A 68,925-nucleotide genomic window follows, 5' to 3' on the forward strand; every position below is an offset into this window, starting at 1 on the left:
GGCTGTTATGCATAAACAGTGTTCACTGCTTATTATCTCTCTGTGGGCAAAAAATATTTCAGGTACTGTTAGATCTCTACCTAAGAGGATTACTCCATCCTGTTTAACCCAGTGGGCCTCATCTGCGGTGATTTTGGTCTTCTCCCCAGGGAGGACATTAGCAATGTCAGGAGATATGAGAGATTTGGGGTTGTAAACACTGGAGGTGGAGGGATTGCTACGCATCTACTGGTCATGACCAGGAATACTGCCGAACACCCTACAATGGGACCCCCCTCCACCACCCCCAACCACCACAAATGACCTGGCCCACATAGCAGGAGTGCTGAGGTTGAGAAATCTGGTCAACTTTCCTATAAACTGCCAATCGTTTCCAGAGTGACTTTTTAAAAAATATATATATTTTATTGATTTTTTATAGAGGGAAATAGATAGTTAGAAACATCGATGAGAGAGAAACATCAACCAGCTGCCTCCTGCACGCCCCCCACCGGGGATGTGCCCACAACCAAGGTACATGCTCTTGACAGGAATCGAACCTGAGACCTTTCAGTCTGCAGGTCGATGCTCTATCCACTGAGCCAAATGGGTTTCAGCTCCAGAGTGACTCTTGTTTTACATGTTCACCAGAGCCTGTCCAGCCCCTGGCACTGTCAGTCCTTTTAGCCATTTGGGCGGGTGTGTTTTAAATCTTTTATATCTTAGAATAATTCTGAATTGATCAAGCCAATATGAAAAATGTTCATGTTTGTTAATCTTAGGTGGTTGGGTGGTGGGTGTACTTTAGGAGGCTCTGATCTTTTCCTTTTCTGGCTATAAAGTGTTTTGTTTTGTTTTTTTGGGGGGAGGGGACATTTGTTTGTTTTTAATAGAAGCTCCCCAGTTTGCATGGATGGGTGTGCTGGAGTGTTTTCCCAGACTTCGCAACAGGACTCAGCTGGCTTCAGCAGCCTCCATGACAACTCATCTCAGATCTAATTACTCCCAAGCTCGCCTCCCACCTGCTTTCCTGGGGCACCTCCTCTTTCCCCGGGGAATGGTTTTCTCCAGGGTTTTGGTCTCTCTCTCTCTCTCTCTATTTCTTCAGAGGATGCTGGCCAAATCTAATGGAGGGAGATGGCCTATGCTTGGATCCCTGGTCACCTTGAGACCTTGGGCCTGGGATTAACCCTCTCTGGACCTCAGGCCACCCACCTGATAATGAATATGCTGAATTGCACACCTCTTTGTGGGGTTCAGATTCAATCTGTATGTGTGTATGTATATGTGTATATATATATATATATCTCCCCAAAAATGTATACACACATTTTGAATAATTATAAAGTCAATGTTGATTAAAATACTTTTCATTTTCTTTTTAGTGCTCCAGGTTTTTGTTTGTTTTAAAAAATATATATTTTATTGATTTTGTACAGAGAGGAAAGGAGAGAGATAGTTAGAAACATCGATGAGAGAGAATCATTGGTTAGCTGCCTCTCGCACACCCCCTACTGGGGATGTGCCCGCAACCAAGGTACATGCCCTTGACTGGAATCAAACCTGGGACCCTTCAGTCCGCAAGCCGACGCTCTATCCACTGAGCCAAATTGGTTTCAGCTAAATATATTTTTATTGATTTCAGAGAGGAAGGGAGAAGGAGAGAGAAATAAAAACATCAATGATGAGAGAGAATCATCGATTGGTTGTCTCCTGTACATGCCACACTGGGGATTGTGGTGCAACCTGGGTATGGGCCCTGACTGGAAATGGACCCATGACCTCCTGGTTCATAGTCTGACGCTCAACCACTGAGCCACGCCAGGCACATCTACTTAATTTTTTTTTAAAAAAAATATGTTTTTATTGATTTTATTTCTTTATCTTAAATCCTTACCTGCGGATATTTCCCCATTGGTTTTTAGAGAAAGTGGAAGAGAGAAGAAAAGACAAAGGAATATATATATATATATATATATATATATATATATGTATGTATGTATAATATTTTATTGATTTTGTACAGAGAGGAAGGGAGAGAGATAGAGAGCCAGAAACGTCCATGAGAGAAAAACATCGACCAGCTGCCTATTGCACACCCCCTACAGGGGATGTGCCCACAACCACTGTACATGCCCCAACTGGAATCGAACCAGGAGCCCTTCAGTCTGCAGACCGATGCTCCACCACTGAGCCAAACCGGTTTCGGTGAGACAGAAATATTGATGTGAGAGAAACACATCAATTGGTTGCCTCCTACACGGCCCTTCTGTCTTCAGGCCAATGTTCTATCCATTGAGCCAAACTGGCTAGGACTGTTTTCATTTATTTTAGAGAGGAAGGGAGAGGGAGAGAGAAACATTCCCAGGGCAAAATAAAAATGGTTTCAAATCTATGATAAACAAAATATCAAAATTTTAAGCCCTGGCTGGTGTGGCTCAATTGGTTGGAAGGTTGTCCCTGCACCTAAAGGATTATCCTGCCACATATTACAACCTTAAAAATAAATTATTTATATGCAGACCGAGAGAGAGAGAGAGAGAGAGAGAGAGAGAGAGAGATTGATTCTATGCAAAGTAACCTCATAGGGTGATCTGATCATTAAATCCTAACTGGGCAGGTCATGCATGGTGTGTAGACATGCACCAGGCCCACAACTTTTTTAAAAAAAATAATATATTTTATTGATTTTTTACAGAGAGGAAGAGAGAGGAATAGAGAGTTAGAAACATTGATGAGAATCATCCATCAGCTGCCTCTTGCACACCCCCCACTGGGGATGTGCCCGCAACCAAGGTACGTGCCCTTCAGTCCGCAGGCCTATACTCTATCCACTGAGCCAAACCGGTTTTGGCCAAGGTACATGCTTTTGACTAGAATTGAACCCAGGCCCTTTCAGTCCACAGGCTTACGCTCTATCCACTGAACCAAACCGGTTTCGGCCCATAACTTCTTTAGTAAAAACTTTTTCTTTTCCTTACACAAGCCTCTCCACTGTTTCTGTGCATTTAGGTTAACAAGCCTTTAAAAATGCCCTCTTTCGGATCCCTTCTTCTAATACCTAACCACCCTTTCAGACCCTACCTTCTAAAATGGGAGAGCAGTCCTAGCTGGTTTGGCTCAGTGGACAGTGTTGGCTTTTGGACTGAGGGTCCAGTCAAGGGCACATGCCAGGTTATAGGCTTGATCCCAGTTGGGGGCGTGTAGAAGGCGGTCTATTAATGATTCTCTCTCATCATTCATGTTTTTAGCTCTCTTTCTCTTCCTTTCTGAAATCAATAAAAATATATAAAATATTAATAAAGTAAAATTGTTTTTTTTAAAAAGCATGAGTAAGTAATCTAGTTATCTAGATTAAATCCTGTTATCTAGTCCTCACATTGATTATCCGATTATCTAGTCCTTCCATCTTCACGTAATCTTCCTTAGTTCCCTACTTAATTCCAAATGCATAAAATAAGCTAAAAAACTGTTATCTCTGGAATATTTGAGATTTTTAAAAAAAATATGGAACTCTTCACGAATTTGCGTGTCATCCTTGCGCAGGGGCCATGCTAATCTTCTCTGTATCGTTCCAATTTTAGTATATGCGCTGCCGAACCGGGCACACATTTGAGACCTCGCTCTCCCGAATAGCTCATCAGTTTGACTTAGGCCCAACCCCGATCACGTGACAGGAGGTAGGCAGACACCGGCCCAACCCACTCGGGCGCCTATTTTTCGATCGACCAATGAGCGTGAGGCAAAGAGGCACGCCCTCTTTCCTCTCCACCAATCGCCTCCGAGAGCTCCCGCCTTTCTAGATTGAAAAGCCAGCGGCCCAGTGAGCAGACACTAAGTCCAACGCAGGAAGCCGGAAGCGCTGCAGCTTGAGTCGGGGCGCGGGACGGGCATCCGTGGCAAGTCGACTGTCGGAGCGCGCGGAGGCGAACGGGGAACCAGGTGAGCGGCAGGTCCGGGGCGCGGGGCGCCGGTGCGGGGACCTCGGGCGTGCGGGCGATCGGGCGCGGGGAGACGCTGGGGATTGAGGGGGGAAGGAAGAGGGGGCGCGAGACCAGGTGGGGCGGGCCGGTTGGGGCGCCCCCGCGCGCGGGGTGCGGCCGTTGGAGGCCGGGGCGCATGCGCCGGGGGCGGGGCGGCAGTTGGCGCGCGGGATGCGGGGCGCGGGAGCCGTTTCCGGGAGGTGCTGTCATGGCACCGCGCGGGACGAGCTCTATTAGGGGAGGGAGCTACCTTGTCGGAGGAGGCCTGGAGGCGTCCCGGGACTGTTTGGGGGGGAAGAGTTCGGAGGGCGACGCAGAGGTTTGGGATCGCGATGGGAGAGACCGGAGTTTGTAGATGGGATGGGGTTCTCCAAGTTGAGGATCTTCCCCCTCCCCTACTCCGCTCTGTTCTTGCTCTCCGTTTAGGCCAGGGGGGATGTCCAAGTAGGGAGAAAACCGAGGTGGATATCCTTCCTGGGGTTTGAGGGTGAAAGGGTTCTTGTGTCGACTGCGAGCACATCCGCTCCGGGCCCCAAGCCGCCCCTGTCACACCCTCTGGGCAGGACGAGTCTCCCCAGAGCCTCTCCTGATCTCCTTTATTTTGGGCTTTGTTTTGATCCTGGCTAGCCACTTTTTAGAAAAATGTGTGCCTAAAGCTCATTATGTCTCCAAATCTGTCTACCCTTCAAAAACCTCTTTATTCCTTTACTTTTTAAAAATACATTTTATGGATTTCAGAGAGGAAAGGAGAGATAGGAGCATCCGTGATGAGAGGAAATCATTGATGGGCTTCCTCCTGCACGCCCCACATTGGGGATGGAGCTTGCAACCAGGGCGTGTGTCCCGTGGGGAATTGAATGGTGGCCTCCTGATTCGATGCTCAGCCACTGAGCCACGCCCTTGGGGACACTATTTTTTTAAATCACCTCTTGGTCAGCTAAGAGCATTTGCTGCCATGATCCCTTCTATTAGAGTGAGGAGTCCACCTTTCCCCCCTACCTAACAAATCCTCTTTCCTGGCTTGGTTAATCCTCTTTCCCTCCGTGAGGATGGTCTCATCCCCAATTCCTACTCCTGGTAACTCGCTCTTGGGCAAATGAAGGGCAAAGACTGACAGGGTCACTCAAATCTAAAACTTAATCAGATTCCCCAGTACAAATGCCCTGGACCTGATGGCTCTTCCACCTTAGTCTTCTGCCTCTTTCTCAACCAGCCAGTCCTACTCCTTCCCCTAAAGGGTCCGGTCCTCTGGGGACGGAACATTTCTCCTGTTCTCCCTGCTGCCTGGGACACAACCCCTTCCTGCCTTTGCCAGTCAGTCCTCAGGGCTGGTATCAGACGACCTTTTTCAAAAGTCACAGAACAATACATGTTCATTGTAGCCTCTACACTGAGGCCTTGATTTTAGTTCCATCTACTTAGCCATTGGTGTTGAGTGCTGACTTGATGCATGCCAAGTTCTGACCGAGGCTCTTGGCTGAGGGGCTGGCCTGAGTTGAGGGGTGCTTTTTAGATGGGAGCCAGCAGGACATGTCTTTCTGGAGCAACATGCCTGAGGGAAGTGGCCGTTCCAGGCAGCAGGACCAGTGCAAAGGTGTGAGGCCCAGCAGCCAAGGCCAGTGAGGGCGGGCAGCGGGCAGGATGAGGTCTGAGCACAGGGGATATAGGGCCTGGCAGGGTTTTGAGCAGGAGTGACATTCTCTGACTTAGCTTCTGTAGGCTCCTTTTAGCTGCTGTGGGAGAGTGGATGGAGGATCATGGGGGATAGAAAACAGGGAGACCAGTGAGGGGTCTGTTGACATAATTTAGGTACCCAGGTTCCCATCAACTGATGGATAAATTGGTGCTGGGTTCCTGCACGATGGAATATTCAGACATGAAAAAGAAGGCAATACTGATTCATGCTACAACATGGACAAGTCTTGAAAACATGCTGCATGAAAGAAGCCAGATAAAAGGACCATATATTACATGGTTCTATTACATGAAATGTCCAAAATAGGCATATTCATAGAAGAGAAAGGCTAGTGGTTGCCAAAGGGGGTGTGGGCATAGGATGGCATAGCTAAAGGGTATGGGGTCTGTTCTAGGTGGTGAAATGTTCTAAAACTGATGTGATGGTTGTATGTATCTGTGATTACACTAAAAACCATTGAATTGTACACTTTAAAGGGTGTAGATGTGTATATCTCAAAGCTGTTCTAATTTTAAAAGGAAAGGTAATGGCAACTGGGGACCTGCCAGGTAGCAGGGGTGAGAACTGGCTGGCTTTTCGTGAGGGTGAATTTGTTGCTGATGGGACAAGAATGTGAGAGAGAATGGAATCGCCTATTCTGAGATGGAGACACAACCTGTGGGAGAAATGGAGGGGTTTTGCTCTGGGCGTTTTGAGTTCAACTTACAGAAGGAAGTGTGGAAGAGGTGCCTGTAACTGAGGTTGAAGTTGAGAGTCATTCCTGTTAGAGACACAAGTTTGAGAGGCCTCGGCACGGAGGTGGTGGGAACCCTGGGCCACAGAGCCATGGAGAGGATGAGTGACAGGATGGCCATAAACTGGCCCTAGGACTCTCTGCACCCAGCTAGGAGGGGGGGCTCCTTCAATACTTCCACTCCGTAGATTGGAGGCTGGTGGGGCAGGAGTGACAAGAGACAGCGTTGTCAGGCTGGGTTCCTGTAGGACATCTGGACACCCAGTGGGTGCTCTGTGTATTTTGGATTACATAAAGCCAGGATGTGAGCTGGCTTTGTATTAATTCCATTTCCCATCTCAGCTTCATTGTTATTGGCCCAGGCCCAATGGGAGGCCTTTTCATGAGAGCACTTAATTATTCCCCAGTGCTGACCACAGAGCAGGAGGCGCTGGGGCTGGGCGGATGCTGCCGCGCACACACTCAGGTCTCTGCAGGCGGGTAGATTCCCTTTGGTTGATTGCCATGATAGGGACAGAGTTCCTTTAGGCTAGGTCAGTGGTCGGCAAACTCAGTAGTCAATAGAGCCAAATATCAACAGTACAACGATTGAAATTTCTTTTGAGAAATTTTAAACTTAAACTTTGTCTAACGCCACTTCTTCAAAATAGTCTTGCCCAGGCCGTGGTATTTTGTGGAAGAGCCACACTCAAGGGGCCAAAGAGCCGCATGTGTTTACACCAACCACGGGACTAGGTAGTCTCAGGCAGTTCATTAGAACTGAGACCAGCATGCTGAGAAGGAGCATTTGTGCAAAGATCTGGGAGAAGCTCATTCTGGTGGCATCTGGGGGTTATAAGAGCTTGGGGTAGAGACTGCAGTCTGAGCAGCCAAGCAAGGCTGGGTGATTTGAAAGGGGTGGCATGGAATGAGGTTGATGGGCCAAGGAGAGGGTCATGAGGGTCATGGGGAGGAATTGGAATACCACTTTGAGGAGGTCTGGCTGACAGGGAGAGCTGAGGGTTTGGAGAGTGGTTAGAGATGTGGCCACAGCAACAGGCTGGAGCTGGGCGACGCTGCACATACGGAGCTGATGGGAGGTGCTGCTGGAGTCAATGTGGGCAATGCTGTCCTGTCTCAGCTTCGCCAGCTGGTGGCTTTCCAGGCCCCAGTGCATTGTCCTTGCTCCTGTGTGCACAGCCCGCAGCTGCTGGGTCGCCTTCTCCCTGGCTGGTGGGTTTTGCTGCATGCATCTCAGTTGCTTCCCTGGGCCCTTCCTCCCTCTTCTGTTTTCAGTATTATGGCGGAACAAGATGTGGAAAACGAGCTTCTGGATTATGAGGAAGATGAAGAGCCCCAGGCTCCTACAGAGAGCACCCCAGTGCCCCCCAAGAAAGATGTCAAGGGGTCCTACGTTTCCATCCACAGCTCTGGCTTCCGGGACTTTCTGCTGAAGCCTGAGCTCCTGAGGGCCATAGTGGACTGTGGCTTTGAGCATCCATCTGAGGGTATGCCTCCCTGCTCCTCCCCACCACACCCCTCCCTACCACACCCCTCCCTACCACACCCCTCTGCTGACAGCCCACACAGAGGGCCAACACAGTTTCCAGTCACTCATGGGCTCTTTTTCCTACAGTTCAGCACGAGTGTATTCCCCAAGCCATCCTGGGCATGGATGTCCTATGCCAGGCCAAGTCTGGAATGGGCAAGACTGCAGTCTTCGTGCTGGCCACCCTACAGCAGATCGAGCCCGTCAATGGACAGGTGGGTGGGCAACATCCATGTGCTGCTGCATGTGGGTACATGGTGAAGGAGGGAGGTTGAGTGGGGTCATGATGTGGTTGCAGAAGACCCCAGTATAGCTAGAGAGCCAGGTGGGCTCTAGCTGGGGAGCATGTAGGGTACTGTCTTGAGTGACTCACTCTTGCCTACTCAACAGGTGACTGTCCTGGTCATGTGCCACACTCGGGAGCTGGCCTTTCAGATCAGCAAGGAGTATGAGCGCTTCTCCAAGTACATGCCCAGTGTCAAGGTGAGCCCCCCTGAGCCAGGCTCGGCGCCATGTAGTCCTCTGCAGCCTGGCCGGCCCCAGCTCTGACCCAGCCAGCATTTACCAAGCTTGGCTGCAGCAGCCGCCTTTGAGGTTTGCGGTAGTTTATGCTCCTTAAAAGCCTGATGAATTATGCATGGCCCCAGAGGCTGTGCCGGTCCCAGCCCTGGGCTGCCCTCAGTGGCGCTGAGCCCGGGCTCTCGGGCCTCTCCGGGCTTGGGGAATTGAGGTCTGCTGCGCCCTGAGTTGGCAGAGCCACGGGCTGGGTGCGAGGCTTCGGCCCCTAGATGGGCAGAAGTGACTTTCTCTCCCCCTGCATAGGTGTCCGTGTTCTTCGGGGGTCTTTCCATCAAGAAGGACGAAGAGGTGCTGAAGAAGAACTGTCCCCATGTCGTGGTGGGGACTCCGGGCCGCATCTTGGCGCTCGTGCGGAACAGGAGCCTCAACCTGAGAAACGTGAAGCACTTCGTGCTGGACGAGTGCGACAAGATGCTGGAGCAGCTGGGTGAGTGTCCTTGCGGGCCCGTGGGGGCTGCCAGGGACCCAGCCAGCACACTTCCACCCTCACAGCCTCCGGAGCCAGGTGGACCTGACAGGCCAGGCCCAGGGGTTTCCCAAAGGGGTCACGTGGGCGGCCGGCTGGTCTCCTGTAAGCGATTTTAGGGCAAGTTCTTGTTTTGACCTAATGTGACCTGCTACTTCTGACCCCAAGCTGAGGGGGACCACGGGGCCTAAATGAACCGCTGTCCACACACACAAACGTTAGCCGGGTTAGCTCTAGACGCCTGCCTGCCTTCAGTGAGCCCTGGCAGGGCCAGTCAGAGATGGGGCTTGTGTCCTGGGAGGCAGCTGCAGCTCTCACCCCAGCAGCTGTCTCTGCCTCAGGCTCCCTTCCCTGAAGCATGGCTGGAGGTGCCCTGGCACGGCTGCTCCGCTCTGGCAGCGTGTAAGTGGATTGCAGCTCCTCCTGGGCCTGCGCTCACCCCACGACCAGCCCCACAGGCATCGGGGCTCACCCCTCCCTCCACTCCTTGCTCACACCGCCCTCATCTTGGTGCCAGGTTGGGAGGGGCTGGGACGGTCTCGGGCGGGAGTCCAGGTCTGGCAGGCACTCATGCCCACCTGTTTCTCGCCCTCCCCCCCAGACATGCGGCGGGATGTACAGGAGATCTTCCGCCTGACGCCACACGAGAAGCAGTGCATGATGTTCAGTGCCACCCTGAGCAAGGACATCCGGCCCGTCTGCAGGAAGTTCATGCAAGACGTGAGTACGCCAAGACCTCGGGCAGCAGCGTGGCCCTCCCGGGTCCTGAGGCCGAGCCACTGCTGCGGAACGCCGCCATGCTGCCCTCAGGCACAGCGATGCTTGTGGAGCCCTCCTTCCCTCCTCGCTGTCTCGGATCGGGAGCTGAGCTTGGTCCACGCGTGAATCAGACCAGAGCTTAGATCCAGCTGCTGGGAGAGAAACGTGCACCGAGTACAGCAGCCTCTCTGGGAAGCATCGCAGCATGGAGTCGTTCCTGGAAGGTTCTGGGCAAGTGGGACGCCCAGAAGTAAGCCCTGCCTACCTCTTCCTGCTCCCTCCCCTCAGCCCATGGAGGTGTTTGTGGACGACGAGACCAAGCTCACACTGCATGGACTGCAGCAGTACTATGTCAAGCTCAAAGACAGCGAAAAGAACCGCAAACTGTTCGACCTCCTGGACGTGCTAGAGTTTAACCAGGTGACGCTGCGGTTGCCCTCGGAGGGGTCGTGGGCCTCGGGAAGGACCGTGCGTGGGGACTGGGCCTGACTGCTGCCTTCCTCCGGCAGGTGGTGATCTTCGTGAAGTCGGTGCAGCGCTGCATGGCCCTGGCCCAGCTGCTGGTGGAGCAGAACTTCCCGGCCATCGCCATCCACAGGGGCATGGCCCAGGAGGAGCGGTGAGTATGTGCCACCACGAAGGCCGAGGTGGGCCTCCCAGGGGGAGAGCTGCTCAGGAACCTGTCCTGACGGCCGCCTCTCGCTTCTCCCGCACCCAGCCTGTCACGCTATCAGCAGTTCAAGGACTTTCAGCGGCGGATCCTGGTGGCCACCAATCTCTTTGGCCGAGGGATGGACATTGAGCGAGTCAACATCGTCTTCAATTATGACATGCCTGAGGACTCGGACACCTACCTCCACCGGGTGAGTGGCTCCACAGAGGTGTCACCCTGGGGTGGGGACCTGGCCCGACTTGTCCTCAGATCCCCAGGGTGTGTGTCTGCCTGACCCGAGTTCCTCTCTCTCCCCCTGCAGGTGGCCCGTGCGGGTCGCTTTGGCACCAAAGGCCTGGCTATCACTTTTGTGTCTGACGAGAATGATGCCAAAATCCTCAACGACGTCCAGGACAGGTTTGAAGTGAACGTGGCGGAGCTGCCAGAAGAAATCGACATCTCCACATACAGTAAGCGGCTCGGGCCAGAGGGTGGTGCTGGGGCCCGGCCTCTCCTCTCTCTCACCTCCGCACGTTTGTCTTCCAGTTGAGCAGAGCCGGTAACCACACACCTGCCGTCCCGGAGCCACCCGCCTCCCACGTGCTGCTTCCAGGCCTTTCCCAGGCGACAGTGGGGCTGTCTTTTTACTGTTCAAAAACTGTAGATTTGTGTAAGAATAAATTTTTATTAAGGAAGCCTGGCTCCCGCCCATTTCTTTCTTACTGGTCTCTTCACATTTCACAGACATAGTGGGCCTGGTCAGTGAGCGCCCAGCCAGCAAAGCCACCTCCTGAACTAGCATCTTCAGTGTCGACATAGAAAACTTTATACAGATTTAAAAAAAACAAATAAAAAACAACAACGTTACATAACATCCACAACTTCAGAACAGTGAGAACCCTCTGTCCTGGAGGCAGACCGGCCTCGTACCGTGAGCTGCAGGGCCTGAAGGGGCCCTGCCCTTCTCCCACCCATGCCCTCAGTCTTAGCTTAACAGGAAGGTAGAACCCGAGCACGCTGGCCTCTTGTTTTGCAGCAAAGACAGATGAGTGGGAGGCTAGGAGCCTTGCCTGTCCGGGTGTTGGGTACCAGGGCAAGGGCCTCAGCCTGTCCAGCTCCTGCCCACCCTGGGTCCCAGCTGGGGTGCAGCAGAGGCAGCCAGAAGCAGGTCCATCAGATCCGACTCCACCCTGACTGTTCCTGGTTTGGCACCAGAGAACAACTGTTGACGCCCCTTCTCTGGGGCAGGAAACGAGGGAGCAGGGTGGTAGGAGAGGAGGGGACAGTCTTCAGTATGTGCAAAAGCTGCTGCGGCCACAGGAGCTGCTGGCCTGGCCAAAACCTCGGAGTCACATGCCAGACTCCGACGGCCTGAGGACCTGGAGAGAGGAACCCAGTGAGGACTGGTGGTGGCCCGAGGCTGCCTTCTGGCCCTCATTGCACCCCAGCCTTGGCCCTTACCCTGGTCTGGTTGTTGCTGGAGCTGGATGTCGACGTGGCAAAGTCCGAGTACTTATTCCCAGTGACCATGCGGGCCCACTTCTGGTACTCCTCCCTCACCTGCAAGGCCAAGGTGCCAGGTCAGGGGAGCCGCCCAGGAAGCAGGGGAAGGGGATGGGACCCCACAGCCTGACCCAGGGCCCACCTTTTTGTTGAGCAGGCAGTGCAGCAGGAAGAGGAAGAAGCCCTGCAAGCAGTTGAGGATGGTAAAGGCATACATCAGCACCAGGTTCCTTGGGTCGAAGATGAACAGGCCGAAGACCCACGTGCAGCCCAACACCACGAGCTGTGCGATGGCCGTGATGGTCAGCACCCTGGGGGAGAAGGGAAGCTGAGCAGGGGACACCCCACACATCCCTCCACACATTCCCCCGCACATCGGTCCCTGCCCTCACCTGTTCTTCTTCAATTTCTTCATGTCTGGGTTGATCTCAGAGAACTTCTGGGTGAGCTTCCAGACAGTGATCACGAAGATGACAGCATTGCACTGGGCGGGGAGCAGAGTTTGGGTTAGGGGTTGTCCTTCGGGCTCACAGGGAGACAGCTGGCCCAGTGGGCTCAGTGAGGAGCCAGGTGACACAGGACTTAAGGGTGGAGTGTGGGGGATTAGTTACCAAAATGATGAACGCCACAGGTCCCACGAAGCTCCAGAGGAAGCCACGCTCCAGTTTCAGCCAGCAGCTGGATGAGAAGGGAGGGGATTGGGGCACTGAGGTTGTGGCCCCACCCCCTGGCCAGCCCCTAGCCCTCCCGTGGCCTCACGACTCCCCACTCACCAGGTTTTGCGGCCGTAGCCATCGGGCCGGACGCCCGCAGAGATGGCCACGATGAGGAAGGGAACGCCGTAGCCGATCAGGTAGAGCCAGGGCTTGCTCAGGCCCTGACCCTGGAATACACGCACCACCAGGAAGTAGAGCTCCAGGCCCTCTAGGCTCATCCAGCAGAAGGCAGCCAGGAAGCAGTAGTGCAGCAGCCCGGCCACCAGGCGGCAGCGCAGCCCCACCTGCGGGGTGGGGGCGGGGCAGCTTCAGCGCGGGGCCTACGGGCCAGTTCCCCGCCAGAGCACTCGTGGTGGGCGGGGTCTGACTGTGGGCGGGGCTGTGGGCGGGATCAGGGCGAGGCCAGCTGGTGCATGGGCGGGGCTCCTCCGACCTGGGACCTAGCTGGCCTCGCTTCCTGGTGAGAGAGTTGGCACTGTGGGGAGGGGCCTCACCTGGCCTCCTTGGTTCTCTATGCCCGCCAGGAATATGGCAGAGCCCAGGAAGAGGCAGATGCAGAGGTGCAGGTGCATAGTGGTGCGTGAGCCCTGGATGGGCCGCACCAGCAGGAAGGTGAGGATGCACAGCAGCAGGCAGACCAGCGACAGTGCCAGACCCAGTTTGGTGATCAGGGTCAGGGTCGGGTCCTAGAGGCAGGATGGAATGGGAGGGGCTTGATCAGCACCCTGAGGCCTTCTGCTCTCCTCGTGGGTCCCACAGGCCAGACCCACCTGGGACCTGCCTGGCCTCAGGACTCAGATCAGGTTGATTACCTCCACTCACTTCTTCTGCCTTCAGTGTCTGAGCAAGCCTGCTGTGTGTCTCTGTCATCCTAAATGCGCCCTCACACACAAACATACATACACATCTGTGGGCACAGCAAGGATCCCAACTATGCCCCCAGACTGCTCTCTGGGAAAGGTCCCCAGGGAAGTGTTGACTGTCACATCTTTTTCCAACACTGATGGGTCCCCTTCTCTGATCCCATCTCTCGCCCTTTCCATACCTGGACACACCTATCAGCTCACAAATTCTACAGATTAGCACCTTCTGGGCCTTTGCCTGGACCACCAACCTCCCCTACTCTGCCTGGCCCATTCCAGTTATCCACGGGGCCCAGTTCATCTACGGATCACCTGAGACCACATACAGAAGGTTGTGCTCCAGCTCTTAGGGATATTTAATGACTAGGTCAACTGGATCAGGGTGGACAGAGGGCAGCTAGCTGGAGTAGGGCCTCCCTGTCAGGCCACATTTAGTTGCTAGGTCATAGGGGCTTGTCTGTGGGACCCCCTGGGCTGTGCAACCATAACCCGTTGGGCCACACCATCAAGAACCAGCTGCTCATCTCACCTAAGCCAACCTTGCCATCTGTGGGCTGTTGAGGGTAGCCCTGGGGCTGCTCACCTCCACTTCATAGTGGGCCATGAGGATGGCAAAACTGCTCAGGTGGCTGCATTCGCAGGTGATGCTGTTCTCACTGCTGCCCAGCTTCCTGCAGCCTGTGGTGGACCAGGACCCACCACTGGCGTTCCCCTTCCAGAAGGCACAGATGAGCTCCTCATGTGACTTGGGCGTTTGCAGCTGTGGGCAGGTGAGGGTGGTCAGAGATGTGAGCCTAGAGTCCACTCCAGGGGTCTGAGCTTGGGCTGGGGCTGAGGAAGCTGCTTTTCGTTGACAAGTATTTACTTGAGCACCTACTGTGTGTGCCAGGCCAGGGCACAGCCGTGAACAGGACAGACACAAATCCCTGCCTCGGGGGGGTTGATATGCTTATTGGGGAGACAGGCAGTCAATAATAAACCTAATAGATAAATAATAAACTAGATAGTGTTTTAGAAGGTGGTAGGTGCTATTAAAAAAATAATAATAATAAAAGAGCCGAAACCAGTTTGGCTCAGTGGATAGAGCGTCGGCCTTCCGACTGAAAGGTCCCGGGTTCGATTCCGGTCAAGGGCATGTACCTTGGTGGCGGGCACATCCCTGGTAGGGGGTGTGCAAGAGGCAGCTGATCCATGTCTCTCTCTCTCATCTCATCTAACTCTCTCTCTATCTTTCTCTCTGTAAAAAATCAATAAAAATATATTTTAAAAATAAACAAATAAATAAATAAAAGAAAAGCAGGATAGGAGGAAGACAGGGCATGACTGATTACAGATTGTAACCTACATATAAAAGCCCAAGTGACCATCGCAACCGAACGAACAACCAAACAGGCTGTGTGGGGCGACCAGGCTGGCGGGGGTGTGGAGGGCAGTGAGGGGCGCAACCAGGCCAGCAGGGAGGGCAGTAAGGGGCGACCAGGCCAGCACCGGGGGAAGTTAGGGAGATCAGGCTGGGGGTGGGGGGTAGACAGGGGAAACCAGGCCAGCGGGGGGAGGGGGGACAGTTGGGGGTGAACAGGCCAGTGGGGGCTGGGGGGCAGTTAGGGGTGACCAGACAGGCAGGCATGTGAGCAATTAGGAGCCAGTGGTCCCAGATTGTGAGAGGCATGTCCGACTGCCAGTTTAGACCCAATCCTCAACAGTTGGCTATCCCCTGAGGGGTCTTGGATTGGAGAGAATGCAGGCTGGGCTGAGAGGACACTCACCTCCCCCACCACACAGTGCATGAATTTCACACACCGGGCCTCTAGTTTTAAATAAGGAGGTCAGAGAGAGCCTAATAGAGAAGGTGGCATTTGAACCAAGACTAGAAACAGGTAAAGGACTGAGTCCTGTGAGGGAAAGGCATTTGAACCAGAGAGCACAGCAAGTGCAAAGGCCCCGAGGTACATTTTAAGGAAGTAGCAGAATGGGCAGAGGTGGGGGAACGAAGACTGCAGAGGGCACCGTGGGGCTGGTCCCACCTCCCCGCCCTGGACTCACCACGTGGGTGAAGGCGAAGATGACAGGAGGGTCCAGTTTCTTCGTGTCCCTGTTGCTCAGAAAGACCGTGTTGACGGTGGATAGGACCGTGGAGTGAGCACCTTTGACAGAACTTTCATATTTGTCTTCCAGCTCGGCTTTCTTCTCAGGCTCCAGCTCCACGGAGGCATTGATCAGCAGTTTACACATCGCTCGGCTGGAGAATATGCCTGCCACAGTGGGGCCTGGGGGGACAGACACGCTGGCTACCTTCTCCTGCCTCCCTCCCTCCCTCCCTCCCTCCCTCCCTCCCTCCCTCCCAGGACTTCTAAGTTAGGCCTGGCCAGTCCACCATGATGCCTGGAGTCCCTCACAGTGGGGGATGGCTCCGTTTCCAGCTGTTACGTATTTGGCCATATCCCAGCTCTTGCTCCCCTCTCCCACACGCGCCCCCTCCGGCTACCTGCGTTACCTGAGTCCCCGGCTCCAGCTGCCTGAGTCCAGTTCAGCTTCATTCGTGCTTGGGTCTGGCCCAGGGTGTCGGTTTCATTCCATTGCTCCTTGATCATCAGGGACAGCTCTGAGGGGAGAGGGTTCGAGTCCAGGGCAGGGCAGGCTGAGGCCTCACCTTTGTCCGAAGGGGAATGGTGGGTGAAGGAGCCTGCAGGCAAGGCCGTGGCCAGGGTCCTCAGGAATTCTTCAACGTTTGAGAGCAGGAACGTGGCCACGCGGTACCGCTCAGTCAGGGCCAGGCCCTCCAAGTCCCCAGGACGTCTCAGCTCTTCCAATCGGTCCATGAATTTCTGGGGGGGGATGGGTGACAGCTGCTGGGTGCCTGCACCGCGGGGACGGCCCAAAGGACCCTGGTATCCCTCCCTCACTGGGGAACACCCTGGCGGACCCCCCAGGTTGCCCGGGAGACAAGACACAGGGGAATCATCTAGAGTCTAGACACCGCCGTTGCCAGAAGACAGGTGTGAGTATGTGCCGCTATGGTGCTTAGCGTTTATGAGCCACTGACTTCCTGCCAGGCCCTCTCCTAAGTCTGCACTGTCTGCAACAGTCACCATGAGTCGCGTGGGACAGCACATTGCAACGCTAACGCTCTGAATCTTTTTGGGTTGAATGGGATCGTCACATTAATTAACTTGTCTACTTTTACTATTTTAATTCTTTTTTTATATTTACATTTTATTGATTTTTTACAGAAAGGAGGAGAGAGCCAGTAACATCGAAGAGAGAGAAACATCGACCAGCCGCCTCCTGCACACCCACCACCGGGGATGTGCCCGCAACCAAGGTACATGCCCTTGATCGGAATCGAATCTGGGACCTTTCAGTCCGCAGACCGACGCTCTACCACTGAGCCAAACCGGTTTCGGCTATTTTAATTCTTAAAAAAAAAAAAAAAAAAATCCTCACTCAAGGATGTGTGTTTTTTAATTTTTTTTAATTTTTGTTGATTTGAGAGAGAAAGGAAGGGGGAGAGGGAGAGAAACATCTATGGGAGAGAGAAACATGAATTGGTTGCCTCCCGTACACACCCCAACCGGGAACTGAACCTGCAGCCTTTTGGTGGAGAGAACAATGCTGCTGCCAACTGAGGCACCTGGCCAAGGCTAGTGTTCATTTAAAAAAAAAATTTTTTTTTTAAATGATTTTAGAGAGGAAGGGAGAGATAGAAACATCAATGATGAGAGAGAATCACTGGTTGGCTGCCTCCTGCATGCCACCCCCCACTGGGGATGAGCCCGCAACCTGGGTACGTGCCCTTGATCTGAGTCGAACCTGGGTCCCTTCAGTCCACAGGCTGATGCTCTCTCTATCCTTTGAGCCAAACCAGCTAGGGTTCTTTTTCCTTTTTTTTTTTTAATAAAGCTACTAGGAAAATTTAAATGACATAAGAGGCTCATATACACCGAGCAACCAGATTATTATGATCTCTGAAGGCATAATAACCTGGCCACTCAGTGTATAGCCTATATAATAAAAGGCTAATATTCAAATTGTCCCCTCGATTGGGAGTTCAACCAGCAGGCAGGCCGGCCAACCGCCCATGTCCCTCCCCCTGGCCAGGCTGACTGGATCCCACCCATGCACGAATTCATGCACCAGGCCTCTAATATATATATTTACACACACACACACACACACACACACTCTGAGTGGGCACCGTTCTTTGAGAACTATTCTCTTCGTTCATTTAAACCTTCACAACCACTGTATAAAGCAGGAGGCTGAGACCCCGAGAGGGGGACCCTCAGGTCACAGCAGTGTGTGGGGGATTCCATTCTGTAGCCATTCTATCCCTCTCAAGTGTGAGTGTGTGCGCGAGGGCCCTGCTCCAGCCACCGGGGGATCCAGGAATTGTGGTGTGTATGTACATCCGTTTGTGCGAGAGGGGTATACTGGGTGTCCTCAAAAACGTATACAGCCGAAACCGGTTTGGCTCAGTGGATAGAGCGTCGGCCTGCGGACTGAAAGGTCCCGGGTTCGATTCCGGTCAAGAGCATGTACCTTGGTTGCGGGCACATTCCCAGTAGGGGGTGTGCAAGAGGCAGCTGATGGATGATTCTCTCTCATCGATGTTTCTAACTCTCTATCCATCTCTCTTCCTCTCTGTAAAAAAATCAATAAAATATATTTAAAAAAAACAAACAAAAACCGTATACATATGTTAACAGCTGGTAGCTCAATTTTGAAAATGAAATATACTTTAATCAGCACTGCCTTTATAATCGTTCAGGGTGTGTCCATACACTTTTGGGGGACACCCTATCGGTGTGCGTATAGTGTGCATCCAGCCACCGGCGTTTCTCTGAGAGGCCCTGCTTGGGCTGTCTCCACTGAAGCATCCTCCAGTCACCCCCACACTGTCCTGTCCTTACCTGGATGGTATCGCGGGGGGAGGCAGGCTTGAAGTCTCGGCCCAGTTCCTGGGCTTTTTCAAAGAAGTTGGAGAGAGTCTGGGGAGAGAGGAGACGAGGGGTCAGAAAGCCTCACACATGGGTGGGGGAGTGTGGGGGAATGAAGGGGAGGGACCTTGCCTTCGGGTCCGGTTGGAGTCACTCACCTGGCTCTTGATTCCATGGGGCAGGGTCCAGGTGGGGAAGGGGATCTCTGCAGGGGAGAGAACGGCAGTCCATTAGGTGTGTGTGTGTGTGTGTGTTCGAGGCAGGGTCTAGGTCAGGCCAGCTATCTTCACACTGAGTAGTCCTCTGTTCATTCAGGACCCTGTCTACGGCCATACCACCCTGAACGAGCCCGATCTCGTCATTCAGGACCCTGGGCCCCTCTCCTCTCTGTGCCCCACCCCCTTCCCCCTACGCCTTGGCTGGAGGTGATGACACCTGCTGTCTACACACCCCTGAATGGGGGATGCAGGGGTTATGGGAAGGGTGCAGAGGCCTGACACACAGCAGGTGAGCCCCACACAGAGGTACAGGTTGTGAGCTATTAAACACCTTTCTCCTGGTGAGTAATTAGCTGCTGCCTGGGGTCCCCTAGGAGCCTTCCCCTTGGTACCCCAGTTCCTTCTGCAGGACCCAGATCTCTTCCCATTTAGTCTCAGAGAAGGGAAGCCTGGCCCAGCAGGTGCCCCAGCATTCATTGTGCTGGGATGGTGTGGCTGCCCGTGAACATGTGATCAGGTGGTTTGAGTTGTGGATTCAGGGGAATGTGGGATCTGAACTCCAAACCTTGTTCACAGACGGTGTTGTTTGGGCCATTGGGGGACCCAGGAACCGGCTTCCAGCCAGGGCGGCAGCGGCACTCATAGCTGCCCACGGTGTTGTGGCATTGGGCGGTTGGGTGGCAGGCGTTCTGCCCCGAGGTGCATTCATCCACATCTGAGGACAAACCAGAGAGAGTTTCAGGCCCTCCCTCTACTTTCTGCTCTCATCCTTCCTGCCCCTCCTCTCTCTCTCTCCCTCTCTCTCTCTCTCTCTCTCTCTCTCTCTCTCTCTTTCTCTCTCTCTCTCTCTCTCTCTCTCTCTCTCTCTCTCTCTCTCTCTCTTTCTCTCTCTCTCTCTCTCTCTCTCTCTCTCTCTCTCTCTCTCTCTCTCTTTAAGTATATTTTATTGATTTTTCACAGATTGGAAGGGAGAGGGATGGAGAGCTAGAAACATCAATGAGATAGAAACATCCATCAGCTGCCTCCTGCACACCTCCTACCGGGGATGTGCCCACAATCAACGTACATGCCCTTGACCGGAATCGAACCTGGGACCCTTCAGTCTGCAGACCGACACTCTATCCATGAGCCAAACCGGTTTCGGCTCCTGCCCCTTCTCTTAAACTCCTTAGCAGTTCACATCGAGGACACCCCACAACACCCCGCTTACCAGGACCTAGCCTGACAGGATTCAAACTTGTGGTGACATTTTCCACTCAGAGCGCCCCTGCCAGGTGGACATGGCAGGGCTGTGTGTACAAGTGCAATCTCAGGGCAGGATGGACTGGGGAGGACCTGTGATGGACCTCTAACCAGGGAGGCTGCCACACCGATAGCTCCCACGTGTGAGGCTGTGGGCTGTGGGCTGTGGCACTGCTGCGCCCAGAGCTGCACTCCTGTCCTTATTAGAACAGAATCCGAGCCCTAGCCGGTTTGGCTCAGTGGATAGAGCATCGGCCTGTGGACTGAAGGGTCCCAGGTTCGATTCCGGTCGAGGGCACATGCCCGGGTTGCGGGCTCAATCCCCAGTAGGAGGCATGCAGGAGGCAGCTGATCAATGACTCTCTCACTGATGTTTCTCTCTCTCTCTCTCTCTCTCTCTCTCTCTCTCTCTCTCTCTCTCTCTCTCTCTCCCTCTCCCTCTCCCTCTCCCTCTCCCTCTCCCTCTCCCTCTCCCTTTCCCTCTCCCTCTCCCTTTCTAAAAAAAAAAGCAAAAGAGAACAGAATCTGATGCTCAGCCCTGCCCGGCCCAGGTGCCCTCTCCTCACACACCATCGCTGACAGTGCTGCCCCTTCTCTGCCAAACCCTTATGGCAGCTTCCTTTAACATGGCTCAGCCAAGTAAAGAAGATGTGGTTCACTTATGGGATCTGAACTCCGAACCTTCACAGACGGTGTTGTTTGGGCCATTGGGGGACCCAGGAACCGGCTTCCAGCCAGGGCGGCAGTGGCACCGATAGCTGCCCACTTTGTTGACGCAGTGGGTGGTTTTGTGGCAGGGCTTTTGCCCTGAGGTGCATTCATTCACATCTGAGGACAAAGTCAGAGGTCAGGCCCTCCCTGCACCCACTCCTCAGTGCCTGAGCACACATGCCACCACCTGGTGACCTTCAACTTCTCCTTCAAAGCACATTACGGTATGGACATGACAGGAACCATAGTGTCCAGTTTATAGGTGGCAAATCCAGGAGGGAAACTGAGTCACGGGACCAGGTTTCTTGGCCAAGGACTCCTGCCTGCTCCCTCCTGGGCCCCGGGCCTGTTTCCCTTCTGGGAGCCAGAGGCCACACCTCCCTCTGCTGCATGTGACAGCTGAGGGAAGGGAAGGGGCGGGTGCTCACAGGGGCTCCACAAGGAAACCCCAGACCCAGAAGGCCCTGCCACCGCCTGCTCTGTGGCAGGACCTTTCAGGGAGGCGAATCCTTAGACAAATCCCAGGCCTTGGCAGGGAGCCTGGGGGTCTTCTCCTGCCTCCTGGGGCCGCGGGACCTGCGTGGCTCCTTCCCCGCTCCATCCAGTCCAGCCTCCTCCCGGGCCTCTACCTCTGCACAGCTTCGGGTCCTCCGGGTTCAGCTCAAATCCTGGCAGGCACGTGCAGGTGTAGCTGCCATGGGTGTTGACACAGATGCTGCGACTTTTGCAGATTCCAGGGTTCCACTGACATTCGTCCATGTCTGCAAGGGGAAGGAGAGGGTGGTGGATGCCTGCAGCCTGGGAGTCAGCCACGTTTCCTGCCACAGAAGCGTCCAGAAGGGCCGCACTGCCTCCTCCCAGTGAGTGGTGCCTTTTCTTATCAGATGGAGGTGTCCTGTGGGTAAGCATGGTGGCCTAGACGCTCTGTTGTCCAGATGTGGCCAGAAGCGGCCTACATCCTCCCTCGGACTCTCTCTACCATCACCTCCTCCCCGGGCAGCTCCCGGCTAGGGCAGGGGCAGCAAAGGCCAGGCTGGGCCTCCCTGGGACCAAGTGTGGGAGAGGTGCTGTGGGCCTGAGCAGGCTCGTTTCGGTGGCCTTGGTCCTGACTCCCCCGGTGGTGCTGTTGGCTGAGCTCTCCTTGGATCCTGGTGTCTCTGCTGAGACAGCGCTCTCCCATCCACACGACTTCTGAGACTCCAGCCCATGGAGAGGGACCGAGAGCCAGCCCTGAGCCTGACCCCTCGCGGACAAGGCTTTTAGGCCGGGGTCTGGAATGTGAACTTGATGCCAGGCAGGCCAGGTCAGCGGGTGCCAGGCCATGAGGGCAGTGCAGCCTTGGGGTGTGCAGGTGTCCCTTCTGACCCCCCTGAAGGCATTCCCAGGACTGGCAGGGACTGATGAGAATCCACATGTGAGCAAGGCCAGCAGTGGGCCAGGCTGGGTGCCTGGAGCAGGCGCAGGGGCTGATGAGTGAAGAGTGGCAGGCGTGTCTGTCATCGGGCTCCTTGTTCTCCCACCAGGGACACAGCCTCCGTCTTCTGTCCCCCGGTGGCACCTGCGTGGACCTCCTGGGGCAATGGTCCCCGATGGCGCCTCTTGTCACCTGGTCCAGGTGGGAGCCTCTTCCTTCACCCAACTCCCAGGGCTTGGGGCCGGCCCACCCCCGACATGTGACCCGTCCGGATCCCGGTCCTCAAGCTGCCCACAGTCCTGAGGACGGAAGTTACTGGGGAGGGCCAGGGTGGGCGCTTGCTCGGGGGATAGATGGAGGCCGAGTGGCTGAGAATTGGGGTCAGGAGGCAGCTTCTCCAGCTGGGGCTGGGGGGCCAGAGGCAGTTTTCTTGAGGAGGGTCCCAGGCCATGATGGGCCACGATGAGCCCCTGTGTGGGCTCCGGTGGCATCAGGTCCCATCCCAGCAGGCCCTGGCGGCGGGGAAGAGGGCGATATTGCTCTGGAATGCACTGTGCCTTGAGCTCTTGAAGAATCCTGACTGCCACGCTCATTAGCTTTATGCGATAAGACGCCAGGGGAGCAGGCCCCGAACTTCTGGGTCAGCCTCTGCAGAGGGTTCTGAGCCTTGCGGTCCACAGAGGGTTGGGAGACCAGACAGGTGCCTGGGACGGCCCTTTGACGTCTGGAGAAAGAGGGGTGAGCAGCCGAGGAAGGGATCCCAGGTCTCCGGCTCAAAGCAGACCTCAGGGGCCATGATGCAGGCAGACGTGTCCGTGGGTGTGGTGAAGGCTGGAATGCTGTGGTGGGCAGGTGCACGGACGGGCGGACGGGCGGACAGACGGCCCGGCGGAACCTGTCACAAAGCCAGGTCTTCAGGCGGCAGGTGCTGATCCAAACCTGCAGGCAGCTCTCTCCCTGGGATGCCTCCTCTGCCACCTCACTCTTGTTCGGCCAGGTCCCTGCCCAGCAGCTCTGGCCCTACCTCTCAGCCGGGCCTGTTCCCGGAGCAGCCACACGCACCGCCTGTGTGCAGGCACGCTGATGGGGCCCGTGGCTGCTGATGGGGCCCGTGGCTGCTGATGGGGCCCGTGGCTGCTGATGGGGCCCGTGGCTGCTGATGGGGCCCGTGGCCACCGCTGCAGCTGTGCAGGCGGCTCAAGGAGGCAACTGACCACCAGCTCACTCTCCTTCCCCAAACACACGTGTTCACCTGGAGGCAGGGGGCATGGTTCCGGTTCACATGCAGGCTGCGCCCCGGGCCCAGGTTACATAACATCCCCCCACTGAGGCCCTTGGGGACCAGCCGAGGATGGAGCCCTCCCCCTGGGCTCCGGGCAGGAGCAGGTGCCCCTTTCCCTCCCTCCAGGAGGCCGCCACCTCCCTCCTCACGCAGCTCAGCCTCCTCCTCCCTCCCCTGCCCACCGGCTCTCCCTGGAAAGGGGGCAAAGCCTGGTGACGCCTGAAGGCCTGGCTCCTCCGGGGTCCCTGGTGAGGGGCTGGGCCAGGCCAGCTGTCCTGCGTAGCCACGGAGAGGGTGTGCGAGATCAGAGTGAGTGCAGTCTAAAAACCCAGCAGCCACACTGTGTGTGCTCTATGATCTCATATGCTTCCCAGCAATTCCGTGAGGTAAGCACCACTGCCTCTCCCTTTTACAGGTGGGTAAACCGAGGCACAGAGAGGCGAAGCACGTGTCCAAGGTCATACAATTGACAAAAGGAAAAGCTTCTTTTGTTTTTATCTGTGAAAGATGGGCACTTTCCCTCTCTTCCTCCCTCCCCCTTTCTCTTTCTCCTTTTACACAAAACCACAGTAATATTCCCGGTGATTTCTGAGTAACAAGTGTCCTGGCAGTTGCTGCATGCCCAGGTAGCTGTACCAGGACTTGGGTCCTGGCTCAAAGGCCACCCGCCTCTCCGTGCTAGTGGGACAGGCACAGGCACACTTGTCCCCACTCAGACCTGGGGCTGCACTTGGACCAGGGCCCGGCACCCTGTGTGCTGTAGGAATGGCTCTGGGGACTCCAAACCTCATGGGCGGGGAGACGGAAGGTGCAGGTCATTCTTACCTTGGCACGTGTTCTCACTCGCATTACGGAACTTTGTTTCCCCAGAAAGAAGGCTGTATCCGGGGCTGCATGTGCAGTAGAAGCCCCCCTTCGTGTTATGGCAGTCTGCGGGGTTTCCACAGGTTACTTTTGCGGGTTGTTTACATTCGTCAATGTCTGCAACAAAACGGGATAAAGGGTCACCTCCCAAAGCCATGAGTGCCCTCAGGGCAGAGAGCCTGGTCCCATGCCCAGCATGCAGCCTGAAGCTCAGTCAGTGTCTTTTGGGAAATAATTAGACTCAGACAACACTGCTGCAGCTGGAGCAAGCCACTCCTGAAACCCACCCAATCGGCTCTGCTCCGCTCAGCTTTCTGCCTGTCACCTGGATTTGGATCCAGGAGCCAGAGCTGACATGGTGGGAGGGTGGAAGCTCTGCATCCCCCTCCCCAGGCCTGGAAGGGTAAACTGAGGCACAGGTTCCAGACTCCTAGAGACCCAGCTCCTCCCTCTGTACGAAGCCGTGTTCATTCACTTCTCACTTTCCACCTTCATGTCTTTTTCTTTCTCTTTTCTCTGTCCTTCATGATGGTCTGAGCACAAAGGCTGAGGCCACCAACCACCATTCCATCGCCATGTAGCCCTCCACCGCCCAAGCCTCTGTACCTTCACAAATATCCCTTCGGCTGACTTCAGTCTTTCCAGATGAAGATTGGAATCCTGGGTTACAGCGACAGGCAGTGCCATTGATACATGAGGAGTCTGGAGGGCACTTCTGGGGACACGCAGAGGCTGTGGGACAGAGATTATGGTCAGAAGATGAGGCTGAGCCAGAGGCTGGGAGGGGTGTTTTGAGGAGCAACCCTGAGCTTCCCCTGCAGCAGGCCTCTCCCTGCCTGGGCTGAGAGGTGCAGGTGGGGGATGGGACTGGCTGTGGACGGAGTTACTCCCAGCAGACTCACCCCTGGTGCTCTGGGGTCCATCTTCCAACAGAATCAGCAAGACACACAGCCCTGGAACAGAGAGATGGGGGTCAGGAGGACACAGAACAGGGAGGGAGGCCTGAGGGGGACACATCTGAGGGAAGGGGCTGCTCTCCCCTCCAGGCTCGGGCTCTGTCCATTCTCAAGGCGAGAGTGCCGGTGGCACCTCCCTGGCCTCCAGTGCCCCTGGCCAGAGGGTCCGCTCCCATCGCCTGAGGGGGCTTCAGGCACTGAGGGAGGGGGAGGGGCCGAGCCTGGCAGGGGTCTTGGCTTCTGCTGACCTGTGGGCAGCAGTTCAGGAGACATACTGGAGCCAGGTGGCCTTGGCTCTACTCCCAGACCCTGGTCAGTGCCTCAGTTTCCCCTTCTGTAGAATGGGGATGAGGAGGGGGCCTTTCCCTAGAGTGTGAGAGTCAAGCACACAAGTACTGCCTGGTGTGTCAGAGTGCTTGCTGCCCTCATTTCTTTATGTAAAAATGAAGGGGTTGGGCCAGCTGTCCTCTCAGATCTCCCAAAGCTAAGGTGCTCCGGCCACACCCCTCCTCAGGGGCACAGGTGCAAGCACACTGCACCCACACCTGTCAGCCACAGGACCAGCTCGGGACCCCGTGGTGACATTTCACCCCGCCTGGCTCCCTGCACACAGGAAGATGCTGGGGCTCATGTTAGGGGTGGAGCTACATGGGTCCCCCAATCCTGCTCTTCCTGCATCTCAGGGGCACCCCATCCCAGGGAATGTCCTGGGGTTCTCCTTAAGTCAGCAGGGGGTCTAGATATGAGGACCCATACATCACAGAGAGACAAGGAGACAGATAGAGAGAAAATAAAAGAGAGAGAGAGAGAGAGAGAGAGAGAGAGAGAGAGAGAGAGAGAGAGAGAGAGAGAACACAGAAATGGAGAGATAAGCAGAGAGGCAGAGTTAAGAACCCAGCGAACTAGAGAGATGGACAGAGAAATAGGGAACTCCTAGAAAGGAAGAGATACAAATGAGGAGATTAGATAGAGACACAGAGAGATAGATTGAGAGCCAGATAGAGAAACAGAAGGGGAAGGAAGGGAGGGGAGGAGGGAGAGGGAGGGTGCCTGGGCAGCAGGTGGGCTGTGGGGAGGGCTTGAGGGATGCATCCAGTCCCTGCTGATCTAGAGATGCTGGGGAGGCAGCCCAGACCCAGATAATCCAGGGAGGCCAGATGGGGGCGGCGGGTGGAGGGATGGGGGCCAGGGAGACAGGGCAGGAATGAGTCACCTCCTGGGCCAAAGGAAGGGATAACTCAAGCTCCCAGTCCCCCATGGAGGGGCTCCCAGTCCCCCATGGAGGGGCTCCCAGTCCCCCAGGAGGGGCTCCCAGGGGGATTTGGGGTCTGTCAGTGTGAACACAACTTGGGGAGCTGTGAAGGGTGCAGACTGGAGGGTCCCCTAAGCACTCAGTTCCAGTGTCCAAACTTGATACCCCTCAGGCCAGCAGAGGGCAAAGATCCCCACACGGTCTCCATGGCCCTTGCAATTGAAGTAAACTGAGGCTGGACTTCCTGTCTCTCTCCTCTCTGGCCACAGGGTTTGGTTAGTTCTCCCTTTGGTGGAAACACACTTCCTCTTTATGGACAGACACAAAATGACCTTCCCTGGCAGGGCGGGCTCTGGGCCAATTCATCCCCAGCTCCCAAAGCCCCAATGACTTCCATGCTCACAGCCGCCCAAGGAGACAGACGCTCTGTTTATGTCCACTCTGCGGATGGACAAACTGAGGCTCAGAGCCCAGGAAAGGCTTATGGAGAATCTGGTGAGAGGGGGCTGGGGAAGATGGAAGTGAGGGGTAAGTTCCCCAGATCCTGCAGGGAGGGGGTCTCTGTGCTGAGCTGGGCCTTCCTGCCCCACCACAGAGGCTGCTGGGCCAGAGCCCACCTGGGGCCCAGGAAGGCCCCCAAACAGGAGCCTGGAGAGGGGGGCAGGTCGCATGCTCCCAGTCCCATCTGGGTGCATTCTCCTAGCTGAGCCCTGGGCAGTCAGATCCTGCCTGGGGCCCTGTGGCAGGGGTGGGGCCCGCATCCTCTCCTGGCTCCTCCTGCTAAGGACCCCTCCCCCCAGACCATCCCCAGACCCTCCAGTGAAATAATAATAATAGTAACATTAACAACAACAACAATCATGTCACTCAATTCTTACTGTGAACCAGGACTCAACCCTTAACACAGCCTGTGAAGGGGAGACCAGTCTTGCTCTGCCCCATTTCACAGACCTGGAAAGTGAGGATCAGGGGCTCTGTGACTTGGCCCCCTGACACATCGCCCCCTGCAGGTGAGCTCCACACAGACTGGGAAAGTTTACTAAAAATCATCTAATTGTAATCATGCAACAGGCGGATTACATGCTATGTAAATTACACCTCCTCTGGATAAAGCTGTAACAAACAGCTCACGCCTGGCACCCTGGGCGGGCACAGGGAGCCCCATCCCTGTGGCCTGGGGAAGTTCCGAGTGGCACCCCAAGTGTCATTTCTTCACTCTCTTTGTTGCCGGGTTGCCCAGGCACCGAGCTGCCCCGATAACCTGATAACCTTAGAGCCACCCTGGGTGGGGCGGGAAGGGCGGCCAGGGGGAAGTCACAGCAGAGCTCAGGCTCGTCCCACAGCGCAAAGCCCTAACGCACAGCTGAGTCCCCGCTGGGTCTGGGGGAGCAAAAGAGGGGGTCTCCGGGCTTCCCCTGCCACACGATGGGAGACGTGTTGGGGTCACCCCGTTGTGGAGGGTCCCCCTTAGCTCCCTAGCCCCCTCTCTGCACTCTGCTAAGAGTGACTTCCTGAGGGGGTCACAGCACTCATTCGCCCCCTCTCTTCCCCCGGCTCCAGTTTCCCCTCTTAGGGAGCAGCTTCCAAAGTGGAAGGAGCTTGGAGATCCCTCTGTGGGTGGGGGACAGACCCTCGGAGCACCCGGGGGTTTCCTGCCAGGTGTGGGGGTACCCTGCACTGCCGGCTGCTCCCCCTTGTGCCCCGGCTCCCGCCCAACCATGTGGCTTCCTCCACGTCAGGCCAGAGCTGGCAGCGGTGCCTCCTATGTCTCCTCGGAGGGGGTGGCGTGGGGAGGCTGGGAAATGAGGCACCAGAGGGGTGCTGCCAGGGGCTCCCTCACGCCTCCCAGAGGGGTCCCCAAGTCCTTACCCTGGAGGATGTGGCAGGCGCTGAGGCGGGGAGCTCCCATGGTGACCGGAGCTGGCAGCAGGGGGACAGGAGGCTGGGGCAGTCCCGAGTCCCCGGGCCGGGCAGCTACTTCTTTATAAAGCGTGTGGGCGGGCCCGCCCCGGCCCCGCCCCGGCCCCGCCTGCAACTGGCGGGCAGCGGGAAGCCAGCGGGAAAGTGCGGTGAAGACTCAGACCGGGCAAACGCTCTGCCCCCCGCCCCCCCCCCCCCCCCCACACACACACAACTCAGAGGTGTCTCCTGCGCTCAGATCCTTTGCCTGCAGCTCCACAGTTTGAATTTCTTTCTTTTCTTTTTTTAAAATATATTTTATTGATTTCTTACAGAGAGGAAGGGAGAGAGATAGTTAGAAACATCGATGAGAGAGAAACATCCATCAGCTGCCTCCTGCACACCCCCTACCGGGGATGTGCCCGCAACCAAGGTACATGCCCTTGACCGGAATCGAACCCGGGACCCTTCAGTCCGCAGGCCAACACTCTATCCACTGAGCCAAACTGATTTCAGAAATTTGTCAGAAATTCAAACTGGCCACCATTTGAAATTCTGACAAATTCTGGGGCTCTTGGCACTCATCCCAGGCAAATGGGGCCGGGCGGGCTGGGGCGGGCTGGGGGTGGGGTGGGGGTGGGGGACAGTCTTGCCCAGAGGACTGTTTAGCTTCGGGAGAGGCCATCCCCACGTCAGAGACCCCTGGGGCTTCCATGTTGGAGACTCCCCTGTGCTCACGGCCTCGGCATGTCCTGGTCTCCAAAGCCAGCCCCTGAGCTAACAGTCCCCCCCCCCCATTGTTCAGAGGAGGAAACTGAGGCACAGAGAGTTCAGAGTCCATTAGGAGCTGCAGGATGTGAGGTGCCCACACGGATGCCAGGCAGGGACCAGGAACAGCCAGTCAGACTCTGGCCACCAGGCCGGAGACAGCCTTTGGGCGGGCAGGTGGGCGGGCGAGGTTCCCCCTGTGGGAAACTTGCATTTCAGGGGAGTGTGGGCATCGCGCGAACCGCAGAGAATCACATGGTAGGAAAGCTGTTTCCTTTTTGAATAAGTCACATGACTGGCTTGTCTCCGGGGCCATAGAGCAATTTTTTAAATATGCTATTATGTATAAAGCGCCTACTCCGGGCTGGGCCTGCCCGCAGATGCTGTGTCCATGTCAACCCGGTGACTGGGAAACCCCTGGGAGGCACTTACAAGGGGTAGAGGGGGGGAAACTGAGGCACAGCTAACCTGCAGCTCAGCAGAGGCCCAGGGCCCGAGAAAGTCACTGCCTGGTGCTAATGTGTCTTTAACACCTCGTGGCCCTGAGGTGTATCCAGCTAGTGCCACGGTGTTACATTCTTGGGTTATTATTATTTTTTTAAAATATATTTTATTGATTTTTTTTTTTACAGAGAGGAAGAGAGAGGGATAGAGAGTTAGAAACATCGATGAGAGAAAAACATCGATCAGCTTCCTCCTGCACATCCCCCACTGGGGATGTGCCCAAAACCAAGGTACATGCCCTTGACCGAAATCGAACCCGGGACCCTTCAGTCTGCAGGCCGACGCTGTATCCACGGAGCCACACCGGTTAGGGCCCTGGTGTTATTATTTTAAGTTTAGGGAGTCCCAGGGCAACAAAAAGGGTTTGCCAGCGATAACATCAATGTGCTGTTTCCTTTTTCAGTGAACGATTCAAGGATGCAAACGTGTAGAAACATTAAAGAAAATACAAGTCCGTCGTAGTTCGAAAGGGGAAGATTGTGGTCCCGGAAAAATAAGGTCACCCATGGCTGAGGGCAGAGAGGCGACATCCCAGGGACAGGAGCGCCCCCATCCCTAGGATTAACCCCTTCCTACCCACGGCCATTCCCTTGACCCGAACGGGGTCCCACCAGGGCGTGGGAGGGGCCTGGGGGAGGGAAGTGAGCACCGGAGGAGGCTGGGGGGGGGCAGGGGGCTAGGCCAGGCTGTTTTGCCCTCCCTCCCCTCCTCCCAGAGCTGTAAACCCCAGGGCTGGGCGACCTGCCCTCCAGGCCAAGGTGCGATTCCTGGAGGAGCTGGGGATGCGAGGCCCAGCCTGGGGGGGCAGGGAGCCTGGGCCCCAGGTCATCGCCCCACACCGCCCACATGATCACCCACTGCTTTGCCTGCTCCTCCCCTGGGATGTGCCTTGGGCCCTCGGAGCAGGTCTAACCTGTCTGGGACTCAGTCTTCCCGTCTGGTGAATGGGAATACTGGCCTCACCAGCAGGCCGGGGAAGAACTGGGCTAACACACTGGGAATGACCTGAGATGTTTGCTGCAAGCTCGGGGGAGCCCCGAGGAGGAACGTCCCGCCGCCACCACCTTCACCGGGCCCGTGAGCAAGCCATGGCTCTGACTCCAACTGGACCCCAAGTCCCCCCACTTCTCCTCATCGGCCCCCGCCCTGGGCTAGCCCCAGCGACTCCCACGTCCGTGCCCTGGCTCCTGTCTCCACACTTGTTCACCTCTCTGTGGACCAAGGGTGCCTGGGACCGCCTGAGTCAGGCACGTCCCTCCTCTGCTCAAGAACCCTCTATGGCCGAAACCGGTTTGGCTCAGTGGTGGAGTGTCGGTCTGCGGACTGAAAAGTCCCAGGTTCGATTCCAGTCAGGGGCATGTACGTTGGCTGAGGGCACATCCCCGGTAGGGGGTGTGCAGGAGGCGGCTAGGAGGCGGCTGGTCGATGTTTCTCTCATCAACTCATCAACGTTTCTAGCTCTCTATCTCTCTCCCTTCCTCTCTGTAAAAAATCAATAAAATATATTTAATAATAATAATAATAAAAGAACCCTCAAGCTCTGCCCTATCAGCTCCCTCCTCAGCCCCCTCCGTCACTCGGATACCGGTTTTTCCTGGTGGAAAACCCCAGGTACACTCGGCCTCCTCCGTGTCTGACCTTCGCAAGGGCAGTTATCTTTGCCTGGAGCACCTGGCCCCAATAGCTTCCTGTCCTCCATGTATTTGCTCAAACATTCCCTGACCTACCTCCCGAGTCTGGTACGTAATCCTCCCCCATCCGCAGCACCCGGATTGCCCCCCACTTTCCCCATTCTCTGCAGCACCTCATCAGACCCCGGCATGGAACTTACCTGCTTCCCTTTCACTGTCTGCCCTCCCCCCATAGTCTGTCAGCCCCCAGGGCAGGACTTTGACCCCTTCTGTCTCTGCCCTGGGCAGGCTCCAATGAGCGATCCCACCCCTGCTGCTGCCACCCCTGAAGGAAACCCCCTCGGGCTTCCTGATCTGGCCCCACTGGAGTGTCCCCATTACTCCCCCTCCTTCCTTCAAGTTCCAGCCCCGCTGACCCATCTGGCAGCCCCTCGGACAACCTGTGACCTCTGTTCCACATGGTGTGAGGCGGGGACAGGGGTCCCCATTAGTCAGACAGGAAATGGGCACCGGGGGCTTGGGTCACTGGCCTGAGATTCCTCAGAGGCTAGGAAGTGGCTGGCCAGGATGATCTAGCCAATAACAATAACAGTATACTTAAAAAAAAAAAAATATATATATATATATATATATATATATAAAATTGATTTTTTACAGAGAGAAAGGGAGAAGGATAGAAAGTTAGAAACATCTATCAGCTACCTCCTGCACCCCCACCCCCCACCCCCGGGGATGCACTGGCAACCAAGGTACATGCCCTTGACCGGAATCGAACCTGGGACCCTTCAGTCCGCAGGCCGACGCTCTATCCACTGAGCCACACCGGTTTCGGCAGTATACTTTTATATATTATATTATATTATATTATATTATATTATATTAGCCTGAGATTCCTCTGAGGCTAGGAAGTGGCTGACCAGGGTGATCTAACCAATAGAGATAAGAGTATTCTTCTATTCTATTGTTATTTTCATTATCACGGCTGCAACAGGAACGATTGTCACGGTGGGTGACAGCCCTCACCCAGCACCTACTACTACATGCCTGGCCCTCTTCCTAGCACCGCACAGGGACTGAGCTCAGGTACATCCCAGGAGCCCTAGGAGGCAGGTGCTGTGCTCTGCATTAGATGGGGAAACTGAGGCACGGCGTGGTGAAATGACCTGCACAGTCACAGGGCACTCCCCCTCCCCACCGCCCATCTCACAGCAGAGGTCCCGGACCATGCAGCCTCAGGCTAGTCCTCTCTGAACCTCAGTTTCCCCATCTGTCTAATGCAAATCACAGGACCTCTCTGGGCCTCAGTTTCTCCGTCTGTGAAATGGTCGGAACCTCGGCGAGCACACAGGAGGGCCCGGGGCAGTGGACACGTTGCAGGGGCTCAGGGTGAATGTGCTGTGGACCCCGGCCCTAGGACCGCCGTCCTCTCTGCAGTGCCCTCCGCTGTGTGGAAGCCGAGGGGACCTCACCGTCCTGCCCGCTCTTGTGCCACCAGCCCATGCCCAGCACCCGTCCGAGCCCCGGGAGAGGCGGGGTCAGCCGGGGTCTCCGGATGGAGGGGGGCGTCACAGGAAGCCCCCTGCCTGGGACACAATGGCAGAGGAAGGGGCCGGCCGGCCCGCACGGATGAGCCCAGCCGCTGGCTCCAGGAGGGCGGCACGGCTATTGTGAGGCCAGACAGCTGTCCCCAGGCAGGAAGCCCCGGAGGGCGAGGAAAGAGGGTGGGCGGCTGCTGGCCAGGCCTGACCCCAGCCCCAGGGTCAGGCAGGACAATGGACCCTTTGTCTCCTCCTGCGGGCTGGACACCTGGGTTTCCCTCGGCTGGGCTTTCAGAGTCCATTGGGCCAGCTTGGTCTCACCCTGCCCAGCCCCAGCTGGCATTCTCCAGAGCCCTGTCCCCCGCCCAGCCCAGCCCAGCCCAGCCCAGCCCAGCCCAGAGTATGGAGGCAGCGCGGAGCAGGCCATATTTATAGTTGCCTGGCACTGCTGAGGGAACTCCTAAATATAGAAGCTGAGCTATTTGGGGCCTTGGCCTGGGGCAGCGTGGGGGTGGGGGCACCCCACCTGTGTGCGTCCCTGGCCTGGGTCCCCACTGTTTGCTTGGGCCTCTCAGTTCCTGGGGCTGGGGCTGGGGCTGGGGGACCCAGGGGGCAGGGTGGGCGGTATGTCTGCTCGAATGGGGGTAGAGACCTGGTGGCGGAGCCCAAGGCGATGAGGGAGGAAGCCAGAGGCTGTGACGCCTTAGGGCAGCGATTTTCAGCCCTTCTCTTTCTTTTTTGTTTTTCCCACGCCCCTCAGTCTTTTTCATCTCGTGGCACGCTTAACTACACTAATTACTAAAACCCTCAGCACACCACAACTATATGTTATTTATTTATTTTTATTTTTTGCTTATTTGACAAAAAAAAAAAAAAAAAGTATAATTCTGACTCATTCACACCGGATGGCTATTGTGTTGGCTGAGGTCATTTTTTATTTGCCAAGTCGGTGCTCCTGACTAAATAGTCAGGTAGTGCATGTTGTTTTTGTTTTGTTTTGTTTGTTTGTTTTTAATATACTTTATTGATTTTTTTACAGAGAGGAATGGAGAAGGATAGACAGTTAGAAACATCAATTAGCTGCCTCCTGCACACCCCCTACTGGGGATGTGCCCGCAACGAAGGTACATGCCCTTGACCGGAATCGAACCTGGGACCTTTCAGCCCAAAGGCCGACGCTCTATCCACTGAGCCAAACCGGTTCCGGTAGTAATGCATGTTTTAAAAATCCTTGTAGCGCACCGGTTAAAAATCTTGAAAATCGCTGCCTTAGGGAAACGTGGTTCTGAGGGCCAGCGCGGGAGAGTGAGTCTGTGGCTGGGGTCCCAGCACCCACTTCCTTGGCCCCCTTTCACCCCAAGCTCCTACTGTGGGAGGAAATAGGGGTTGAGCTTTCACACCTGAGTGTTCTCTGCTTCTAGGAAATGAAGGCCTCAGGAAGCTGCTGGGACACCCCCAAACCCCAAACAACCCCAGCTCCTAGCAACCCACTTCCCCATAACACTGAGCTCACTGGGGGCTGGGCTGGGGGCTGTGACATGGGCAGGGGGTGGGGTTTGGTTATAAATAGCAGGTTTATAAGCAGCTGCCAAGTCAGCCAGCAGGGCTTCCCCTGCTCCGGGGTGCAGCCGAGAGGGCGCCTATGGGACATCTGGACCTCAGTGTCCCTAGCTTCACCCCCTCCCTGCGATCACCAAGATTTGGGGAAGTAAGAGCCCATTGAAGGGCAAGTTATTTAAAAGAGGCGACACCAATGATCCTTTAGGCAGCCCAGGAACACGATGACCACTAAGACTGATGGCTCAGTGGATAGAGCGTAGGCCTGCAGACTGAAGGGTCCCAGGTTCGATCCCGGCCAAGGGCACATTCCTGGGTTGCAGGCTTGATCCACAGTAGGGGGCGTGAAAGAGGTGATTCTCTCGCATCATTGATGTTTCTGTCTCTCTCTCCTTCTCCCTTCCTCTCTGAAATTAATAAAGAAATATATATAGCCGAAACCGGTTTAGCTCTAGCTCAGTGGATAGAGCGTCTGCCTGTGGACTCAAGGATCCCAGGTTCGATTCGGTCAAGGGCATGTACCTTGGTTGCAGGCACATCCCCAGTAGGGGATGTACAGGAGGCAGCTGATGGATGTTTCTCTCTCATCGATGTTTCTAACTTTCTATCTCTGTAAAAAATCAGTAAAATAGATTAAAAAAGAAAAGAAAAGAAAGACATATTAAAAAAAAAAAAGACTTTGATGGAACCTTAATGCTCACTCCGCCACGGGATAGAGTGGATTAGAATATTACACAACAGTGAAAAAGAACCCCAGGGCAGGCAGCGAGATGGCTGGGTCTCAGCAACATATTCCTTTCTCGGTTCTAAACCTGAGTGACCTGCAAACATCTTCATTTGCTTGATGGATTTTGTAGTTGAATCTTACTTTTTTTTTTTTTTTTTCATCTTTCCTGAGGTACAATGGGCAAAATTGAAATATATTTAAAAGATGTGACCTATGATTTAGTTGTAGTAGAATCCTGAGCAAAAATAGAAGTCCCCAGAGCCCCATACAAAAGCCACCTTTGCCATACAGCTCAATCACGGAGAAAATGAAACAAGATGAGGTGTAAGAAAACAGAGAACTGAAAAATGAACGAGAGACTACGAAACAGAATTTGGGGTGGCGGAGGGAGGCAGCTGGGACATCTCCCAGTGCTCGGTGGGGGGCTGATGGGAGGGCCTTATAGGATTAAAAAAAAAATAAGGTAAGATTAATAAAGCAGATCACAAAGGACTGAGAATCATGGGAATTATGTTCAGTTGGTTCTCTGAACCTGAGACCCTGTAAAACTCTTTTTGTGTTAAGTCTCTAATGAGAAGTGGTTAGAGGAAGAAGAGGAAAGAGAGATGGAAAGAGGTGCCCAGGGTGTGGGTGGCCAGAGGAGGCGACCTAGCTGGGCAAGGGGATCAGCTAGGGGGGCGAGCCGTGGAGGAACTTCCAGCGGCCAACAGGAAGCTGTGGGGTGCAGAGCTGGAACACTCAGTGCTGTTTTGGTGTCTTTCTGGAAGCTCGCAGCCTCTTCCTTATTCTGCAAGGGATCTTGGGAGTGGCGAGCTGGGGGCTGGCGGTGCCCAGTGGCCATGGGCTCCTGCCTCCCAGGGACCCCGCAAGGAGGTCCCAGAATGTGGGCTGGGGGAGGGGGAGAAGGAATGGAGGGAAGGAAGGGGTTTAGGCTAAGTGCCCAGGTCAACCTCCCCATGCCTCAGTTTCCCCAGCTGGACCCCCATCACTGGTTCTAGGGGTCGTGGGCAATGGCGCTGATGGTCATGACCCGTCTTGGGAAGAAGTGGTGAATTCTGGGAGCCAGGGGCTTCGGTAAGAGTAAGCCCACCCGCAGCACGCTGTCAGATTGGGGATGTCCCTTCACCAGCTGTGGAAAAACAGCCTGGCACTTCCTCAAAAAGTTAAACAGAGGCCCTGGCTGGTGAGGCTCAGTTTGTTGAGTGACATCCCATGTTCCAAGAGGTTGCTGGTTGGATCCTGGTCAGGGCATAGATGAGGGTTGTGGGCTTAATCCCTGGTAGGAGGCATGCAGGACGCAACCAATGGATGCTTCTTTCTACCTCTCCCTCTCTTCTAAAGGCAATTTAAAACACATTAACAGCCCTAACCGGTTTGGCTCAGTGGATAGAGCGTCGGCCTGTGGACTGCAGGTTCCCAGGTTCGATTCTGGTCAAGGGCATGTACCTTGATTGCGGGCACATCCCCAGTAGGGGGTGTGCAGGAGGCAGCTAATCAATGTTGCTCTCTCATCAATGTTTCTAACTCTCTATCCCTCTCCCTTCCTCTCTGTAAAAAATCAATATATATTTTTTAAAAAACAAAATAAAATAAAAAACATTAACAATGTTGCTACTTTGCCCCTTGCCGGTGTGGCTCAGTAGTTGAGCGTCCTTTGACTATGAACCAGGAGGTCATGGTTTGATTCCTGGTCAGGGCACATGCCCAGGTTGTGGGCTCAATCCCCAGTGTGGGGAATGCAGGAGGCAGCCAATCAGTGATTCTCTCGTATCATTGATGTTTCTCTCTTTCTCCCACTCCTTTACTCTCTGAAATCAATAAAAATACGTTTAAAAAAAAGTTAAACAGAGTTCCCCTCTGACCTAGCAACTCCACTCTTAGTTGTTAGGTCATACCTGACAGAACTGAGAATAAGGACTCCAACTTGTACACCCACGTTCATCGCAGCGAGAGTCTCAATCGCCAAGAGGTGGCAACAAACCAGGGTCCATTGACACATGAATGGACGAACAAAATGCGGCCCACCCGCACAGAGGAACAGTGTGCAGCCACAGAAAGGAGTGGAGTTCTGATAGAGTGGTGGTCACCCAGCATGTGGTGTGCTGAATGCCACTGAACTGTTCACTTTTTAAAAAATATATATATATTTTATTGATTTTTTTTTTTTACAGAGAGGAAGGAAGAGGGATAGAGAGCTAGAAAGATCGATGAGAGAGAAACATCAATCAGCTGCCTTATGCACACCTCCCACTGGGGATGTGCCCACAACCAAGGTATATGCCCCCGACAGGAATCGAACCTGGGACCCTTCAGACCGCAGGCTGTTGCTCTGTCCACTGAGCCAAACCAGGTTGGGATGGACTGTTCACTTTTATTTTTATTTATTTTTTTTAAATCAATCTTTATTGTTCATATTGTTACAAAGGTTCCTCATTTCTTCCCCCCTCCACCAGGTTCCCACCCCACCCTCCGCCCCCTCCCCATCCCCCATTGTCCTCATTTATAGGTGCACAGTTTATGTTCAGTCTCTTCCTCCCTCCCTTTCCCCGATAGTAAATCCCTTTTCAGATAGTAAATCTGTTACTTAGCATTTTCTCATATCAATAATACCTCCACATGCCCAATGATACATTTCACACAAAAGACATTTTCAAATAGGTCAACCAGCCTCATCCAGGCCCCACCCAAGGCACTCACAGATCAACACCCCAGCCCTATACTAACTCAACACATCCAGATCTAAGCCTTCATCACTTGATTCAGCAGATCCTCAAGTTCCCACAAAAGTTTCCAGCCATGTCTGAGAGGCAGCCGTGGGGCAGGGGCAGGCGAGAAGCGAGCTGTTCCGGGCCTGGCTGCTCCAGGCCTGGCCTCTGTTGCTCTGGTTCGTTCCACAACCAGCTGCTCCGGGTCTGGTCACCTCCGCTTCCGACCTAGTTGCTCTAGACCTGGCTGCTGCTGCTCCGGGCCTGGCCGTTCCCAGCCTGGCAGCCGCTGCTCCGAACCTGACCGCACCAGACCCGGCTGCTCCGGGCCTGGCCGTTCCCAGCCTGGCAGCCGCTGCTCCGAACCTGACCGCACCAGACCTGGCTGCTCCGGGCCTGGCCGCTCCCAGACTGACAGCTGCTCCAGGCCTGGCCACACCCGACCCGGTTGCTCCGGGCCTGGCTGCTCCCAGCCTGGCAACCGCTGCTCCAGGCCGCACAAGACCCGGCTGCTCCGGGCCTGGCCGTTCCCAGCCTGGCAGCCGCTGCTCCGAACCTGACCGCACCAGACCTGGCTGCTCCGGGCCTGGCCGCTCCCAGACTGACAGCTGCTCCAGGCCTGGCCGCACCCGACCCGGTTGCTCCGGGCCTGGCTGCTCCCAGCCTGGCAACCGCTGCTCCAGGCCACACAAGACCCGGCTGCTCCGGGCCTGGCCGCTCCCAGCCTGGCAGCCGCTGCTCCAGGCCTGACCGCTCCCAGCCTGGCAGCCGCTACTCTGGGCCTGGCAGCACCAGACCCGGCTGCTCCGGGCCTGGCTGCTCCCAGCCTGGCAACCGCTGCTCCAGGCCGCACAAGACCCGGCTGCTCCGGGCCTGGCCGCTCCCAGCCTGGCAGCCGCTGCTCCAGGCCTGACCGCTCCCAGCCTGGCAGCCGCTGCTCTGGGCCTGGCCGCACCAGACCTGGCTGCTCCGGGCCTGGCTGCTCCCAGCCTGGCAACCGCTGCTCCGGGCCTGGCCGCGCCCAGCCTGGCAGCCGCTGCTCCGGGCCTGGCCGCGCCCAGCCTGGCAGCCGCTGCTCCGGGCCTGACCGCTCCCAGCCTGGCAGCCGCTGCTCTGGGCCTGGCCGCACCAGACCCGGCTGCTCCGGGCCTGGCCGCGCCCAGCCTGGCAACCGCTGCTCCGGGCCTGGCCGCACCAGACCCGGCTGCTCCGGGCCTGGCCGCGCCCAGCCTGGCAGCCGCTGCTCCGGGCCTGGCCGCACCCAACCCGGCTGCTCCAGGCCTGGCTGCTCCCAGCCTGGCAGCCGCTGCTCCGGGCCTGGCCGCACCAGACCCGGCTGCTCCGGGCCTGGCCGCACCAGACCCGGCTGCTCCAGGCCTGGCTGCTCCCAGCCTGGCAACCGCTGCTCCGGGCCTGGCTGCTCCCAGCCTGGCAGCCGCTGCTCCGGGCCTGGCCGCACAAGACCCGGCTGCTCCGGGCCTGGCTGCTCCCAGCCTGGCAACCGCTGCTCCGGGCCTGGCCGTACCAGACCTGGCTGCTCCAGGTCTGGCCACTCCCAGCCTGGCAGCTGCTGCTCCGGGCCCGGCCACTCCGAGTCTGGCCGCTCCCAGCCTGGATGATCCGGGCTTGGCTACTGCTCTTCTGGACCTGGCTGCTCCCAACCCGGCTGCTCTGGGCCCAGCTTCTCCGGGTCTGGCCACTCCGGGTCTGGGTATTCCTGGACTGGCCACCCTGGGCTTGGCTGCCTCCGCCTCAGGTCTGGCTGCTCCAGTGCTGGCTGTTGTTGCTCTGGTTCTGGCTGCTGCTGCTCTGGGGCCTGGCCGTTGCTGCTCCGGGCCCGGTTGCCATTGCTTTGTGCCTGGGCACTCTAGGCCTGGCCTCCGCTGTTCCAACATTCTGTCCTTTTTTTTTTTTTTAACGCATTTATGTTGCAATGTTGGCTGGTGAGTTGAGTTCTGACTTAGTCTTTGATTTTTCAAGATCTTCTTTGTATTCTTTCTTAAGTAATTTTACTATCTTTTGCTCTCACTTGATTTCTTCACATCGAGAACTTTGGTTTCTTCCTCCTTGTCCTGGGAGCTCAACAGGTTGGCCTGTGGCACCCCTTTGTTCTCCGCGGGCTCACACGCTGCTCCAGCCTGTTGCTCGGGTCGGCGCCGCCCAGGAAGCAGCCCCCAGCCTTGGCTCCTTTGCCCGAGCTCAGAGGTCGATGGCTCGGGGGCACCCCCCCCTGGGGGCCCTGTCGCCCGGCTCCCTGCCGGCGCCCGGCTGGCTGGTGTCCTGGCTGGTGTCCGGCAGGGGCTCCTGCTCCCTGTCGCATTCCTCCAGTCTGGAGCTTTTTTTTTTTTTTCTCCTTCCCGCTAGGGGAGTCTAGGATCAGAGTCAACAGACTGTCCTCTGCGCGCGCAGTGCGCGCGACTCTGGGGGCTCTGCTTTTCGCCACTCCCCTGGGATTCCGCCTCACAGCCCCGTCTCCCCCTGCCCGAGCCTGGGTCCCCAGGGTCTGGTCCAGGACTGGGGTTCAGAGCAGACCAGACTGAGGCTCAGCGCCGCCGGAGGCTTTGTTTCTTCCGGCTTGGGTAATCCAGCATCAGAGTCAACATTCAGTCCTCTGCGCGCAAAGTGCGCGCGACTCCGGGGGCCCTGCTTTTCGCTGCTCGCTTGGGATTCTGCCTCACAGCCCCGTCTCCCCCGCCGGAGCCTGGGTCCCCAGAGTCTGGCCCATAACTGGGGTTCAGCGCTGCCGGTTCGGGGGTTCAGCCCAGGCTGGGGGTTCTATTTCCTTCCTGCTAGGAAACGCCAGGCAGCACCCAGCCCTCTCCTCCTCTCCGGCTGCGATCTCTCCGCGCGTGCGTGCGAGCGCGCAGCATGTCTCCGTACCTTAGGCTTCTTTTTCAGCTCCTCTGATTTTCCTTCTGGTTTTCTCTTTCCTTCTTGTTATAGAATTTTCAGTCAGTCGACTACCTGTAGCTCTGGGCTACATTTCAGTTGTATTCCATTGAAATTGTTGTGTGCTGCTGCGGTTAGGTGTCTACCCGAGCAGCCATCTTGGATCCTCCCCTGGACTGTTCACTTTTAAATGGCAAATTTCACCCAGCCCGTGTGGCCTACTGGCTGAGGGTTGACCTCTAAACCAGGAGGTCATGTTTAATTCCCAGTCAGGGCCCGTGCCCGGGTTGCTGGCATGATCCCCAGTGGGGGTGTGTGTGTGTGTGTAGGAGGCAACCAATTGATAATTCTCTTTCATCATTGATGTTTCTGTCTCTCTCTTCCTCTCCCTTCCTCTCTGAAATCAATAAAAATACCCTATATAATAAAAGCCTAATATGCAAATTGTCCCTTGTTTGTTCTTCTTTTTAATATATATTTTTATTGATTTCAGAAAGGAAGGGAGAGAGAGATAGAAACATCAATGATGAGAGAGAATCATTGATCGGCTGCCTCCTGCATGCTCCCCCCTGGGAATCAAGCCTGCAACCTGGGCATATGCTTTTTAAAAATATATATATTTTATTGATTTTTTACAGAAAGAAGGGAGAAGGATAGAGAGTTAGAAACATCGATGAGAGAAAAACATCATCGATCAGCTACCTCCTGCACACCCCCTAACCACCGAAACTGGTTTGGTTCAGTGGATAGAGCGTTGTGGGGATGTGCCCGCAACCAAGGTACATGCCCTTGATCGGAATCGAACCTGGAACCCTTCAGTCCACAGGCCAATGCTCTATCCACTGAGCCAAACCAGTTTCGGCGGTTGTGTTGTTGTTTGTTTGTTTTGTTTTTTTTCTGCTTTCCACTATGGAGATGGCCCTGGGTTCCTTGTATGACGGTGGAATGATTCCTTTCACATTAATTCATTTAAGAATAAGAAAAAAAGGAAAGGCACATGGACTGAAGGAGCAATCTGTGCTTGGTGCAGAGAGGGATGCGCGACGTCTGCGAGCTGTCAATCAACTGCGGGCTGCGGGAGGCGGGAGGCGAGGTGGGGCCGCGCATGGGGTTGCATGGGCAGGCGTGGCCCCTTCGGGAGCCGGAGGGAAAAGTGCGCCTCTGGAAAGCAGCAGCACTTGTTTCTGAGTGGGCCACAGAGGGCTTGTTCTGAGATCATTTCCCGTTGGCACCTTCGTATCTGGGGGTGGCATGGGTGTCACGGGTTTTTCGTGGCTGCTGATGTGGGTCTCGGCGCCAAGGGATGAAGTTCCAGAGGTGCTTCTGCCACGCGTGCCTCTTGGCCCCCGCGTCCATCCGACTCAGGGACCTCCAGCCTGCGCGGGCCCATGAGGCCCGGTGGCCCCTGCATTGGCAGAGACAGTACCCACTGGTGCCCACGCCGAGCTCTCCTTGAAACAGAGTTGTTCAAATCCCTAGACGAATGGCCAACACGCTCTGTGTCACTGATCGCCAGTGAAAGGCAGATCCAACCACAGTGAGATACTGTCACCGGAACCCACACTGGGCTGCTTGCCCCCACGAAAACCAAACTGGTTAGACAGATGCTGGTGAAAAAGGAGAGTTCTGTCATTATTTTTAAAAATACGTTTTCATTGATTTCAGAGAGGAAGGGAGAGGGAGAGAGAGATGGAAACATTAGTGATGAGAGAGAATCACTGATGGGCTGCCTCCTGCAGGCTTCACCCTGGGGACCCAGCCCTGTCCCAGTAATTCCATAAGGGACGTATGCACAGGTGACCAAGGGGGCATCAGCCAGAAATCTGACACCTCGGACCCCAGGTACTTAATTAGTAATCCACCGAGCATAAATTACACAGGAGACAAACATGCAATGCACGAATCACTCACGGTTTATTTACCAGAGTCCTGGTGGGTTCCAGAATCCTAGGCAGGCCACCCGGGGATCCGCACTGACACACACACACACACACACACACACACACACACGGTTCATGGAGGACTTTGCAGCTCCAGCTCGGCTTCAGTTGAGGCCTCTCACGACGGCTCATGGTCCCCGGCCCAGGGTTCGGGGCTCGGGGCCCAGGCAGAGCTTTGACTGGTGCAGGCAGGGGAACTGGAGAGCGACCCTCTGTGGAGGAGCAGAAGGAACATTTCTGATCTCCTGTGGGGCTTGCTCTTTTTATGTGTCTTCAGTGCTCAGATGTGTCTTCCGTGTGTTTGATCAGAGGGTCCCAGGAGCCTTGCTATCCAGTCTTACATACGGGGTACAGATCACTTTATCTATTTTCTACATACAGGTCACTCAAGGGTGCTTATCAGTTCGTTTACATTCAGATATCACACTTCAGTTCCTCACTTTAATACTTATTCAATATTATTTTTATCCTTATTACTATTACTATAACAAGCCCACAACCCGGGCGTGTGCCCTTGATCGGAATCGAACCCGTGACCCTTCAGGCCAATGCTCCCACTGAGCCAAACTGGCCAGGGCGGAAAAGAGTTTTATTCCAGTGCCGGTCACCTGGGGCGATGGGGGACTCTGGTCACAAAGCCGAGCTCCTCATCTCAGTGCCGACCGAGGGTTTTAGGAGGAGGGAGAGGCAAGGCAGAGCGGAGGAGTCAGGGGGAGGGTTGGAAAGGTCTGCGTGCGGCCAGCGCGGTCCATTCCAACGAGGACCTCGACACCGGCCAAGTGGAGGGCTGGTGTGCATCACCCAAGTCTCTGTCATCCTGGTTCCACGTCATCCTGGCTCGAGGGCTGCTGAAGGTCAGCAAGTCTCCTGGAACTGGGATTAGTGAAGGTGGGAGTCTGTATCTTCTCAAGTTCATTCCTAGGATTCTTTTTATTTTATTTATTTTTTAAAAATATATTTTACTGATTTTTTACAGACAGGAAGGGAGAGGAATAGAGAGTTAGAAACATCTATGAGAGAGAAGCATTGTCAGCTGCCTCCTGCACACCCCCTACTGGGGATCGAGCCTGCAACCCAGGCATGTGCCTCTGACCGGAATCGAACCCAGGACCTTTTAGTCCACAGATGCTCTAGGCACTGAGCCAAACTGCCTAGGGCAGTTCCTAGGATTCTTATACAAACAAGATATTCTTATCCCACAGGCTACGTATTCATTAGGGTCAGCATCTCCAGAAACGGCGTCAAAAGCCTGGTGGGGTAGGTTCCAGCTCCCACTGTTACCACATGGCCTCACTTTTATGAGGACGGCTACCACAAACAATCCGACAGAAAATGGCAAGGGCTGGCAAGGACGCGAAGAAGTGGGAGCCCCGTGCACCGTGGCCGGGACTGTAAATCGGGCCAGCTGCTGCAGAACTGCAGGGCAGTTCCTCAAAACATCACACCTGGAATCCGCACGTGATCCGGCAATCCCACTTCTGGGTACGCACCGGAAAGCATGGAAAGCAGGGACTCAGAAAGAGACACTTGCACACCCCCTGGTCATAGCGGCATTACTCACAGCAGCTAAAAAAGTGGAACCAGCCCAACTTTCCACGGGAGGGTGCGTGAACAAACAGAACGTGGTGAGTATGGACAGCGGAATACGATTCTGCCTTAAAAGGGAAGGAAAGTCTGACACAGGCCCGGACGTGGACCAAGCCCCGAGGACACTGTGCCGAGTGAAAGAAGTCAGTCACCAGAAGGACGACGGCTGCATGATGATTTCACTCAAATGACATACGTGAAGCATTCCGACTCACAGACACAGACAGGGAGGCCGTGGCTGCCAGGCGTGGGGGGAGGGGCGCGGGGAGTTGGCGGTTAGTGGGGGTAGAGTTTCAGTTTTGCAAGATGAAACATTCTGGAGGTGGGTTGCGTAACAATGGAAAGGTGCTTACCGCTATGGTACGGCACACTTGAAAAATGTTTTAAATGTGTGTGTGCGTGTGTGTGTGTGTGTGTGTGTGTGTGTGTTTTTTCCCCTTAAATTTTTTTTTTTTTTTAAAGGAAGGAAATTCCGACACATGCTACGACATGATTGACCTTTGAGGGCGTTATGCTGGGTGAAAGAAACCAGTCATAGAGGGGCAAATACTGGGTGACTCCACTTTTATGAGGTCCCTAGAGAGGAGTCAAGCTCATTGAGAACGGAAGTAGCATGGCGAGTGCCAGGGGTTGGAGGGGGGGGGTTTAGAGAAGTTAGTATTTTTTAAAAAATATATATTTTTATTGATTTTTTACAGAGAGGAAGAGAGAGGGATAGAGAGTTAGAAACATCAATGAGAGAATCATCGATCAGCTGCCTCTTGCACACATACCCTACTGAGGATGTGTCCGCAACCTAGGTACATGCCCTTGACCAGAATTGAACCCGGGACCTTTCAGTCCGCAGGCTGACGCTCTATCCATTGAGCCAAACCGGTTTTGGCAGAAGTTAGTATTTTTAAAAAATATATATTTTATTGATTTTTTATAGAGGGTAAGAGAGAGGGATAGAGAGTTAGAAACATCGATGAGAGAGAAACATCGACCAGCTGCCTCCTGCACCCCCCCCCCCCCCCCCACTGGGGATGTTTCGTAACCAAGGTACATGCCCTTGACCGGAATCGAGCCTGGGACCTTTCAAATCTGCAGGCCGATGCTCTATCCACTGAGCCAAACCGGTTTCGGCATAAGTTAGTATTTAATGGGGACAGAGTTCCGGGTTTGTGAAGATTAGCAAGTTCTGGAAATGGATGGTGGTGATGGTTGCACAACAATGCTACTGAGCTGTCCGCTTCAAAGATGGTTAAGATGCCTGGCCGGCATGGCTCCGTGGTTGGGTGTTGACTTAAGTTATGAACCAGGAGGTCACAGTTTGATTCCCGGGTTTCCGTCTCGATCCCCAGTGTGGGTCCTGCAGGAGGCAGCCGACGAATGATTCTCTCATCATGGATATTTCTGTTTCTCCCTTTCTCTTCCTCTGAAATCAATAGAAAAAATTTTTTTTAAATGGTCAAGATGGTACATTTTATGTTACATATATTTCACCATATAAAGCAGTGTTTTTCAACCTTTTTTGGGCAAAGGCACACTTGTTTCATGAAAAAAATCACGAGGCACACCACCATTAGAAAATGTTAAAAAATTTAACTCTGTGCCTATATTGACTATATATAAAGTAATTCTCTTGAATAGGAATCAAATAAACACAAAGAAAGTATTTTATAATTACTTTATTATGAAATATTAAGTAAACAAAATAGTGAAAAATTATAAAATTCTTGTCTTGTCTGCACCTACGGCACACCAGGCAACATTTCAACCGCGGAACAGCGGTTGAAAAACGCTGATATAAAGAAATAAAATCCAGCCGAAACCGGTTTGGCTCAGTTGATAGAGCGTCCGCCTGCGGACTGAAAGGACCCAGGTTCGATTCCGGTTTAAGGGCATGTACCCTGGTTGCGGGCACATCCCCAGTGGGGGCTGTGCAAGAGGCAGCTGATCGATGTTTCTAACTTTCTATCCCATTCTCTTTCTCTCTGTAAAAAATCAATAAAATATATTTTTAAAAAAAGAAAAGAAAATAAATAAAATCCAGGTCAAGGGATTAAAAGGGGCCACACACCGTTTTCTTTTTCTTTTTGTCCTAGACCAATGTTTCCCAAACTTCTCTCATGATGAGAATCACCTGGTGGAGTTGTTAAAATACAGTCACCCTGAATCCCAACTAAGAAATGCTAAACTAGAATTTTTGGGAACATATAGGTAAAATTGTATACTTAACTAGTGCTCTAGTTTAGCACTTTTTAGTTGGGATTCAGGAATCTGTATTTTAACAACTCCTCCAGGTGATTGTCATCATGAGAGAGGTTTGGGAAACACTGCCCTAGACAGTAGCCAGGTGAGAAGGGAAAGTCTCTGATGCTTTCAAGCCCTAAGGTTTGCTTGTTACTAGAGCAGAACTGAGCCCACCCTGACTCAGATGTGGCAGCTGACACCGGAGTCCTCTATGTGTGTGCCGAAACCCTCAGCTGCGGGAAGCTGCCATTGTCTTCACTATCAGAGAAGTGTGGACAGGGATCCCCAAAGGCTGGTGACCCTTAAAGCTCTGGCTAAGGTCAGAGCTTTGCACCCACTGTGTAGTCCAGACAAGGGTAGCTGACGCAACTTCCCCGTGTTTTACATTTTTACCATGTAAATCCTTACTGATAAGCTATCACTGAGCTATTACTGGAATTGCCTGCCTAGGGGCTGAGGCTGTGTCCCAAACCTGAATAAAAGGGATGAGGAGAGCAAAGCAGTCCTTCTTTGGGCTTCTGGCCCCCGATTTCCAAATTATTATTTCTTGTCTTGTCTCTTTCATTTGAGCTCGACCTCCTCCAGAGCCCAAACCCAAACCCTGAACTCGAACCCTGAACCACACGGGACGTGGGACTCTCCCCCTCAGTGGGTCTCAGGGCTGGGAATGTGAGGAGGAGTGAGGCACTCGCCCCGGGAGCAAAACTTAAGGGGCACCAGGGAACTCAATAGTCAAGGTGACTATTATTCCAGTGAAGTGGTTTAAAAAAAAAATAAATCAAAATTAATGCAGAACATGCATGATGATTGAAATAGCAAAATGTTACATTAAGACAGGGTCTGTCTCAGCAATGTGCGGAGACATTGTAGAGCAGAGGCCCAGGGACAACCAATTTGCTCCCCATTCATCTCCCTGTGGTCCCTCCTCTGGTGCACACCGAGATGCTCTGCCTGGGGCTTTCTGTGCCCCTGGGGCCCCAGGTCAGAGTGGATAGCGAGCTAGCATCCCTGGGAATGGCCCTCCATCACTTTTGGTGGGTCAGTACCCCAGCTCCCTCACTCCTCAACCGTGTGTCCTACACTCTCTCAGAGGCCCCTGGAGGGTCGGAGCCCCAGGTGCCCACCACAGAAATGTGCTCATTCAAACTCCGAATTTGCCGCCTACACCTCACTTCCCTTCTCCACTCACGCTTTCTAAGATCCCCTTCTTATAAAACACCTGCACGCAATCCTTGTCTCAGACTCTGCGGTCGGGGACGCCAGCCCAAGACAGATGTATTTCAACCTAATCTCCGGCCAGATCAGCTGCGTTCGTGATGTACTGCTGTGCGGCAAATGGCCCCAAACACACGTGCTGGAAATAACCGTTATAATCTCGGGTTTGGTGGTTTCTCTGGGCTCTTTGCTTCAGAGCGTCACAGCCAGCGGAGGGCTTGAGGAGAGAGGCTGTGCCCTCGGGCGCACACAGGTGTTGTCGGCAGGACTCAGCTCCTCACTGGCTGTGGAGGAGGCAGCTCTCCGCCCTCACCACATGGACCTCTCCACTGGTAACCTAATCTTGAAAGCCAGCCCTAGCCGGTTTGGCTCAATGGATAGAGCGTCGGCCTGCAGACCGAGGGGTCCCCGGTCTGATTCTGGTCAGGGGCACATGGCCAGGTTGCAGGCTCGATCCCTAGTAGGGGGCATGTAGGAGGCAGCCGATCAGTAATTCTCTCTCATCATTGATGTTTCTCTCTCCCTCTCTCCTTTCCTCTCTGAAATCAATTTAAAAAAAAAAAATTTTTTTTTTTAAAGTGGCACTTATGACCTTGGTCTTACTCTGCTTTTAGAAGTGAGTCATGAGGCCTTTCCCACACTCAAGCGAAGGACATTACACACAGATACCAGGAGGCAGGGATCCTGAGGGTTGTCTTGGAGTCTGTCTGCTAATTTCCTTTTCTTTCTTTCTTTTTTTTTTTTTTTTAATCAATCTTTATTGTTCATATTATTACAAAGGTTCCTCATTTTTTCGCCCCTCCACCAGGTTCCCATAATTTCCCTTTCTTAGCACTTGATTCCATCACCAGCCCAGGTCCCAAGTGGAGTGTCATTCTTCTCCTTACTTAAGGCATTCTTTTTTTTTTTTTTAACTTAAAAATTTTAAATTAATTTCAGAGTGGAAGGGAGGAGAGATAGAAACATCAATGATGAGAAAGGATCATTGACCAGCTGCCTCTTACACACCTTCTACTGGAGATCAAGCCCACAACCCGGGCAAGTATCCTGACTGGGAATCAAACTGTGACCTCCTGGTTCATAGGTTGATGCTCAATCACTGGCTGGGCTAGGCATTCTAACCTTGCTCCAAATGGCTCATCTTATCTCACCTCCTTCTTTATTCTTGTATTGGCCTTCCTTTTCTTCTTGGAAGCTCAGTGCCACCTCAGGGCCTTTGCACCTGCTGTTCCCTCTGCTGAGAACTCTCTTTCCCCAGACATATGCATGGCTTCTCTTTCAGGGTCTTCCATAGGCTGCTGTCCAGGTGTTGGCTGGGGCTGCAGTCTCATCTGAAGGCTGGATCAGGGAAGCATCCACTTTCTTGCAGTTTTAGCTTTAGCATGAACTCTATAGACCGGTCCAGTGTGGCTCAGTGGTTGGGTGTCAGTATGATTCCGGGTCAGGGCACATACCCAGATTTCAGGTTCTATCCCTGGGAGAGTTTATAGGAGGCGGCCAATGGATGTTTCTCTCCCTTTCCCTTCCTCCCTCTCTAAAAATCAATAAAAAATCTTAAAAAACAAAACCGAAAAAAACAACACGTCAGCTCCTTAAATATGCATTCCTGTTCCACTACTTACTCCTGCCCAATAAAATATTTAACTCAGGGCTGGCCATTGTGGCTCAGTGGTTGAGTGTTGACCTATGAACCAGGAGGTCATCAGTTCAATTCCCAGTCAGGGCACATGTCTGGGTTGTGGGCTTGATCGCCCCAGTAAGAGGTGTGAGGGTGGTGGGGGTAGCCAATCCATGTTTTTCTCTCATCAATGTTTCTCTCTCTATTGCTCTCCCTTCCTCTCTCTCCAAAATCAATAAAGACATATACTAGTATATTTAAAAAAAAAATTAACTCAGCTGGTTTGGGGTGCTCCAATCCTGTACCTTCCCAAGGAAGCTTGTCTGCCTGGTGCCTTTGTCTTGCTCCTGGGAGGCCATCTTTTTAAAAAATATATATTTTATTGATTTTTCACAGAGAGGAAGGGAGAGGGACAGAGTTAGAAACATCAATGAGAGAGAAGCATCAATCAGCTGCCTTCTGCACACCCCGCACTGGGGATGTGCCTGCAGCCAAGGTACATCCCCTTGACTGGAATTGAACCCAGGACCCACCAGTCCGCAGGCCGACGCTCTATCCACTGAGCCAAACCGGTTTCGGCCTGGGAGGCCATCTTTAAGGCCCTGGAGTGTCCCGCCTGATAAGAGTCTCTTTGTACCTCAGACCTTAGACCACGTCAGAGAGTCGTGCTCACAATGTGATTCATGGTGGAGGCGTCGGGCCACTGCTACGATCAGCTTGTCCTCTGAAGGGCTGAGGTCAGCCGCCCGAGTGGTCAGCCAGGCCCTCGTGATAAACTCCAGCAAAAACCCTGGACCTCATGGCTCAGGGGAGTCTTTGAAATACTCTGTGCAGGTTGTCCCACATCGTGGCTGAGTGAGTTGAGAGCTGGGACTGCACTGGAAGGGGACAGCTGGGAGCTCATGCCTGAGTCCCACCCATGTGCTCTGTCCTTTGCTGATTTTTTAAAAACACATCTATATACTGAGTGGCCAGATTATTATGACCCCTGAACGCATAATAATCTGGCCACTCGGTATATATCCTATATAATAAAAGGCTAATATGCAAATTGTCCCCTCAACCAGGCCTGCCAGGGCTATTTGGGACTGCCCATGTCCCCTCCCCCTGGCCAGGTTGGCTGGACTCCACCCATGCACAAATTCATGCACCGGGCCTCTAATATATATATATTACACACACACACACACACACACACACACACACACACTAAATGGCCAGATTATTATGCGTTCAGAGATCATAATAATCTGGCCACTCAGTGTATTTGATTTCAGAGAGGAAGGGAGAGGGAGAGAGAGAGAGATAGAAACATCAGTGATGAGAGAGAATCATGGATCCGCTACCTCTGCACACACACCCTACTGGGAATCGAACCCACAACCCGGGCTTGTGCCCTTGACCGGAATCCAACCAGGACCCTTCAGTCGGCAGGCCGACGCTCTATCTATCCACTGACCAGCGAGGGTGGCTCTTTGCAGATTTTAATCGGTGTCCTTTCCCTGCAATACACTGTGGCCTTGAGGATAACGGCTCTTCTAGGTTACAGGAACCCGAGTGAATCACTCACCCCCATTCCCCAACGACCAGATCTTCATCATCCTGTCACTGAATGTTATGTTCTTGCTCACTTGCTATTTCCTGTCTCTCTCTCTCCTCTGGACGGAACGGAACGGAAGGCTGGAACTCTGTCTGCGGCTCTCCTGGGAGCAGAAGAAGACCAGAGTGGTCAGGGGTCCCGTCTAGCTCTGCCGCGGTCTGGCCGTGTGGCCCTGGGGGTGAGCACCCTCACCTGTCTGTGCTCCAGTTCCCCTGTCTGTAAAACAGGAACGGGAACAGGAGTTCCTCTTTCACGGGCCGTCGGGAGAGGGATGGCTGGTTTGTGAAGCTCCGAGGGCTGGTCCCTCTCCAGTAGCTGGAGCTCAGCTGAGGACAAATGAGTGAAGACAGCCCCTCTGAGGCCTTTGACATGGAGAGGCAGGAAGCAACCAGAGAAGCCCAGATGGCGGAGGGGAGGACAGGAGAAGTGCCAGAGACCGTTGGCCATCCGCCCTGTGGCTCTGGACCCACACCGGCCTGCCAGGGCTATTTGGGACTGCCCGGGAGCCAGGCCCGGGGAGCCACTGGGAAGGAGGTCCCGGGGAGTGGCAGAGCTGGACAGAGCTGGGAAAACCAAATCCCACGGTCAGGGCTCCTAGGAGGAAATGTGTGGGAGGGCTGAGGGGTGGGGGTGGGGGTCAGAGCAGCTGGAGCCCTGGCTGTGGGTGGGCACTGGAGGGCTCCTAAGAAAGGCTGTGCTGGTGGCCGCCCGTCTGGCCTGGGCCGGGAGAATGCCACCCTTCTGCTGGGCGCCCTGGAGAAGCTGCTGGGCACGGCCCCCCTCACCCCCCCGCCCCTGCTTCCAGCCTCTTCCACATAAGGCTTGGTGGGCGCTCATGCCATGTGAGTTCAGGACAAAGGAATCAGAAGCACATGGTCTGAGTCTCCAGGGAGCAGTAGTCTGGAAATAAGACCGAAAGGAAGAGAACTGAGACGAGGGGGAGTGCCGGGGTGTGGACCTGAGAGGCAAGGGGAGGAGGTGCCTGGCTCTGAGCGGGCTCCGCGCCTCAGGATACCCACACCGCCAGAGGCCTCACATCAGGGCCACGCCTTAGCTGGGGATGAGGCCGCTGTGGCCCATGTGCCACCTGGACAGCTCTCTCTGCCTCCGAGTCCTTCCTAGTGGCCCAGATGCTCAGGTCAAAATGCTAGAGGCATCCATGTCTCTCTCTGTCTTTGTCCCTCTCCACCCACTACCCCCGCATCAGCAAACTCTGAGGGCTCTACTTTGAAAATTCATCCTAGCCCTAGCCTGTTTGGCTCAGTGGATAGAGCGTCAGCCTGCAGATTGAAGGGACCCAGATTCGATTTATGCAAGGGTTGTGGGCTCAATCCCCAGTAGGGGGCATGCAGGAGGCAGCTGATCAATGATTCTCTCTCATCATTGATGTTTCTCTCTCTCTCTCTCTCTCTCTCTCTCCCTACCTAAACATATTTAAAAATCCATCCTAAACATATTTGTTTTATTGATTTTAGAACAAGCATGTCAAACTCGTGACCCACATGAATATTTTTGTGGCCCAGCCAATGTAAGAAATGTTTTGTTTTGTTTTTAAATATATTTTATTGATCTTTTACAGAGAGGAAGGGAGAGAGATAGAGAGCTAGAAACGTCGATGAGAGAGAAACATCGACCAGCCGCCTCCTGCACACCCCCTACCGGGGATGTGCCCGCAACCCAGGTATATGCCCTTGACTGGAATCGAACCTGGGACCTTTAAGTCTGCAGACTGAAGCTCTGCCACTGAGCCAAACCGGATTCAGCAAGAAATGTTTTAATAAACATTTTGTAACTTAATTTTTATAATATTCGGTTACACATAATTATTAATAATGAACTACAACGTTCACTAATGACTGATGACGATAATCGTGTGGCATTCACTTCCCTTACATGCCTTACGCACAGGCGCACCATTTCTCTCCACTAATACCAGCAGCGAATATTTTAGCAGCCGATTGCCCCATCTTTAATCTTGTACTGACTTGTTTGGTGTGCACAACAGGAAATATTTCGCTTTTGGAGAAGGAGAAAAATAAGTTTATTTGCATTACGATGATTAATTTGTGCAGTTATTCGGTGTCTGGCAAGCTAATGTTCAAGAAAAAAATATTAATTTTTATTAAAATGCTCTATTATTTTATGTTAACGATTACCCATTTATTTCAGCCCTTTGTATTCAGCGTGTCTCCATCGAAAGAAACCTATGTTTCTATGAAAATTGAAGCTTTTGTTTTTTTGCGGCCCACATAAACTTAAACCTTGTTTATTTGGCCCGTGTTAGCCTTTGAGTTTGACAAACTTGTTTTAGAGTGAGAGGACCGAAGAGGGAGATAGAAACATCAATGACAGAGAAAATCAATTGGCTATCTCCTGCATGCCCCCTACTGGAGATCAAGCTGGAAACTCAGGCATGGGCCCTGACTGGGAATCGAACCATAACCTCCTGGTTCATGGGTCCAACACTCAACCACTGAGCCACATCGGCTGGCCATGAATCCACCACTCTTTTTTTAAAATATATTTTATTGATTTTTTACAGAGAGGAAGGGAGAGGGATAGGGAGCTAGAAGCATCGATCAGCTGCCTCCTGCACACTCCCTACTGGGGATGTGCCCGCAAACAATGTACATGCCCCTGACCGGAATCGAACCCGGGACCTTTCAGTCCCCAGGCCGAGGCTCCATCCACTGAGCCAAACCAGTTTCAGGGAATCCACCACTCTTCACCTCCTCCATGACCCCACCTTGGACCAGCCCCATTATCTCCCACTTGGACCAGTGCAGTCACCTCAGACTTGATCCCTCAGCTCCCACTCCACCTCTCCATCTCCCCTAGAGGCTGTTCCCCCAACCGTGGCCGGAGGGCAGGCAACCTCTGCTCAAGCTTGGAGGCTCCCAGCTCACTCAAAACTAACGTTGAAGTAAGTCCTCCTCGGGACCCACAAGGCTCTGCGTGTCCTGCCCTGGCCCTCCCTGCCCTTATCTGCATCTACTGTCCCCTCGCTATTTCCTCCGGCCCCACTGGCTTCCTACGGATCCTGGCACCCCCGTCCCCCCTCTCCCCTCCCCCCGCCAGCCCCCGCCCTGCCTCTGCACTTGTGGTTTCCTTTGCCTGGTTCCCTCCTCCCCTAGATCTCTACAAGCCTCTCTGCTCGCCTCCTAAGAGAGCCTTCCCTCCTCCCCTGACCCCAACTAAAAACTGCACCCTCCTGTGCCCACTTTATTTTTCATTTAAAAAAAATATATACAGCCGAAACCGGTTTGGCTCAATGGATGGAGCGTCGGCTTGGGGACTGAGAAGTCCCGGGTTCAATTCCGGTCGGGGGCATGTACCTTGGTTGCGGGCATATCCCCGGTAGGGGGTGTGCAGGAGGCAGCTGATCGATGACTCTCTCTCATCGATGTTTCTAGCTCTCTATCTCTCTCCCTTCCTCTCTGTACAAAATCAATAAAAATATATTTAAAATATATATATATATATATATACTGTATATTTGTATTGATTTCAGAGAGGAAGGGAGAGACAGAGGGTGAAGTGATAGCAGACGTCCTTTTCTTGTTCTCATCTCAGGGGGGAAATCTTCCACTATTTCCCAATGACGTTGGGTATTCGCTATGGGGTTTTTGGTGCCTGCCTTATATCGGAGTCTAGAAGTTCCCTTCTACCTTACTTAAAGAGTTTTAAACACGAATGGACGTCGCACTGCATTATTGAATTCTGAGAGCTCTTTATATATCGTGGCCACAAGACCTTTATCAGATATGTGATTTGCACAAATGCCCCCCTGGCCTGTGACTTGTCTTTTTGGTTTTCCTGATGCCTTCCCAAGAGCACAAGTTTTCATCTGGATTGTGCTTTGGTGACAAATCTTAGGAAATCCTCACCGAAGCCCAGGTTACAAAGATCTCCTTCTATGTTTTCTCCCTCGAGTTGTATAGTTTTATGTTTTACATTTAGTTATTTTTAAAAAATATATATATATATATTTTATTAAGAGGAAGGGAGAGGGAGAGAGAGTTAGAAACGTCGATGAGAGAAAAACATCAATCAGCTGCCTCACCCTGCACTGGGGATGTGCCCGCAACAAAGGTACATGCCCTTGACTGGAATCGAACCTGTGCTCCTTGAGTCTGAAGGCTGATGCTCTATCCACTGAGCCAAACCAGCCAGGGCACATTTAGTTACTTTTTGTGTAAGTAAGGTCTATTCTCTCTCTCTCTCTCTCTCTCTCTCTCTCTCTCTCTCTCTCTCTCTCTCTCTTTCTCTCTCTCTGCATCCTATCTGTAGGGAAACTTGGAGGGAGCTTAATACTGTTTCTGGGAGAGGTAACAGTTGGCGCGGGCTCCAGTGGCTGTAATTCTCCCACCATGGCCGGGGCAGGGCTGCAGGAGAGAAAACCATCGGAGCCTGTCCAAACAGGACGTTGCCCAACCCTCAGGGCTGAAATCCAACCTCCAGGGCCCTTATCAGCACTTCCATCGCAGCTCTGGCCTCAGAGCCTGCCACCCCAACCCTTCCCCTTCCTATGCTTGGCAGGGCGAAGCGAGGGGCCAGCGAGGCCCCAGCCCACTCTGTTCCTCCTCCGAGGGGCAGCCCCTGCCTCTGCAGCCTTTCCTGCCTGCATCTGGGGTTTGGAGGACCCAGCTTCTCATTTTTGCTCCATCCCCCGCTAGATCAGGCCTCTCCCTGTGCCCTGAGCCACACCTGTTCCCACCAACTTAGAAAGGAAGCAGGAGAGCAAACATTCGCAGCCGCCCTGCCCAAGCGTGTCCCGGAGTGGAGTAGGGCTGGGGCTCCTTGTCCCCTGGTGGGGGGTGTGTGTGCAACCCAGGTGGCCTGTCCTCCCGGCCCCTCACCCCACCTGTTTCTCTTCCCATGGATGGTGGGAAAAGGCAACAAACCAAACCACAGACGGCAGACCTGTGGAGACCACAGGGAGAGGCCCAGCTGTGGCTAAGGACAGTTTGCTTGTTAAATATCTCTATGTGTAGAGTTTTGTTGTCTGAGCATCCGTCTGACCTCTATTCTTCCTGTGAACACCTGCATCAGGTCAAAAACCCCATCTCTCTTCTGCTCAGAACCCTCTGTGATCCCCACCTCACCCGGGGAAGATCCCTGTCACCTCTGTGCCCGTCACCTCTGTGCCTCACCTCCCACTCTCCCCCTCACTCCCTGCCCCCGGCCACCGGCCTCCTCACCGCTCCCCAAACACCCCAGCCATGGTCCAGCCTCAGAGCCTCTGCACTGACTGCTCCCTGTGCTTACAATGCCCTTCCCCACGTATTTTCACTCCTTGGGCTTCAAGTCTTGGCTCAGATACCACCTCCCACTTAAAACCTCAGCTCCTTAGCGGCTGCCAGGCTGGGAGCGGCCAGGCCCGGAGCAGCAGCTGCCAGGCTGGGAGCAGCCAGGCCTGGAGCAGTGGCTGCCAGGCTGGGAGCGGCCAGGCCCGGAGCTGCTGGGCCCAGAGCAGCCGGGTCAGGTGCGGCCAGGCCCAGAGCAGCAGCAGTCAGGTCCAGAGCAACTAGGTCGGGAGCGGCGGTGACCAGACCCGGAGCAGCTGGTTGTGGAACGAACCAAAGCAACAGAGGCCAGGCCCGGAGCAGCCAGGCCCGGAACAGCTCGCTCTTCGCCTGCCCTTCCCCACGGCTGCCTCTCAGACATGGCTGGAAACTTTTATGGGAACTTGAGGGTCTGCTGAATCAAGTGATGAAAGCTTAGATCTGGATGTGTTGAGTTAGTATAGGGCTGGGGTGTTGATCTGTGAGTGCCTTGGGTGGGGCCTGGATGAGGCTGGTTGACCTATTTGGAAATGTCTTTTGTGTGAAATGTATCATTGGGCATGTGGTGATATTATTGATATGAGAAAATGCTAAGTAACTGATTTAATATCTGAAAGGGGATTTACTATCGGGGAAAGGGAGGGAGGAAGAGACTGAACATAAACTGCACCTATGGATGAGGACAATGGGAGATGGGGAGGGGGCGGAGGGTGGGGTGGGAACCTGGTGGAGGGGGGAAGAAATGAGGAACCTTTGTAACAATATGAACAATAAAGATTGATAAAAAACAAAAACAAACAAACAAAAAAACCTCAGCTCCTGCCCTGGCTGGGCTGCTCAGTGGTTACAGCATCGGCATTGGAGTGAAGAGTCGTGGGTTCATTTCCAGGTCAAGGAATTCCCCAGCCCGGGGAAGGGATGAATGTGGGAGGCAACCAATAGATGTTTCTCTCTCTTTCTCCTCTCCCTCTTTCCCACCCTTTCTAGAAATCAATAGAAAAAATATTCTCGGGCCAAAACCGGTTTGGCTCAATGGATAGAGTGTTGGCCTGCAGACTGAAAGGTCCCGGGTTCGATTCTGGTCAAGGGCATGTATCTTGGTTGCAGGCACATCTCCAGTAGGAATGTGCAAGAGGCAGCCGATCAATGTCTCGCTCTCATCGATGTTTCTAACTCTCTATCTCTCTTTCTCTCTGTAAAAAAATCAATAAAATGTATTAAAAAAAGAAAAGAAAAGAAAAAATATCCTTGGGTGAGGATAATAATAATAATAATAATAATAAATTAAAAATAAAATATCTGCTCCCTTCCCCAGCCACCCCTATCCCTTCCCCCTGCTTTCATTTTTGGGATAGCGTATAGCGTGTCACCTTCTAATATCACTGAAATTCACATCCTTATCCAGAGAGTGAGCCCCACAGGAACTCCTGTACTCCCAGCACCCAGACCAGGGCCAGGCTCACAGCCCAGCTGACTAAACATTTGTTGAATGAACAGTCTCCCCTCCCTTCCCCACTTGGTCCTTTAGGGGGCTGGCTCCCCCTCCAGCACCAGGAGTGGTCACCTGACCCAGGCCTGGCCAATGGGCACATTCCGTCCTTTCTGGCCACAGCGATTGGTTCCTGAGTGACACAGATCCCAGTCTGTCCAATGAGAGGGAGCCCCGAGGTTTTCGCTGGAATTGTTAGCCAAGGAGCCTTCTTGTTTTCCTCCGGAGTTTCTGACCAAACAGAAGCCAGGGATTGCTAAACCTCTCCATCTCCAGGGGAGCGGCTGCCGGGCACGGGCTCCCCTCGGGGGAGGGGAGAGGTTACTGTGCTTGACCCCTGCATCCAGCTCTGCGCAAAGTCCACGTGAAACAATGCTTGCTTTCTTCCTTTTTTAGTCACTTTGGGTTTGGATTTTTAACTGCAACTAACATAGGCCTGACCAATTCCTCCTTCCTTCCTTCTCTCCCTCTCCCTTCTTCCTTTCTCCCCTTCTAACACTAAATCCTATCCCATCCCGGCCTGAACCACCATCCCCCACACACAGCCAAACCAAAACTGAACTGTTTACCTCCCTGCCCAACAGCCCTCCTCTCATTACCCCCTCCCTGCCTCCCCAGGCCCACCTCTCCCCCACGCCTGGCCTGTGGGACGCTCCCCAGTCTGAGTGTGAACCCCAGCTCTCCCACTAGAGGGCTCTGTGCCCTCCATAAGTGACTCCATCTCTCTGGACCCGGTTCTATATATATATATATATATATATATATATATATATATATATATATATTATTGATTTTTTTTTTTACCGAGAGGAAGGGAGAGGGATAGAGAGTTAAAAACATTGATGAGAGAGAAACATCGACCAGCTGCCTCCTGCACACCCCCTATTGGGGATGTGCCCGCAGCCAAGGTACATGCCCTTGACTGGAATTGAACCTTCAGACCGCAAGCCGATGCTCTATCCACTGAGCCAAACCGGTTTTGGCTAAATATATTTTTATTGATTTCAGAGAGGAAGGGAGAGGGAGAGAGAGAAAGAAACATCAATGAGGAGAGAGAATCGCTCATCGGCTGCCTCCTACACGCCCCCTGCTGGGGATCAAGCCTGCAACTCCGGCCTGTGCTCTGACCTGGAATCATCAAACCCGTGACCTCCTGGTCCATAGGTCAATGCTCAACCCCTGGGCTGGCCCGCAGTTTCTCCATCTGTAAAATGGGAGCATGAGATCCTGACCCCAGTTCCCAGGTCTGCCTCCTCTCTGCCTCTTCTGAGGGTAGCCCCCCGAAGCTGCACGCTTGCCTGCCCGCCCTGCTGCTCCCTGTCCCCATCAAGCTCCGCTCAGGACCCCTGAGTCCATCGTGTGGCCTATAGAAGCAGGTCTCACTTCGCCTCGGCCTCGGGGACTGCCTCAGTCAGGGCGCAGGCCCCGGGGGCACTGTGACATCACTCCCATGTCACAGACGAGGACACTGAGCACCAGGCCACTTCGCCGGGATCTAAACAGGCCGTGTTTCCTCAGAGGGTGACTGCATGAGAGGTGGGAGAACGCCCAGAGGGAGTGGGTCCTGCGGAGACACCATAGGCAGAGCTTTGTGGAGGAGACCTTTCAGGGACAGAGCTCCCCAGACTCCGCACATTTAGGGGAAGAAAGCCAGGCAGGGGAACTGCAAGGGCAAGGGGCCCGAGGTGGGAACCAGCAAAGGGGTGAGGAGGACAGCAGGGGCAGATCAGGACCCAGTACTGGCATAGCTAGGAGCCCAGGCAGAGGGCACCAGGAGGAACTGGGTGGCTGGACGGGCTGCGTGAGCTCCCACTGAGGGCTGTCACCTTGGAACCCATCAGGGCCTCCTCTGTGCAGACAGCCCTTCCTCCTCCTCCTCCTCTTCTTCTTCTTCTTCTTCTTCTTCTTCTTCTTCTTCTTCTTCTTCTTCTTCTTCTTCTAAAATATATTTTATTGATTTTTTTTACAGAGAGGAAGAGAGAGGGATAGTTAGAAACATCTATCAGCTGCCTCTTACACACCCCCTATTGGGGATGTACCTGCAATCAAGGTACATGCCCTTGACCGGAATCGAACCTGGAACCTTTTAGTCCTCAGGCCTATGCTCTATCCACTGAGCCAAACCGGTTTCAGCCAGACAGCTATTCTTGGCTTGCCTCATTCATTTCGGCTCTGGCCCCATTTAATAGATGGGGAAACGGAGGCTCCATACAGGCCCCTCCTGGGTCAGAATCATCAGCTTTTCCAGGCCCATGGACTGAAAGGTCCCGGGTTCGATTCTGGTCAAGGGCATGTGCCTGGGTTTCGGGCTCGATTCCCAGTGAGGGATGTGTCGAAGGCAGCCAACCAATGGTTCTCTCTCATCGTTGATGCTTCTATCTATCTCTCTCCCTCTCTGTTCCTCTCTGAAATCAATAAAAGTGTTAAAAAGGAAATATATATAAAAAAGAAAGGATATGCAAAATGAAATAAAAATGAATATTACAAGAAGGGAAAGTAGGCAAAAGGAATCCAAGTGGGTGTGGTGGTTACAGATTGCAGGCAGTGCATGCTGGGGGCTTGCAGAGAGCAGGTGCCTCCAGACGCCATTGTTCTGCGGCAAGGCGGTTCATCTTCCCGCGGTATCAGGTGGCTCGCAGGTGAGGAAGATGGAGGACGTTTCCAGAGTGACTCCCGGGTCCCCCTCCCAGCCAGGTTAGAGAGTGCTGCTTTCATCGGAGCAAAGCAGTAGCAGTTAGTGGAGCATGATGAATTGCTTTTGTAGCCATCCTATTTCTCCTTCCCTCCCCTGACTACTTGGGGTCCTTAACACCAGCCCCAAGCCACCTCATCCATGGAGTCTTTTTTATTTATTTTTATTTTTTTATTGATTTTTTACAGAGAGGAAGGTAGAGGGATAGAGAGAAACATCAATGAGAGAATCATCGATCAGCTGCCTCTTGCACACCCCCTACTGGAGACGTGCCTGCAACCAAGGTACATGCCCTTGACCGGAGTCGAACCTGGGACCTTTCAGTCCGCAGGCCAACACTCTATCCACTGAGCCAAACCGGTTTCGGCTCATCCAGGAAGTCTTGCTGTCCCCCCCACTCCCCCAAGTAAAGCCGGATCTTAGGAGCCCTGGCCAGAGATCTCCCTCCTCTGAATCCAGCCCTTGCCTGCGCTAAGCCCAGAAAGTGGGGTTTTTGCAGGGAACGGACTGTGTGGTTCGTGGTCTTCTTGACTCTGCCTGGCCCACCGCACACCTCCGCGCAGGGAAACCGAGAGGAGGGGGTGGGAGGCTTGTAGGAGGGGGGATATTTCGGTTCTCAGAAGGCTCAGGAATTGCCTGATTCCCGGCAGATTAGGAGTAATTAACCCTTCGAGAGGCAGTAATTAAGTCTGTGCCTCTAAAACCATAATTAGATGCTCCAGGAGGCCCCACACCCTCCCCGAGAGCCAGGCAGTCCCCAAGGCTGAGGCAGAGGGAGAGGGCTCTGCTCCCCGCCCAGGGCCGAGGGAGATCCTGAAGGCAGGGTCCCAGGGAACAGCGTTCATGGGACCCAAGGACACGACCCCACAGTCCCCTCCGGGTTGCCAGGACTGGGCCCTGGTGGGGAGGAGGGCGGGGCTCAGCCCAGCCCTCGAGGGCTTTTCTCTGTGGCCAGAGGCCCGGAGGCAGAGACCGGTCTCGGATGAGATGAGGACACCAGGACCCAGGGTGGCCACAGGAGGACCCGAACAGCTCACCCAGGACGGGGGGTGCCCTCGTGGGAGCGCTCACCACAGCAGCTGCGGCATTGTGGTTCCTGGGCCAGCACAGCCCACCGCCCGCCCCCGTGCTCATGGAGTGCCTGGCGTGGGGAGCTGGTACCCAGGGAACCGTGGACACTTACTGCTTCGCCCTCTCCCCACAGTCATCCCCAAGGAACTGTCTCGGGTCCAATCCCGGTCCCCCCACCCTCGGCCAGTTGACCCCCCACTGCTCAGGCGTCCCGGTGGTGTCATCACCATCCCTGCCATCAGAGGCAAAGAAAGGCCGGCCATGAGCTGGGGCACGCGGGCGGGCGGGCTTTTCTCTGCCAGGGAGGCCTGCGGGGCTGCTGAGGAGGGTGGGAGGGGTGGCCGGAGGGCATCTGAGTGGAGCTGGGTGGCATTGAGGGCTTTCTGACCACCGTGAGGTTTATTCCCCTCCCTCAGAATGTGGCTCAGTGGATAGAGCGTCGGCCTGCGGACTGAAGGGTCCCCGATTCCAGTCAAGGGCATGTATCTTGGTTGCGGGCACATCCCGGTATGTTTCTCTCTCATCCATGTTTATGGCTCTCTATCCCTCCCTTCCTCTCTGAAAAAAAAAAAAAAAAATCAATACAATATATTAAAAAAAAAAAAAAGAAAGAATGTGGGGCTGGATTTGTCTCCAAAAGGAGCCTTGATGTCCCACCCACCACCCACCTCTCCGGCCATCTCTCAGCTCTGACCACCCTGGCTCCTTCCTTGTTGTCCAGTGCCCCAAGCCCCTTTCTGCCCTGGGAGCTTTGCCCTTGCTCTGCCCTCCACTGGATCCCATGCCCCTCTGGTGACACGGCTGGGGCCATATCTCCCTTCAGCCGCAAGGCAAACATGGTGCCCTGGGAGAGGCCCCACTCACCTCTCCTGCCACACCCCTGTGTATTGTCTCCTTTGAAACACTTCTCCTCCCCGCCCCCACACCCAGCAGTGGCTCAGGGTTGGTTGTCCCCCTCCTGCCAGTCTTCCCCCAGACTGTGGACTCCAGAAGGGCAAGGGCTTTGCCCTTGCTCTGCCCTCCACTGGATCCCATGCCCCTCTGGTGACACGGCTGGGGCCATATCTCCCTTCAGCCGCAAGGCAAACATGGTGCCCTGGGAGAGGCCCCACTCACCTCTCCTGCCACACCCCTGTGTATTGTCTCCTTTGAAACACTTCTCCTCCCCGCCCCCACACCCAGCAGTGGCTCAGGGTTGGTTGTCCCCCTCCTGCCAGTCTTCCCCCAGACTGTGGACTCCAGAAGGGCCTGCCGTCTTCCTCTTGTGCCTTCTGAACCCAGAGCAGAGCCTGGCACACAGTAGGTGTTCAGTTAAACGTTGGCTGGGCGTGGTGGAGGGTAAATGGACAAGGTTAGCGAGAAAAGAGCGGCTGGGAAAAGAGCAGGAAAATTATTTCGTCGTTGTGGGCTGTGCTGTATACGGAGGCGTCCCCCCACCTCCGCCCCCAGGCCCCTCGGAGACGCAAAATGCCCTCAGCGACCCACTTTCTCAGGAATCGCACGCACCTCGCCCCGTGGCCCACAGGTGGCGCTCGCTCCCCGCGCTGCAGCGGCGGGAAGCAGAGGTGGAAAAACAAGCGCTGGGCGGTGCGGGTTCCCGGGTTCCCCCTCCACATTCAGCCTCCTCCCCTTTCTGCCTCTCGGGGTCAGCCCCGAATGTGGACGCCAGACCCTGGGACCCCGCTCGGATCCCAGCTCCTGGGGTCGGAGAGGCACAGGGGTGGAGGCTGAGGGTGGAGGGGAGCTGAGGGCTCCGCCCCCCTGCCCCAAACAAGCCCCTGCTCCCCAGAAAAAGCTCCTACTATGCGCCTTTAGAGCTAGGCAGGGAGCAGGTTCCTTACTGAGCCCCCGTACATACTTGTGAAATAGCGAATAGGTAAATCCTTATTTTATTTTATTTTATTTTATTTATATTAAAAGGGAGGTTTATTCCGTAGTAATGAGCGAGATTCATTACAGAGGAGGTAGAAACCAGGATTAGAGGAGGAGGAAAAGGAGGAGGGACCCAACTGGCTGTCTCCACAGATGGAGAAACGGAGAGAGATGGAGAGAGAGGAGAGCAGCCTAAATCCCCATTTTACAGATGGGGAAACTGAGGCTCAGGGAGACTACATGGTGAGCCCAGCTTCACAGAGCCAAAAAATGGTTACACTGGGGATGGAGCCCCAGCTTGCCCACCTCCAGGGACAGCCAGTTTACACACATTTAAAGGTGGATCTTTCAGTTACCCACATCCCTCTGGAGAGCTGGACTCCTGCGCCCTCCTTACTTCAGCCCCAGACGGCAGGCGTGGCCTCCATCCCACTGCCTCTGCATACGTACACATGCGTGGGGGAGGGGGGCATCTGGATGCCTGGCACACACGTCCCCTCTCTGAGCCTGCTCCCTCCTCTGTGAAGTGGGTTTTGTGGCTGTTAAGGATCTCCCCAGCTGGCTGTGAGGACTGAGGAGTTAGACCACCAAAGCCCTACAAGCTGCGCCTGGCACCATGGGGGCAGCCAGATGGGCGGGTCTCCTCCGGAGTCTGCACATCCTGGTGGGAAGCACGATGGCCTGAGTGTCCCGCTCCCTTCCCTGTGCCAGGGCCTGGTGCAGCGTGTCCCTGTGGTCTGAGGCCACCTGGGAACCCCGCTGTGGGCCTGGAACCCCCGCTGTGCGCCCGGGAACCCCGCGGTGCACCCGGGACCCCGCGGTGCGCCCGGAACCCCGCTGTGCGCCCGGAACCCCCGCTGTGCGCCCGGGAACCCCGCTGTGCGCCCGGGAACCCCGCTGTGCGCCCGGGAACCCCGCTGTGGGCCTGGAATTCCGCTGTGGGCCTGGAACCCCCGCTGAGCGCCCAGGAACCCCGCTGTGCGCCCAGGAACCCCCGCTGTGCGCCCGGGAACCCCGCTGTGCGCCCGGGACCCCCCTTTGGGCCTGGAACCCCGTATGCGACAGGAACTCCGCTGTGCACTTGTGCTTGAGGTGCTGCCCTCAGCTGTTTCCCCGCGGAGGTCAGCGCGTGTGCCAGGGTGTCCCGGCAGCCAGTTCCCGGGGACCATCCTCACTGCCTCGGCACTCTGCATGGGTGCCCGGTCCCTCTTCGTGGGGCTGCTCTGGGCCCTGTAGCGTGTTTGTTGAGCAGCAGCATCCCCGGTCTCCACACACCAGATGCCAGGAACACCCCGTGGCTCGCCTGCCACAGCCCCACGTGCTCACAGACTTTACCGAATGTCCCCTGAGGGGCAAGGTCGCCTGCTGAGCACCCTTCCGTTTGGCGCACGCCAGCCTGCGCACGCTGGTGACTTCTGCCCTGGGGGCCTGGGCTTGGATTCTGCCAGCAGCCCACCCAGACACGAGGCTGGCAGGGCACCTGCTTACCTGGGAGGATGTGAACCTGCGTGTCCCTCTCACATTCTTATGTTGAAACCCTTCCCCCCGACGTAATAGTGTGAAGAAGCGGGCCTTCGGGAGCTGGTGAGGTCATGAGGGATCAGGCCCCACCAAAGCGGACCCAGAGGGCTAGCCCCTCCCGCCACGGGCGGACACAGCTGGAAGGCGGCCGCACCACACACCGGCCATGGTCGTGGACTTCCAGCCCCCGGGTTCAGAAATAAATGTCTGTTGTTCATAAGCCGCCCAGCCTCTGGTGTTCCTGCTGGGGCAGCCAGAGGGACCGAGACAGGAGATGCTGGGGACCCGGGGAGGGGCAGGGAGGGAGACAGGCCGGGTCCCTGGGGCCCCCGGGGTTCTGTGTGGCCCGTGCACCGGCCGGGAGGGGGAGCCAGGCTGTTTACCCACTGTGTCCCCCCCACCTTCGGCCGAGGGTGCCCCTGGGCTTCCATTCCCGAACCCCTGCCTCCGGGCTGTGTGCACCGCTGTGCTCGGGCGCCCAGATGCCTGGCTGTGCAGCCTCTGTGCCAGAGGAGGGTGGGGGTGGGGATGGGGTGGGGGTGGCCGTTCCTGGGTGTCTCCCGCTGCCTGCACACCCTGTGGGCGCCCGCCCCGCGCCGGGCACCGGCTGTGTGTGCACGGAGCGTGCCAGGGTGTGTTTATCTGCCGCGTGTGTTTGCGTCTGTATTTATCTGGCGCGGGCGCGCTGTCTTTGTTTTCCCTTCTGCTCGGTCTCCGAGAATGTGGGGGAAACTTCTGCTTCTAATCAGGGCCAGGGACCGTCTCGCCGCCGCCGCCGCCGCCGCCGCCGCGGTAGCCACGGTGCTGGTCGGCCGGCGGCGGGGACCTTCCGGAGCCTCCACGCGTGACCTTGGCCCGGAGGCGCCTTGTCGGGGAGCAGCCACAGGGGGCGCCCTGAGTGCAGAGGGAAACCGAGGCCCCTCGGCCGGCGGCCGGGAAAGGGAGCGGACATCTCCCGGAAAACAATGACGCGAAGAGCATGATACACGCATACAAGCCTGGTGAAGCCCCTTAGCACAGGAGACTAGATTCTCACCCCCATTTACAGGTGAGAAAACTGAGGCTGGGCTGAGGGGGCCCAGAGCTCCTGTGAGGCCGGAAGCTGTCAGGCCTCTAAGGCTTGACTCCCTGTTCCTTCAAACGCCAACCCCTCTCCGGCTACTTGGTCCTCCTCTGTGCCTCAGTTTCCCCTTCGGGCCATCGTGAGGCCTTCCCTGCTAGCCAGCCTGAGGGGGGCTGAGCAATCCATGGTGCCTGGCGAGGTGCCAGCTTTCTCACCCGTTCCTCCCTCCCTCGCTCCAGACCCCGGGGCCTGGCTGGCTGGCTCTGTGATCACAGACGTTAATTAGCGTTCATTAATAACCCCTGGGGGCGGGGGGGGCGGGGCCTGGGGGTCCCCTCGCTCTGAAAGGTGGAGAGGCTGGTGTGGGTCCCGGGTGTGTGGTGGCTGGAGCCTGAGGACGGGCAAGGGCAGGCACCCGAATCAGGGCCCATGGGTGGCACCACCCGGAAGGCCTTTGCGGTCAGGCCAGGTCGCTCCCGGGCCCAGACCCAGCAGGCCGAGACCCAGGCCCGTGGCTTCCGAACCTCGTCTGGGCTGGGAGGGAACCCTCACCCCATCGTCTGGGAGGCGGAGCCTGCGACCCCCGAAAGGTCGCATGTCTGGCTCAGACCCCCATCCTGCTGCCTCTGTGCCCTCTCCTGGCCAGGAGATGGGGATCTGAGGGTAGTGCCCACCTTGCAGGCTTGTCGGAAAACATGAACAACCTGTGCCTTTCATGGCCCGGACACACACGGTCCCCGTGGAAGCCAGTCACCAGTAGCCACGGCTGTGACAAGGGGCCAGCTCTGCTGCTTGCCGACGGAGTGACCTGAAAACGGGCATTCAGTGTCCTGGGCGTCAGTTTTCTCGTCTGTAAAATGGGGCTAACACAGTATGAACTTCATGGGGTGGTTGTAAAAATTAAATAAGACATACCCCTATGCCGAAACAGGTTTGGCTCAGTGGATAGAGCTTCGGCCTGCGGACTGAAAGGTCCCAGGTTCGATTCCAGTCAAGGGCATATGCCTTGGTTGCGGGCACATCCCCAGTGGGAGATGTACAGGAGGCAGCTGATCGATGTTTCTCTCTCATCGATGTTTCTAACTCTCTATCCCTCTTCCTTCCTTTTTGTAAAAAAAAATCAATAAAAAAATAAAAAAATAAAAAAAAAAGACACACCCCTCAGATGCGTAGGACTGTGCTGGGCGTGCCCATAGGTGCACGTGTTACACCCAATCCAGGGCGAAAAGGAACGGCTGTGATTGGGCTGGAGCTCAGAGGGAGGGGGTCTGGGTGGGAGAAGGGCCCATCCTAATGGAAACAAGAGTTTATCTCCACTGTGGGTGGAGCTGCCCCCTGAGGCTGCCGTCTGTCTCGCAGCAGCTGTTCCAGGGAGACCTGCAGAAGCTTTCTTAGCCGTCCCGAACCCCGAGCCCCGAGCCCCGAACCCAGAGCCCCGAGCTCTGAACTCCAAACCCCGAACTCCGAACCCCGAACCCCGAACTCCAAACCCCGAACCCCGAGCCCCGAGCCCCGAGCCCCGAGCCCCAAACCCCGAGCCCCGAGCCCCAAACCCCGAGCCCTGAGCCCCGAACTCCAAACCCCGAGCCCTGAGCTCCGAACCACGAACCCCGAACTCCAAACCCCGAACCCTGAACTCCAAACCCCAAACCCCAAACCCCGAGCCCCGAGCCCCGAACCCCGAGCCCCGAACCCCGAACCCCAAGCCCCGAACCCCGAGCTCCGAACCCCGAATCCCAAGCCCCGAGCTCCAAACCCCGAATCCCAAGCCCCGAGCTCTGAACCCCGAACCCCAAGCCCCGAACTCCAAACCCCGAACCCCGAGCTCCGAACCCCGAACCCCAAACCCCGAGCTCCGAACCCGGAATCCCAAGCCCCGAGCTCCGAACCCCGAGCCCCGAGCCCCAAACCCCAAACCCCGAACCCTGAGCTCCGAACTCCAAACCCCGAGCCCCGAGCCCCGAGCCCCAAGGGGCTGGGAGGTCCAGGATGCAGCTGGCCTGGGAGGTGAGCCCGGGAGACACGGGCAGGGAGCGGGAAGGGAAGGAAGGGCGGGTGGGCGGAGGGCTGCCCATGGGTGAGCCCACGGCGGGCTCGGTGCGGCCCGGAATGCTGAGGCGGAGCAGGAGGACACGCCTCCGGGGTTTCCCACGGGCTTATCCTGTGCCCACCCCACCCCCTCAGCCACCGGCCAGGGCCGCTCCCTGAATAACAAGTCCCAGGGCATGTCTGAAGGGTACCTGTCGGGGAAAACAGGGAGATTAGAACAGGGCAGCGCTAAGGCGCCGGAGCTGGGGGGGAAGGCTGCTAACGCCTCTCAGCACCCACTAGGCAACTAATAAATGTTCTGAGCTTCTCTCTAATCCTCGGGGAGACCGAGAGAGGGAAGCCGGTGTGAAATAGATGCCTGGGCCGGGCGGAGGGAGGGAGGGAGGGAGGGAGGGAGAGGCGGTAATGATGTGAAAAGTAATCGGCCCTTCTCTCTGGGAGGCGGCGAAACTCTAATTAGAATGAAAATGTGGTTTAATGAGGATGAAAACGGTAATTGTGCCGGGCAGCCCAGTCCCCGCCGCCGCTCTCCCAGGGGCCCCTCTGGGTCTCTGAGGGGCTGGGGCAGAGGCGTGGGCAAGGACTTGGGGCTGGGGAGGGTGCTGCTGGGCCTCTGTTTCCCTCCAGAGGGGCCTCCCAGATGCCCACTACCCTTGGGCTGGTTCCAGGTGCCCAGGGCCCTGCTTTGCCAACCCATACCTTGTCCTCGACAATACCCCGTTTCCCCGAAAATAAGACAGTGTCTTATATTAATTTTTTCTCCCAAAGTTGCGCTAGGTCTTATTTTCGGAGGATGTCTTATTTTCGGGGAAACACGGTACTACAGCAGTGGAATCGAAACAGGGGTGTTGTTTACTGAACACCTACTATGTACCAGGCACTGCTTCGGCCCCGTTACAGACGCTACACCATGCGATTGTTAAAATCGCCTCCATTTTACAGATGGCAAAACTGAGGCACGAAGAAACCAGGGGGCCTGATAGGAATATATTAAAGAGTAAATGAGAAAGGTAGGCTCGCCCAAGCCGGTTTGGCTCAGTGGATAGAGTGTTGACCTGTGAACTGAAGGGTCCCAGGTTCAATTCTGGTCAAGGGAACATGCCCTGGTTTTGGGCTTGAAGCCCATTAATGATTCTC

General features: G+C 54.9%; 2 protein-coding genes and 1 non-coding gene across 14 annotated transcripts; 1 reads left to right on the forward strand and 2 right to left on the reverse strand.

The window, feature by feature from the left end:
- Positions 1–3,480: 3,480 nt before the first annotated feature.
- Positions 3,481–3,587, reverse strand: LOC118731461. The gene has a single exon (XR_004991874.1). It is a non-coding gene; the product is annotated as a U6 spliceosomal RNA (small nuclear RNA).
- A 172-nt stretch (positions 3,588–3,759) lies between these two features.
- DDX39A (DExD-box helicase 39A) lies at positions 3,760–11,070 on the forward strand. 3 transcript variants are annotated; one of them, XM_036460027.1, is made up of 11 exons: positions 3,760–3,921; positions 7,667–7,878; positions 8,007–8,134; positions 8,310–8,402; positions 8,742–8,925; positions 9,566–9,684; positions 10,012–10,143; positions 10,233–10,342; positions 10,442–10,637; positions 10,674–10,845; positions 10,922–11,070. In XM_036460027.1, the coding sequence occupies exons 2-11, from the start codon at positions 7,671–7,673 to the stop codon at positions 10,936–10,938; spliced, it is 1,359 nt and encodes a 452-aa protein (XP_036315920.1). In that variant the 5' UTR covers positions 3,760–3,921; positions 7,667–7,670; the 3' UTR covers positions 10,939–11,070. The 3 variants fall into 3 exon arrangements, with proteins under 3 accessions (XP_036315920.1, XP_045445251.1, XP_045445250.1); XM_045589294.1 differs by having other exon boundaries at positions 3,761–3,921; positions 10,442–10,586; positions 10,698–10,845; XM_045589295.1 differs by lacking the exon at positions 8,310–8,402.
- On the reverse strand, positions 11,041–28,327 carry ADGRE5 (adhesion G protein-coupled receptor E5). Of its 10 annotated transcripts, none has more exons than XM_036460010.2 (20): positions 28,203–28,327; positions 25,028–25,078; positions 24,732–24,857; positions 24,087–24,242; positions 21,195–21,326; positions 20,536–20,682; positions 19,183–19,327; positions 18,553–18,601; positions 18,368–18,445; positions 16,108–16,282; positions 15,952–16,059; positions 15,504–15,724; positions 14,041–14,220; positions 13,089–13,280; positions 12,652–12,878; positions 12,490–12,556; positions 12,271–12,362; positions 12,021–12,189; positions 11,837–11,935; positions 11,041–11,754 (listed from the first exon to the last, which is right to left on the reverse strand). In XM_036460010.2, the coding sequence occupies exons 1-20, from the start codon at positions 28,240–28,242 to the stop codon at positions 11,725–11,727; spliced, it is 2,484 nt and encodes an 827-aa protein (XP_036315903.1). In that variant the 5' UTR covers positions 28,243–28,327; the 3' UTR covers positions 11,041–11,724. The 10 variants fall into 10 exon arrangements, with proteins under 10 accessions (XP_036315903.1, XP_036315902.1, XP_045445246.1 ...); XM_036460009.2 differs by having other exon boundaries at positions 18,553–18,599; positions 19,178–19,327; XM_045589290.1 differs by having other exon boundaries at positions 14,041–14,217; positions 15,501–15,724; positions 18,553–18,599; positions 19,178–19,327.
- Positions 28,328–68,925: the final 40,598 nt, after the last annotated feature.

Source organism: Pipistrellus kuhlii, unplaced genomic scaffold (genome assembly GCF_014108245.1).
Source record: "Pipistrellus kuhlii isolate mPipKuh1 unplaced genomic scaffold, mPipKuh1.p scaffold_m20_p_30, whole genome shotgun sequence".
NCBI classification, from domain to species: Eukaryota; Metazoa; Chordata; class Mammalia; order Chiroptera; family Vespertilionidae; genus Pipistrellus; species Pipistrellus kuhlii.

Excerpts from the sequence above, each read along its gene's own strand:
- ADGRE5 (XM_036460009.2), bottom strand. The coding sequence starts at position 28,242 with ATGGGAGCTCCCCGCCTCAGCGCCTGCCACATCCTCCAGG. Across the intron at positions 20,683-21,194 it reads GGACCCGAAGCTGTGCAGAG|ATGTGAATGAATGCACCTCA; the intron begins GTAGAGGCCCGG and ends CTTTGTCCTCAG. Across the intron at positions 11,755-11,836 it reads CCAGCAACAACCAGACCAGG|GTCCTCAGGCCGTCGGAGTC; the intron begins GTAAGGGCCAAG and ends TCCTCTCTCCAG.
- DDX39A (XM_036460027.1), top strand. The coding sequence starts at position 7,671 with ATGGCGGAACAAGATGTGGAAAACGAGCTTCTGGATTATGAGGAAGAT. Across the intron at positions 8,926-9,565 it reads CAAGATGCTGGAGCAGCTGG|ACATGCGGCGGGATGTACAG; the intron begins GTGAGTGTCCTT and ends CCTCCCCCCCAG. Across the intron at positions 10,638-10,673 it reads GTGGGGACCTGGCCCGACTT|GAGTTCCTCTCTCTCCCCCT; the intron begins GTCCTCAGATCC and ends TCTGCCTGACCC.